This window comes from Trachurus trachurus (genome assembly GCF_905171665.1).
Source record: "Trachurus trachurus genome assembly, chromosome: 13".
In the NCBI taxonomy this organism is placed as follows: domain Eukaryota; kingdom Metazoa; phylum Chordata; class Actinopteri; order Carangiformes; family Carangidae; genus Trachurus; species Trachurus trachurus.
This window is the reverse complement of record NC_139892.1, coordinates 22,065,783-22,137,871: the sequence shown is the minus strand read 5'-3', so window position 1 is coordinate 22,137,871 and position 72,089 is coordinate 22,065,783. Positions and strand designations below refer to the sequence as shown.

General features: G+C 42.7%; 5 protein-coding genes across 5 annotated transcripts; 2 read left to right on the top strand and 3 right to left on the bottom strand.

The window, feature by feature from the left end:
• Positions 1 to 4,046: 4,046 nt before the first annotated feature.
• On the bottom strand, positions 4,047 to 4,976 carry LOC310996269 (olfactory receptor 6N1-like; the record flags this gene model as incomplete). Its single annotated transcript, XM_083985647.1, has 1 exon — positions 4,047 to 4,976. The coding sequence occupies one exon, from the start codon at positions 4,974 to 4,976 to the stop codon at positions 4,047 to 4,049; it is 930 nt and encodes a 309-aa protein (XP_083841773.1).
• Positions 4,977 to 15,532: 10,556 nt separating this feature from the next.
• On the bottom strand, positions 15,533 to 16,456 carry LOC310996267 (olfactory receptor 11A1-like; the record flags this gene model as incomplete). Its single annotated transcript, XM_083985645.1, has 1 exon — positions 15,533 to 16,456. The coding sequence occupies one exon, from the start codon at positions 16,454 to 16,456 to the stop codon at positions 15,533 to 15,535; it is 924 nt and encodes a 307-aa protein (XP_083841771.1).
• Positions 16,457 to 26,119: 9,663 nt separating this feature from the next.
• LOC310996266 (olfactory receptor 4B13-like) lies at positions 26,120 to 27,055 on the top strand (the record flags this gene model as incomplete). Its single annotated transcript, XM_083985644.1, has 1 exon — positions 26,120 to 27,055. One exon carries the CDS (start codon positions 26,120 to 26,122, stop codon positions 27,053 to 27,055), a length of 936 nt encoding a protein of 311 aa, XP_083841770.1.
• Positions 27,056 to 50,187: 23,132 nt separating this feature from the next.
• On the top strand, positions 50,188 to 51,138 carry LOC310996265 (olfactory receptor 11A1-like; the record flags this gene model as incomplete). The annotated part of the gene is made up of 1 exon (XM_083985643.1): positions 50,188 to 51,138. One exon carries the CDS (start codon positions 50,188 to 50,190, stop codon positions 51,136 to 51,138), a length of 951 nt encoding a protein of 316 aa, XP_083841769.1.
• Positions 51,139 to 58,628: 7,490 nt separating this feature from the next.
• On the bottom strand, positions 58,629 to 69,324 carry LOC310996264 (olfactory receptor 51E1-like; the record flags this gene model as incomplete). The annotated part of the gene is made up of 2 exons (XM_083985642.1): positions 58,629 to 59,324; positions 69,157 to 69,324. The coding sequence occupies 2 exons, from the start codon at positions 69,322 to 69,324 to the stop codon at positions 58,629 to 58,631; spliced, it is 864 nt and encodes a 287-aa protein (XP_083841768.1).
• Positions 69,325 to 72,089: the final 2,765 nt, after the last annotated feature.

Below are 72,089 nucleotides of genomic sequence, written 5' to 3'. Positions count from 1 at the left end.
CAGACAGACTGAGGAAGTCCTTTGTTCCCAGGGCAGTCAGACAACAGCAGGGGGGGGAGGATGGTGGGACGGGCACAACATCTGCACTAACTGAAATTTTATGGATTGTATTTCTTTTATGAGTGTGTGTGTGTGTGTGTGTGTGTGTGTGTGTGTGTGTACATATAGGTGATAGTTTTTATATATATATATATTATAATTATAACAATTATATATATATAGGTATATTTTTTATACTTTATTTTAATTTTTTTTATTTATTATTGCTACATCTGTAGTCTACTTGCCAGCCCATAGGGCCCCATTGTGAACCCGGGAATGTTGAGTACCCCAAAGTTTTATGTTAGAAATATATAGTATGGGTCCCCAGTATTCAGAAACTGCCGGATGCTAACTGGGCAGTTAGCATAACTGACATAATTAGCAGAAATTAGCATAATTAGCAATAATGTGTTTTTCTGATAAGCGATATGAGGTCAATGAGGAGACATAGGCTGTTTCTCAATACCAAGAATGCAAAGAACGGACTTGTGTTCTTGAGGAGAATGTTCTTGCTAGTCGTTCTCTGAACATTCACACAAAGAACAAAGAAGGGCAAGTTAGACATATTACTACACATTGAGAACACATGTTAACAAAGATATTACAGTGACTAACACACAAGCTGACAGAGACTACTGAATGTGATGTAGTTAGGATGATTGCACTTACATGCATGCAAGGAAGAGAATAGTGATATTATATAGTAAATGTCTGTGTAAATTCTCATTAGTCCAGGTCAAAGTCATCTCTAGGCAATTGAATCAAGTCAACTGGACTTAGTTTTGTCTTTGAAGACGTTTCCACCCTTATCCAAGTGGCTTCATCAATAGTTATATTGATAATATATAGTTAATATTGTTAGTACATCTAGTATATCACTTAGGTTGATAACTGCACCTGTACTATTGCCCTTCACTTGTACTTTGTGGCACTTTAAGTCATTTTTGTTCACCATGCAGGTTACAATTCACACAACTTATTTGATTCGTAGTATTATAACATTTAGTTTAGCGTTATACTATATTTTTCATTTGTTTATTTAGGTTCCATCAAACCATTTTAAGAGGCTGTAAAATCTGGCACAAACACACTCTCATTGCTCCTCGTATAAAAAAAAGAAGCTTACTCACTCCCATCCGGTCTTGGAGGAGTTCCTCCGGCCGTTGAAGAGGGCTTCATTTGCGGCTCTCCAAGTAATGAGAGCCGCGGTCTCGTCAGTTGTCCATTGATTGAAGTCAAAACAATACAAAATCAACCAAAATACAGGTCGTTAAACATTTGGTTAGGCTAAGTATACCGGTAATCTCTTGAACTAACGTTAGTTCACATTTATATTTACTTAGATATTAATTTAACGGAATGGCAGCTGTACGAATATTAATTTAAAATACTCTTACAGTTGTGGGTTGCCGTCTCGTCCGCCATTGTGTTCTCGTTTTCTGTAACAGAGGGAAAACAATACGGGTCTGTGAGCAGTAGACCAGCCGCTTAGAGAGCAAGCTACCCCCGCATACGCTGCCTGGCTGCCGCCCCCGTTCATGGAGCTTCTCAACTCCGAAAATAGTCGAGCAAAAGTTTGATTTGCCATAAATCTTCTTGCTCATGCTGATATTTGAAATCTAAACAGTTGATTTATCACATCAAAATTAATTTTATTGATGAAATAGCATACGAAAACTGTAAAAGAAAGACCGCTTACCACTTCGCTGTTGTCGTCTTCCCGCTGCTGGCTTGACTGCCGAAAGGCATGCTGGGATATCTGAGCTGACAAGTTTGCACAAGTCAGCTACCGATGCATCCTCGGTAAAATGGGCGTGGCGAGAACACTTCCGGGAATTTTGACCGTTCTCGGCGAAATGCGAACTTGTGTATTGGGACAGTACACAATACACAAGAACACAAGAACGGACAAGAACGTATATTGAGAAAGGGCCATACCGTATAAGCAAACAATTCAATTGTTCAATTGAATTAGTGACATAGGCCTTAATAAACTCTCCCATGATATTCTAATGCAGGGGTTCCCAAACTTTTCCATTAAGGCCCCCCGAATAGCATTAGCTTCTGGCTGTAGTCTGTAGTCTAGATATTTATTTATAACATATATTTCAGAATAGATGTGCAAACATGTAGTTTAGACATTTGTTTAAGTACATACATTTGGGGCGGTGTTTAGCTCAGTTGGTAAATTATCCGCCCCATGTATTGAGGCTATAGTCCTCACTGCGGCCCGGTTCGAATCCCGTGTCGAGCGGCCCTATCCTGCATGTCAGCCCCCCCCGCCCCCCGCCTCCCATTTCCTGTCTCTCTCTCTCAACTGTCCTGTCCATTAAAGGCGAAAAAGCCCCCCTCCAAAAAAATATATATATATATATATTTTTTTTTTTTTTTTAAAGTACAAACATTTAATCTCTATTGTACAAACATGTAGTGTATACATCGGAAATAATAGGAGTGATAGGTACAGTGCAATAATTAACTACTGCATCCATCTTGACAGCTCTCCTTTACTCTGTTGATTTGTATAATCCCAACAGTCCAGTGATTTTCAGCCTTCTGTGTTTACATTTGTCTGTTCTGATGATACAAGTCAGCGGTCCTGAAATGTGTGTTTCTCTTCTATAAGACACATTCTAAGTCACTGAGGCGACGTCTTTTCACATACGTGCTTCCTTCACCTTTCAAACGGGGCCGAGCTCTGTGGGAAACACCTGCCTGACAGCAACGTAGGGAACCGTGCATGTCCGTGGAGCTGTGCGCCCGTGTCCCCCTGAGCCCTGATCCCTGATCTAGACTAAGTTTGATAGTAAGCTATTATTGATTTAAAGCCTCAGTAGTACTGGGGCTAAGCTGTGCCATCCATCCAGTGTTCAGATTCTAGATTGCAGCGCTCACTGGCTCACCCCTCCCGTCGGCAAAGTGACGGTGGCCGCCGCGGACAAACACGTTCGCAAACTAACTGATAACAATATCTTTGACCAATTATTATCTTTTCTTTTCTTTTTTTTTTTAAGAAACTTTAGCAGCTGCAACTTATTTACAATTTCCAGGGTGACCTTTTTGTAGACTGTTCCTGCCAGGCCAGGAATACTGTCTTTTTAGGTGAAAGAATTTTCTTGGTTTTGTTTTTTCCAGTGAGAAAAACTTTTAGGGCACAAAAGCCATATGCAAGTGCCAAAGGATCAGTGAATTACTAATCCAATAATAATTGATGCCTAAATTACTAAGACAGTAATACAAATGACATAAACATCCTACACTGCTTATTTTATATAAATTAAAAAGACGTTATTTTAAGATGCAGTTAATGTCATTTTCATGACAGTGACCGGTTGACTAGAATTTGTCAAGCTATGACCCAGTTTCCACTGCTCCAAGGTCAGTCATTGTATTGCAGCATCATACACATGTTCAAATGTGTCGGGAAACTGAACTTGAGCATTAGGCAATAAGAGGCAGTAGAAAGTAAATGGGAAAATTGTACTGGTCCCTGTCTCTCACTCACCTCAACAGAAAAAATGAGAGGGCTTTCAAGGCGACCTAGAGTTTTTGGGAGTAGGCCACAGTGGCCTTTTTGCCCCTTTTTTTTTCCACGAGGCATCACATCCATCCCCCATTGAATGAGAAAATATTACATTCAGATTTTCTGTACACTAAAAAATTACCTATTAAAGGCCTTGTTGAGGTAGAGTAAAGTAGCATTCCATGTGATTGTACGTATATAACTTAAATGTATTTACAGTATATATTACATAAATACTTACAATGGTAAATTTAATATCCATTTCATTTACAATACATGTCTTAGTCTGACACAAAATGGGTTCACAGTATTTCTTTTCCAAAACTGAATTAGTATAGAGAATATTTTGAAGAAACAAATAGTTCTGTTCATTTACTATTTTACCATTTCATCAAAATCGACTGTTCTGCTTTAGAATACTTAAGGCCAATCATCATTATTGATTAAATAACAGCCTATAGAATAAATAAATAGGTTAAAATCATACATTAGACATCAGATTTTTACCTATGACACGGATTTTGGACAGATTCAGTCCATACATTACAGGGTTGAAAAGCGGCTGACATGTCAGCCAGTATAACGATAAGAAAATACGCAGCATATTGGGGAAACTCTTCATATTGAACCTGCTCTGTATTAATTCAAAGCTAGCCCCTGCAGAAAAGTTCAATAGAGAAGCAAGGTGAGGTGTGCAGGTACTGACAGCTTTCTGTCTGGTCTGTTTAGAGCCAGAAAAACAAACATGAAGAATCTTCATGTAAGTGAACAATATAAAAATGAAGGCACCAGAGATTGTACCAAAAGAGGCAATCAACCCATAAATGTTTGTAACATGAGCATATGAGCATGCAAGCTTAACAACAGAGTGGCTATCACAGTAAACTTTGTAAATGGTGTTTCCACACAGCTGTGAATGGGAATTCAAATATATTATGAGAATACATGCAAGCAAGGGATATAACCATGTACCAGCAATTAGTGTGGCAATTTTGTTAGATGTCATACGTGTGTTATATTGTAGAGGATGACAGATAGCAAGATATCTGTCATAAGACATGATGGCTAAATTCAAATATTCTACAGCTCCATATGTGTGTACACAATAAATCTGCAAGACGCAAAATGAAGCAGACACAGTGTGAATGTCAGAGAGGATCTGAACCAGAAGCGATGGAAATAACGCTGTAGTACCATACAGTTCATTTACAAACAGGCTGCACAGAAATAGGTACATGGGCTCATGTAAACTCCTGTTCATGCAGATAACCACAATCAGCAAAATGTTTACACTGACAATAACAATGTATAAAAACAGGACAATCATGAAATATAAGTATTTCCAATTACCAGTGTCAAAATAGGCAGCAAGTGTGAAGTGTGAAACCTGGGAAGAGTTCATCATGATCATCTGTTTAGTCCACAAGCTTGTTGGAAAATTGCATCTACAGATTTGATCAAATTAAACAACTTTAAATAGCAATTCTTCACTTCTTTGAGCCCACTGCATTAACATACACACAGTACAGAATCATTTCTGTATGAGCAACAGAAGTGATCTCCTTATTTAGAGCCTGTGTAACATTTAGGTAAAAAATGACAGAAAACTGTTAACGAAAAATAACATTAGTATGATCTTGGAGTTTTTTTATGATCCTTAAATAGATTTTATTTGAAAAAATGTAACTATACAGATTTGTCTGGCACAGTTTTCAATTTAAAGATATCACACTAACAAAATTGTTATTATTGAAACAGTTCTAAAATATCCTCAAGTTGACCTTTTTTTGTCAGTCACAACAATGGTTTGTGACATTATAAGTTATCCATCTGATATCCTGCTCTAGTCTTGCTGCCAGTTCCTGCTAACTGGGACTTAAACTCTACTTTGACTTCTCTTAAACTTAGAAAGAAGACACCCACAGCAGCAGTGTGACCTCATTATGAATGGTACTCAACTAATGCCAGCAACATAGAATACTTTGTGGGCCTGTTGTTTGTCGGTTCAGGAACACCCCAATGGCTGCCACTAGTCTTACAACAAAGCTTCCTTCAAGTTTACCATTAGACTTCCGTAGCACAGAGATGCAGAGTTCCTAAAAAAAAATGCCCGAGGGAGCATTCACATTGAGCGTCTTAAGACCAGGGTCAACCACCAGTCCGACATAAGCCTCTAAGGGCCGGATTTACTAAGATCCCAGATAGCGGGCGCTAAATTGTTTGCACCGGCTAAAATATTGCGTGTTTGGTTAGTGCATGCAAAACAGCTGATCTACTAAGAGTAACCCGCTAAATGACAACACGTGCAAACCTCAGTATTCAAATTAGGGTTTTGCGTGTGGTAATCGTTTCCGCCATGGAGAGTGTGGACAGAGAGCTGGACGGACAAAGGGACAGAATGACATTTGATCCGATGCATACAATGACAGCATGTGTGTTCATCTCTCTCGCGCTCTGTTTAGATAAATAAACACAAATAGCTACAGGGCCCAACTCGTCATATAGTGACGAACAGGCAGCAGCTGCAGCGACAATCACACACCTATAATATGTGTGTGTGTGCTGCCCATGACCCAGTGGAGAATAGAGAGCTCAGGTGGGACACACGGATCTAAACGCTCTGACCACTAACCAGAGGGATCAAAGACGGGTGAAGGCAGCGGTGACGTCTCTCAGTCCGGGACCGGGGCTGAGAGACAGAGCTGAGCAGCCAGGTACTGGAGAGGAGAGGAGAGGAGCGCACTGCAGGACAGACGTGTGCCGTGCGTAACGGCGCGTAAAATACTTTTAGCACGGCTGAAAAACTGTTAGAGAATTACCCAGACGTGAGGAAATGCAGAGATGTAAGATCATGGGGCTCTAGTAGGCATCAAATCAATAAACGCATACGTTTTCACAAAGTTGTATCAGTTAGTACATGGTTTTCAGACGTGGTAAATAAAGACGCAAAAACAGCCACCGCAATCTCTTCCTGGTTTGATAAATCACATTGCGTGTGCTAAATAAATCAATTTGCATCTACTCCTCCCAGTATTTTGCGCATTCTGGCAGAAACGCCCATTTTTACATATTCATCAAGGCAAACACGCTAAATGGATCGCATGTGCTATTTTGCCCGTTTGAGAGACGCAATCCTCGGTGCGCCCGTTAGTAGATCAGGGGCCGTATTCACAAAGCATTTTATCTTACCGCTAGGAGTGCTCCTAACTCGCACTAAAAGTTTTTACGTAGGAGTTTTTTCTTAAAAGCTATTCACAAAGCCGCTGAGACCTACTCTTACTAAGGATAAATCACAAAGAGCAAACTAAGAGTGACGCCCTGGTGACGCCCCGTTGCTATGGATTACGTCAATTCTCGTGCACGAATTCGAGGCGCTCAACACGGCGATTGGTTGTTGAGTGCCGGCGGCGCCCCCCCCCCCCCTCCTCCTCCTCGCCGCCGCCCGCTCCGCTCCACTTTTTTTTTTTTTTTTTTCCCGTCAGGTCCGACGGGGCTTTTTAGATTGCTTCGAGTCCAAACCACTCTCTCTGCTGCCAAGTTGGGCTCTGAACTTTCTGTCTTTCTCTCTGCCATCATCTTTCTGCTACAGTTTTTGTCGCATCTCACTTTCACTTTCAGCAGTGAGTGAATCTGTGCAAATGCAATGAGGATCAGTGCGCACACTCGCAAAGCAGCCGCTGGTTTTTTTTCTTCCCACATTTGAATATTAATTTTCACATTCGTTGACAGCCCTAATATTATATGGTGATCATAATAATGATGAGAAAAGAAAATGCATTACCCACATTTGTGGCCTATAGCAGGATTCGAACCCAGACTGACAACAAGTTTAGTTTACTGGAGGAGCTGCCCTATCACGTGAGTAATTACTACCAACAGATGTATGTGTCTAGCGCACCCAGCAACTTTTTAAAAATATTTTTGGCTCACATCAGCATTACTGCATCGCAGCAGTCGCAGTCACCTCGGTCCGACCGTTGTGACGCCTATATTGGACAGTCCGTCACCGTCACTCAGGGCTTGAAATTAGCGGTCGCCACTCGCCATTTGCGACCCAGATTCCTCTGTGGCGAGACAGATTTTTAGCTGTCTCGCCACTTGGCGAGCTAGAAAAAAAGAGACTCCCAATCTGTTTCCAGGGTTTCCCCCAGTGTATTATAAGCTTATAGTCACCTGACAACGTCACAACTTAGTCGCGCATAACGGGACACGTCACGGACATCATGCTTATCAGACCGCTGCTGCTTCACAGCTGACCGAGAGGAACGCACCGAGCCCAGTTAACGTGAGCCGAGCCGCGGCTCCAAGAGGCTCAGCTGCTGTAGCACAGCTGGTAGCTGGTAGCTGGTAGCACGCCGGAGTCGGTGGTCGGACTATCCGACGGACGGGGGGTGGGGGGGGTGGTATTTGAACACTGTACAATCAGCGCGATATAGCGCATTTACGAGCGGCAAAGTGCCAACTGTCCATGCGCCCGTGTCTGTGTGTGTATGTGTGCGCGCGCGCGCGTGTGTGTGTGCGTGCGTGCGAGAGAGACGGCAGGTGGACTGACAGGCAGAGATGAGAGTTGGTGAAGCGCTGTTTAAAAATTATTATTATAGACCCTTTCAGAGAGTATAAACAAAGACAGGTGTGGCTCATTAGAAAACGCTCTGGTACACTAAATGGAATGGAGCCTTAATTAGTATCCTTGGTAACACCTGTAGCCTATTTGTTTATACTCTCTGAAACGGTCTATACTGTTCTTCTTTGAGTGGGGTGGGATTGTGGGAGGGATAAAAAAAACTGGGGGAAAAACGGAAGAATGGAAGTCTTCTCTGTCACGTTGTACTGTCATGTTGCTACCTGTGAAATTGCTTCCATTAAAGAAAAAAAAAAACCTTTCTGTGAGAGCCTGTGGCAGGCCGCCACACATAAACTACTGTTATTCCAGAAAAGTTGAAAGGTCATCGTCTACAGAGCACAATTGATTGAGAAGAACAGGATGACTGTTATATGGTACAACTATGACTGCTATATAACTAGTGACGTCGAAATACAATAGTGAAGCAACTTGTTGGTTTTGGCTAGTAAAAAATCTGTCTGGCGAGTAACTTTTTTGACCTACTAGCCACTTGGCTAGTAGGTCAAAAAGTTAATTTCAAACCCTGCCGTCACTACTCCCGTTTTATAGCGAAAATGTTGTAGATGACAAAAAAAAAAAAAAAAAAACACCGACAAAAAGGCACTTTGGGCATCAAAGGGCAAAGGGGCAGTTGCTCCAGCACCCCCCTCTGCAGCAATTCGCAGTCCTCCATACATTTGCCTGGCTGCAGCCACTTCCGAATCTTTGTGAATAGGTCTTACTGAGTTAGGAGTCCTCACGAGGACTTTTAAGCTCTCCCAGACTTAGGAGCTACTTTTAGGCCTAAAATACTTTGTGAATTACTCTTATTTTAAAAAACTAGGAGTCCTAAATTTAAGACTGACACGCCCACTTTTTTAAGGAGTTGCTCCTAAATTCAGCCCTTAGGAGCTACTTTTAACCTTAAGATTCTTTGTGAATACGGCCCCAGGTTCCACATGTGTTTGCGCGTGCAATCACGTTTGCACACGTTTTAATACACGCAAACCTTTAGTAAATCTGGCCCTCTTTGTCTAAATGGCAACACTTAATTTTCTGGTTACATGCTGCCATTCCGACATGCTGCCACTCCGACATACCGCCATTCCGACATTCTACTATTCAGACATGTCACCATTCAGACATACCACCATTCCGACATGCAAACGTCCTGCCATTCCGACAGTTTCGTCCCGCCATTCCGACAAGGCTTTAATTTCCATAAGGAAATGTGCGTTACTCCGAGCGGTGGTTAGGGTGTGTGTATTTGTTTCCGTTTTTAATTTTTTTTTTTTATGTTTTAAGTAGGGCTGTCAAACGATTATTTTTTTTAATCGCGATTAATCACATTTTTTCCATAGTTAACTCGCGATTAATCTCTATATTAAAAATATAAAGCAATTCTTATCAAAGTGTCTTGGTTAGAATCAATAAACACAAAGATAAAATGTATTTTGGTAACACTTTACAATAAGGTACACAAAATTAGAGTAGTTAATGAGTAACTAATGAAGAACTAATGAGGAACTAATGAGTAGTTAGTGAGGAATTGAGGTACACAAAATTACAGTAGTTACTGAGGAACTAAGCTACACAAAATTACAGTAGTTACTGAGGAACTACTGATTAATTAACTATTAGTTAATGGTCAGTTCTTCAGGAACCCCTGATCAAATTTCAGAGGAGTAGTTACTGAGGAACTAATGAGTAGTTAGTTAGGGAACTGAGATACACAAAATTAGAGTAGTTACTGAGGAACTAATGATTAACTAACTATTAGTTAATGGTCAGTTCTTCAGGAACCCCTGATAAAATTTCAGAGGAGTAGTTAATGAGGAACTATTAATTATCAGTTCTTCATTAACTCATGATCAAATTTCATAGAAAGTTCATCACAACTTGATGATTAGTGAACTAGTTACTTCATCAGTACAGAATCATTACTCAATAACATGTCCAGTAGTTAACCTTTATGACCTAAAGTGACACATAATGAGTGGTTTTTCATTTCTTCATCTTCATCTTTACATTAGTAGTTCCTTAAAAAAAACACAGACAGAAGGATTCTTGAGAAGATTTTATTCATTAATTTCAGACCACATACACATCAATATGACCATCCATGTTGCCTTCGAAATAAATATGATAGTTTGTCACATGTTTGGTAGGCTAAATTAATGTATCATGGGGCTGTGTAGTACTGTATACTGATCACACCGTGGTTCACAGTAAAGTTGTTTGAGGTGCACAAAATTTAGAGTATATTTACTATGAAACAAATTTGGAATGAATGAGGAACTCACTATTAGTTAATGGCGAGTTCTTCAGTAACTCCTAATCAAATTACTGAGGAACTAACTATTAGCCTACTTAATCATTAGTTACCCTTTTTGTGTACCTTAAGGTAAAGTGAGGCATCAAAATGAGTAGGTAATGAGTACTGAATCATTACTTAATCATTAGTTACCCTTTTTGTGTACCTTATAGTAAAGTGAGAAATAAAAATGAGTAGGTAATGAGTACTGAATCATTAGTTACCCTTTTTGCGTACCTTATAGTAAAGTGAGACATCAAAATGAGTAGGTAATGAGTACTGAATCATTACTTAATCATTAGTTACCCTTTTTGTGTACCTTATAGTAAAGTGAGACATCAAAATGACTAGGTAATGAGTACTGAATCATTACTGAATCATTAGTTACTCTTTTTGTGCACCTTATAGTAAAGTGAGACATCAATATGAGTAGGCAATAAGTACTGAATCATTACCTAGTCATTAGTTACTATTTTTGTGTAAGGTACACAAACATTACAGTAGTTACTGATGAACTAATGAAGAACCAAAATAATCATTTGCCTCCATGTGCACCAAAATAACTTTTGTCTTCACAGGCACCAAAATAAGATTTTACCTGCACAGATACACCAAAATAGAGGCTGAGAGGTCCAAGACACGTAAAACACCGACCTGTTTACAGTAGTTAATCTTTTAGTTAATTTTCGTTTCTTTTGGATTTTTGTGAGTATTTTGGAGCCGTTTTGGTCCATGTTTGTAACCCTTTTTCCTCCCTGAATTATATTTTCTAAAGTGCAACAAGTTGGTTCGGAGTGTGTGATTGAAAGCACGGCCTGCTTCCCGTTCAAGGCCTATCTCCTCCTTCGTTGGTTTACGAGGTTGTGGAGTCCCTCTGCTAAAAATCTGAGGCTTTGAAATCGTCTGCCGTTTGAATTATCTGACCAATCTGTGTGCTTTAATGAGGTGCACTGGACAAACGGGGGGGGGGGGGGGGGGGGGGGCTTTTAAAAGATTTGTCGGAATGGCAACACGTTTAAAAAAGAAAAAAATACCGCCATTCCGACCTTAGGAGACGAAAATTGTCGGAATGATGGGATGTTTATTAAAGGGTAAAGTGTTGCCATTTCGACAATTACGGCCTAATGTCGGAGTGGCGGCATGTCGCAATGGCGGTTGCCCCCCTAATTTTCTATCAAATGTCCCATCATTCCGACAATTCTTGCCTCCTATGGTCGGAATGACGGTATTTTATCTGCCTTTTCGACAATTCCTTTAATAGCGTATTTTTTCCCCAAAAGCACTGGTTACGCTTAGGCAATGATGAAGGAGTTGGTTAAGTTCAGTAAAAAGACCAGGTAGAGGCTAGACAGGCCAGATATAGAGAGAGTCCAGATAAGTAGGAGGGGGTCACCTGTTGAGTAACGCACATTTCCTTATATTGAACGCCTTGTCGGAATGGTGGGACGGTGGCATGTCGGAATAGCAGTACGTCGGAATAGTGGTATGTCGGAATGACAGCATGTAACCAAATAAATCAGACGTTAAGCTACTCAAAAGTTACACAGTAGCCTACTTTAGAGTTCATTTTAAGATTCTTTTATTTGTTTTTAAATCTTTAAATGGACTGGACCCTTCTTACCTCTCTGAGCTTCTTCACCCCTACGCTCCTGCTCGGTGCCTCCGGTCAGCTCATCTGGGGAGCGTGCCTATGTTCCCACAGCCCTATGTTCCCACTGGACTCTCTCTACCTATCTGGACTCTATCTATCTGGCCTGTCTGGCCTCTACCTGGTCTTTTTACTAAATTTAACCAACTCCTTTCTTCATTGCCTAAACCCAGCCAATGGTGGGACCAAAGGGCTGTGGGAACATAGGGCCTAATTTTCAGTGACAACAAAAGTTAGAAATGTGGGAACACAGGGCTGTGGGAACATAGGAATGACCCCCTGATGTGCTGCTCCTGGAGGTACTAAGGTCCAAACGGAAGCTCAGAGGGGACAGAGCCTTTTCAGTTTCCGCTCCAAAACTGTGGAACGAGCTTCCCCTCCACATTAGGCAGGCCTCCTCATTGTACATTTTTAAAACTCGTCTTAAAACCCATTTTTATTCCTTGGCTTTCAACTCAGCATGAGACTCTACCTCTGTTTTAGTGTTTTATGGTCTGTTTTATTTATTGTTTTTATTGGTTTTATTTTAATTGTTTTATTTAAATTGTAAATTGTTTTATTACTTTTAAATTGTTTTAAAAGCAATAAACTATTTTATATTTATTTTTCTGCTAATTGTTTTATTTTCATATGTTGCATTATGTACAGCACTTTGTTTCAGCTGTGGTTGTTTTAAAGGGCTTTATAAATAAAGTTGAGTTGAGTTGAGTAGTTTTTTCACTAAATACCTTTTTACTCTTACTCAAATAATTATTTGGATGAGTACTTTTTACTTCTACGTAAGTAATATTGTTCTAAAGAAACAATACCCTTACTTGACTACAATTTTTGGCTACCCCTAGGAATAAACCCACTCCTCCTTAATTTCTGCACAGAACTTGTGCTCACTGTATGTCAACTCAACCAGAGTTTGGCATCTTTAGATTTGAGATTATGACTTCAGATTTTGATAGTAAATAATTTTAAAGAACTTCGGAAAGTCGGTTCCCTGGAAAAGCTCTGGAGTAATTGTGATAGTTACCTACATGACTTGTGACTTGCGAGTGAGAACAGAGGCTCTCTGCCTTCACCTGGCGTCTCACAGCTGAACCTTGCAACTTAAGTGTAGTACCAGCTGGTCGCCGCCCCCGGTGTCCCAGCTCTCATCTCTGCTGCACCGCGACACAAACACGCTCTGTACTGTAAGCCTTTGTTTTTGACAGTTAAGACTACACAAATATACACGTCGTAACATCGTATGTGTTATATAACGTTATCCACTGCTCCGTATTGATTTTTCGCCGGCTTCGTTGTAAACAAATGCACATGGCCAGACGGCCGGAGAGTTGGGATTTCTCATCTCGAGCGACGGGAGTGACTTGAGTGAAAAAACACTCCGTCGCTCAGTTGCTGTCGCTCTGAGCCCCAGCGGTTTTTCGCCTGGGCGATTAAACGCTCAATCGCTCGTTTGCATTGACTTAACATGTAAACTCGTCGCTCGTTCGAAAAACAAAAGGTCCGGTGTGAACGCAGCTTTAGAATGAATGCGTCTTAATGGTATATTCTGGCAAGTTTAACTTATGGACTAACACACCATGACACCGAGTAAGACACCCCTTCGAGAGATCAAGTTTGCCGACTGCTACTGTACCTTCTCTATTTGTAGCAACTTCAGCAATACACTGCTTTCTCCACTAACCCTAACCCCCATCAATCATAGCCACAAATAATGCTCAGAACAGCACCAAACTTCAGCAACTGTACAAACAGGGTCCCAGCCCATAATACGAGGCATCAGATCAAACACCTGCTAGCTTTCTTATTGAAAAGAGACGAAGACACAACTCGCTCACTCTCCTCCAGCCATTTGCTACTAGTGCAGAAGCCCTGACGAGTAGATTACCTAGTGCAGTAGTTAAGGAGTCTAGTGATGTCCAAAAATCTCTCGAGGAGGAGTCTTACTCGGTGTCATGGTGTGTTAGACTTATGCCGGAATGTCCCTTTAAATTGCAACTCTGATGGCCTTGTTGAGGTTGATGTAAATTAGCATGTTGTAAAATGTAATGTTTGTGTATACTGTATGTTACAGCACTAAAACAGTTCTAGAAATAAACACTAATGATGGTAATTTAAAGGGCCCATATTATGCAAAATCCACTTTCTACAGGTTTTGTAGTGGTCCTATGTGTTCCTGTGGCCTTTCTATGACGCCTGGAGGTGAAAAAAGTCTGTTCACTCCCTTAATTGATTTCTACACTTTTTTGAGATCGTGTCTCCAAACAGGCGAATTGGAAGTGCTGGCAGACTTGACGTCAGGATGCGCTGAACTCAGGTGACTCCACCTCCCGGTACTTCCTTATACTCCCCCTGGGCCAGTCTGGAAAAACGTGAGCTCCGCCCGCTGACACTTTTCCGGAACAGCGAACCTCTCTCTCCCCGTCCGCCGTCCGTCATTTGACATGAAGCGGTCGACCTACGGGAGGAGCGGTCCGTACCGCGGCGGCCAGATGATCATTTTGAATCATTGACTGAAAAACCGCCGCCTGTCATTAAAAATGAAATCACGGATCAGAGAATATTGGGATGATACCGCTTCTCATCAGCGCAGCGGTCCTCATCACGGAATGAGAGACAACTGAACGAGGAAGTCTCCTCTCCCGGCACAAAACCACGTCAATATTCTCCGGTAACTTCTCATCAGTCCATACAACAGTGCACAGTTTGTGCTGCGCTCCTCAGTTACATTACACGTTTTTTTATTTGACAGTTTCACACAGAACTTTCTGGTAGGAGTCTCTCCATGTTTCTCCTTCTGCCACAGTAAAAAGAAAAAAGAAAAAAAAGGAACATTTAAATTTTTTCAGACAAGATGCCAGTCTCAGATTTTTTTTTTTTTTTTCGGAAATCAATGCCCGACCCCTGTCCCAATGTCAACACTGGCACATGTACCTGTAGTGAAAACCACACCCTCTGCCCGTGACAGCTGTGGAGTGGACGTGGTTTGCACATCTTATTTGCATTTCAAGGTGCAGACACAGAAATGGCTCGTTCTCAGGAGAGCTCTGGAGAGCCACTTTTAGATTACTGAGATGTAGAGCTGCAGATTGATTTGGAGACAATACACTAGGAATACAATATGGTTGGACAACTTAGAACCATGTGAAATAGTTGAAAAACAGCATAATATGGGACCTTTAATTTCTAATTTCATAAAAATTACATTCCGCTCATTTTTAGTATGTCACAACATCTAAAACTGTGAAGCTGTCCCTTTAGTATAGTGGGTGAGATACTGCATGTCAATTACAGAAGCAAACAGGTTGAAACGTTGATTTAATTTATTTGTCCCATTATAACAAAATGTACAGTTCTGCTTTAAAATACTTAAAGGTTTGAAGGTTTCAAGCCAACAGCAACCTTATATCACACGCCTACATTCGACATTAGATTTTTACCTATGACACGAATTTTGGACAGATTCAGTCCATACATTATAGGGTTGAAAAGCGGCTGACAAGTGAGAAAGTATAATGATAAGAAAATACGCAACATATTGGGGACACTCTTCATATTAAACCTGCTCTGCATTAATTCAAAGCTAGCCCCTGCAGAAAAGTTCAATAGAGAAGCAAGGTGAGGTGTGCAGGTACTGACAGCTTTCTGTCTGGTCTGTTTAGAGCCAGAAAAACAAACATGAAGAATCTTCATGTAAGTGAACATGATGAAAATTAAGGCACCAAAGAGTGTACCAAAAGATACAATTAGCCCATATATGTTAGCTACATGAGCATCTGAGCATGCAAGCTTAACAACAGAGTGGCCATCACAGTAAACTTTGTAAATGGTGTTTTCACACAGCTGTAAAGAGGATATCAAATATATGGCAATACATACAAGCAAAGGATTCAACCATGTCACACCAATTAGTGTGGCAACTTTGTTAGATGTCATACGTGTGTTATATTGTAGAGGATGACAGATAGCAAGATATCTGTCATAGGACATGATGGCTAAGTTTAAATATTCAACTGCTCCATAAGAATGGACACAAAAAATCTGCAAGAAGCAAAATGAAGCAGACACAGTGTGAATGTCAGAGAGGATCTGAACCAGCAGGGATGGAAACAACCCTGTACTACCGAACAGTTCATTTACAAACAGGCTACACAGAAACAGGTACATGGGCTCATGTAAACTTCTGTTCATGCAGATAACCACAATCAGCAAAACATTTACACTGACAATAAAAATGTATAAGAACAGCACAATCATGAAATACAAGTATTTCAACTTACCAGTGTCAAAATAGGCAGCAAGTGCTAAGTGTGAAATCTGGGAAGTGTTCATCCTGATTATATTTTCATCATCAACTTTTAATAACAAATTTTGACTTCTTTGAACCCACTGCATTCACATACATGCAGTACAGAATCATTTATGTACGAGCAACAAGGTGATTCCCTTATTTAGAGTGTAATATTTAGGTAAAAAATGACAAAACTGTTCATGAAATCTAACATAGGTATGATATTGCAGCAGTCCTACTGGGACTCCCTCCTAACCTAGAGTTTATTATGATCCTTCAATAGATTCTTATAATTCTACTGTGCACACAAAACAATGATTGTTTTGTTATACATTTGAAAAAATGTACCTAGACAGCTTTGTCACAGTTTTCAATTTAAAGATAAAGCACACACAAACCATAAGTAACTCAGTAGTTCTAAAAACATTTTTTTTTTAAATAGTATTATTGAAACAGTTCTAAAATAGTCACAACCATGGTTGGTTACATTACGTGAATTTAAGCATCCATCTGATATCCTGCTCTAGTCTTGCTGCCAGTCCCTCCTAACTGAAACTTAAGCTCTACTTGGACTTCTCTTAAGGTCTTGCCCTGATGAAAAAAAGCAGCATAGCACTATCTGCTTAAATACTTAAAGGGATACTTCACCCAAATCAATAATTCACCAATTTTCTACTCGCCTTCATGACGGGTTTGGAGAACATTCGGAGTTACCAAAACGCTTTTGGAATTCCGGGGGGGGGGGGGGTCCGGCTACCAACGGAGCCGGTGGCGGTGGATTGTGCTCACTTTTGAATCGTCCAAAACACACACTATGAAACATCCAAATACCTCCATACTGCTCGTTCGTACTGACCTAAGGCCCTGTTTACATGACAACACTCACGGATAAAAATGGAAATATTTCATCAGATGTGCCTTTCGTTTAGACGGCGACGGCGTTTTGGGGGCTTGAAAACGCAAATAAGTGAAACCACCCTCCAGAGTGGAAATCTTAAAAATGCTCTGCCGTTGCGTCTCCGTGTAAGGGGTGAAAACGCAAAAAGTCTGCTCTGATTGCTATGACCTGTGGAGGGCACGGAGGGCAGCATTACAATCGCCGGCGTACAGCCTGCTGGAAATCAAGAAGAAGAAGAAGAGGAAAACACACAGGCGTGCAGACTTGGTGGTGTTGTGTGTTGTGCGGCACACTGCCACCTAGGTGCCTGGCGTGCATGAATTTCCACGGGGTCTGCCCGCTATTCAGACATCCCGCTATTCCGACATGTCTCTATTAAGACATCCCGCTATTACGACATCCCTCTATCTAGACATGCCGGCAGTCCGACACTTTTTGATACCGCTATTCCGACACGTCGTCTTTTTTTTTTTTTTTTTTTAAAGCTGCGATAACCCAAGCGCGTCTCTCTCTCTCTTTTCTTTTCAGCATGCCTATCACTGGTTTGATGAGGGAGTGATGTTCTTAATCTCAACAACTAAACTATCAAGTCACAAACAAAACTGACACACATGATAAACAAACAGAACTATGTTCAGTTTGTTTGTCAAGTTAACCTGTCACCTTCAGCACCACGGACAGCGCCGCGGAGCTGCATCTGTGAGCGTCTGGGCTCTGGGCTTAGGGCCTGGAGCCTCATTTATCAAAACTGTAAGTAAGCAGTGTAAAACTGCTGCTACTAAATTTTTTGCTTAGGCCTACGGCGAAAAGACACCCAAAATATTTACACCTTTTTCAGATCTATCAAACTGTGCGTGCACAACTCTCCGCAATTTCTCTTTGATAAATCAAACTGGATCCAAGAATGGTGCGCAGTTGCGCACGTGAACACACCTCCGCCCCCGGAACGTCTAGACACAACCATATATGGTCAGCACGTGCATATTAATTAGCCATGTGCGCTCTGTGGAGCGACAACAATGTGACAACGAAGACAACGGGCGGAGGGCGGGGGAAAGAAAGCGAGATACATGGCATCGGGCAATAAATCAGTCAGAAAAATGATCTTGCATTAATAAGCTACAATAAAAACAAAAACCTCCCAAATCTCAACAAAAGGGAGCAGAAAGAAGAATAATCTTATGTAATCTTCCCCTTTATCCCTGAAAATCTTTGTTTTCCTTTTACCTATATGTTAAAACAATGTAAAGCTTTGCACGCCTTTCCACTACAAAGTTACAGCTCTACTGGACTCGGTTTAGGTCATTTTCCATTACAGCTGAGTCCTTCACAGTTCCTCCTCAGGGCCGCGTTGTCTCACTCTTTATTCTCTCGTCAGCTCCAAACACACGTGCACCTCGTTAACTCAGGTGACAGAATAATAACAGTCTCAGTAGCTGCAGATCAGCGGGCGCTGCTGCCGGTGTGTTTTTAAACTTGGCGGGGGTTTTTTTTCTTTCTTATAGGCCTATGTAAGCCTATTTGCCTATGAGAAACAGTGTCTCAGATGAAAAAAAAAATCTGAAGGACATGTCTGACTATAACGTAATCAATCAATGTCGGAAAAGCGGAATGTTTGAAAAATAGTAAAGTGCTGCTTCGACAATGAAAAAAAAAAATGTCGGAATAGTGGGACGCTTGAAAAATAATGTTAATACCGCTATTCCGACAATTAGAAGTCAATGTCGAAATAGCGGCATGTCGGAATAGCAGCATGTAACCGAATTCCACAGACTTTTGCGTCACCGTATGCACGCAGATTTCCACCCCAAAAACGCTTGTCTAAACGCGGAATAAAAAGTGAAGATGCGACGCCACTTTTGCGTTTTCTGTTTGGATCGTTTCCGTATAAGTGTCCTTAAGCCACAACATGAAAAAGTCGGTTGTTTTAGCCTTGTTGTAGCAGTAGCTCCCAGTGGCTCTGTTGATGTTTGTGCACGAAATTTGCCCATCATTCCAACAATTCTTGCCTCCTATGGCTCCTATTTTTCTCTTTTTTTAAGCATCCTGCCTTTCCGACAATTCCTTCAAGGAATGGAGGATCAACAACTCAACAACACAGTAGTTACTTCCGCCTTTTTTCTTCGCTCACTATCTCACAGTGCCTCCTTGTGGCGGAACATGGATGCAGAAATACTAAGTGAACACAACATCGAGGATCAAGGAATGAGACCGATTAGCAATACAATGGCCGTTGTGGCCATCAGGGTAACTGTACCAAGCTGGTGTGGAAGCACGTGTAGCCGATGTCATATCTGGCCCTCTGCGTTGTGTTTCTCTCGGTACGCACTGCCCTAGGTGGGGTTCGAACATTATACACTACATTTATACGCAAAAATATGTACTTTCTACTCCTTACATATTCCTTACATTACTTTTTTTTTTTTGACACTACGTAAAATCACCGGTAAAAGACGTGACGAACTAGAGAGGGAAAGAGGGAGAAGAAGAGGGAGGGAGGAGGGAGAGGGGGGTAGAGAGAGAACCGAGTTACCAACTTGTATACTGAAGCAGCGACATGGAGGCAGCTTGCATGGACTCCATGGTGGTGGTGGTCGGACTATCCGACGGGGGGGGTTTGAACACCGTACAATCAGCACAATATAGCGCATTTACCGTTTACGAGCGGCAAAGCGCAACCTGTCCATGTGTGTACGCGAGAGAGACGGCAGGTGGACTGACTGGCAGAGATGAGAGGTGATGAACGCTGTTTAAAAATTATTATTATTATTATTTTGTGAGAGTCTGTGGCGGCCGAAACGTTGGGAAACACTGCCTCTGGTCAGTTCAATCTTGATTATTCTGTCTGAACTTTTTTTGTTTCAAAAAATTATCAAATGATGTAGGTTTCATTAACAGCAAAAATTCATTTTTACTTTTTACTTTTACTTTAAAAGTACATTTCAGAGCCTGTACTCTGGCTGCAGCGGAGCAGCTCCGTGACACTACTGTGTGACTGGCCGCCGCTGAATGCTTCGGGGCGGGGGCGGCCCGGCTCACAGCACCCGCTGCACAACGCCCGCTGCATGGTGAAAACAGCAGTGATAACGCGCTTTCAGATCCGAGTCTCCAAACCAGAAACGTTTGTAACAGCACCGGAAAAAGTCGCCAGATTTGTCGCCAGTCGCTTTTGTAAAAAAAAAAGTTGTCAAGAGGGTTTGGAAAGTCGCCAGATTTAGCGAGAAAGTCGCAACACTGTAGCCGACAGCCGCACAGCACACTGCACGCTGTCCCCAGAGCAGCATTCAAGGAGACCGATTACTCAAACAACAAAAAAAAAAACCAAGATCACACAGTTTATAAAAAAACATTATGTTTTGATTGTAGTTTAAAACAGTTTTTACATATCAGAGGACTACCATATTCACACACAGGGTACCTCAGAGTGTCTATTATCATAATCTGTAAAAAAAAAAAAAACGTTTTTGACGAGTCGTGTCGATTGTCGTGAACGTTCGGCAGGCTGTGATGAGTTAACTCGTCAATGGTCGCGAAAGAGTTAACGGGACAATTTAATTCCGTGGCATTCCTTCTTTTCTTTTTTTTTGTTTTGCTCTTTTAATTGCAAGTGATTTGAGGACGGATCTGTGAGGAAAAATATTACACATGGACAACTGTTTCAGCTGTTTTATTAAAATAAAAAGTGTGTTATTATGAAAAAAGTGTTCACTGTCTCATTTACGTGGCTCTCTTCGGCTGCTCCGCTCTCTTCCCACATGCCGCTCCGTGCTCCGCTCTCCCTCTACATGACGCTGTGCTGACTCGAATGTGAGCTACTCGAATAGTGACCCCGAACAATTATCACAGGGTGACTATGCCCATGTGTGGGACCAGTGGGGGGCGCTGTTTGTTAATCTGTCCCCACAGGCTTTTGGCGCCAGTCAGGACTGCCCCGGAAGAGGTCCGGAAGACTGCAGGTGTGCGGTTGGCGGAGGAACAGAGGAGGCGGGGTCTGGACAGGTGAAAGGGGAGCGACGGGAAGAACACGGGAGAGACGAGACGGGACAGGAGCAGACAAAGAGTGCAGCGCGACTCACGGAGCAGGACGACGGAAAGAGAGCGGGATCCAGCCTACAGCCGGACGAGAGAGAACGCAGCGGCGGAGCGAGCCACAGACGGCGCTGGTCGGCTGCAGGATACAGTGGAGACGCAACGCGGGAAACGTGGAGGGGTATAAGTGAGCTTTGCCCCTCCTCCGAGCTAAGTACCGCTTTTATTCCACTCCCCTCATCATCACTTGTTATACAGACGGGAAGACAGAGAAACCCCTTGATTTTGTTTATTATTGTTTGTTTTGGACTTCACTTTCCATGTAGCCATTGTTTTGGTTTGACTTTGATTTATTTATTTAATTATGGCTGCATGTTGATTTAGTTTATTATTTTCGAAGGGGTTTCTCCGGTTTTAACCCAGAGTATTGACTGGTTATTCTCTGTACTACATGATAGTTGGAGGTGGCGCCGGGACTGGACCCACGCACCTGAAGGAGAGAGGACACGAGCTTGGAGTTGAATCGTAACTGGACTGCGCTCTGCTACCACCTGCTCCCTCTCGTCGTCGATACTCCATGGACTCTTTTTATTGTGTTTTTATCATAGCCTCAGCCTGCTTCTAATATAGCCCTGGTTTAATAAATATCCTCCGTTGTAACTATAGCTCGTGCTTGTTTGTGGCCAGTGGCTCCCCAGAAGAGACTACATTCATTCAGTTTTTAGGGTCCGGCAGCGCAGCTGCCCGGACACTATTGTATTCCTAGGACTTCTTCTTCTTCTTCTTCTTCTTCTTCTTCTTCTTCTTCTTCTTCTTCTTCTTCTTCTTCCAAGGAAGTCATACTTCCCATGGGCGAAAACTCACCAAACTTCACAGAAACATCCGACCCCATGCCAGATTCACTCAACTCCAAGGACATGTGCCCCCCCCCCCCCCCCCCCCCCCCCCTCCTCCTCCTAAATGCAATTTATGTATTAACAGATTTTTGTTTAGATAACAGAATTTCTGACTTTTTGACCATTTTTTTAAATCTGCGTTTACAACTGCTGCCTGGACACTGACTCCCTGAGTCTATTTGAGAAGACACACACCATGTCTCGCTTCCAGATAATTAGCTCACTGAGTTAAGCGCTGGTTTGAGGTGCGAGGGGATATGGGTTCAAGACCCAGCAAGAGCGATGATGATAATGACACATCAAAATGCCAGATGTCCTCATGGTGACATCACAGCAAGGCTCTAAATTAAAAAAAAAAAAACAAATAGCTTGCACCGGACCATGGGCGAAAGCTCGCTAAATTTTGCACAAAGGTCCAGTGTCATCTTCTTCTTTCTACTTCCAAGGAAATCATACTTCCCATGGATGAAAACTCACCAAACCTTACAGAAATGTCCAACCCCATGCCAGATCCCATGTATTATCAGATTTTTGTTTAGATAACAGAATTTCTGACATTTTGACCATTTCCGAAATCTGCCTTGACAACAGCTGCCTGGGCATTGACTCCCTGAGTCGACAAATGAAGCTACACAGCAGTTCTCACTACCAGCCAATTAGCTCAGCGAGTTAGGAGCTGGTTCTTGGTGTCAGAGGTTTGTGAGACTAAATGTCAGATGTCCTCAACACGAAACACAAGACAGTTGTACTGATGGTGGCATCACAGCAAGCCTCTAAATTTAAAAATTCAAATAGCTTGGACTGGACCATGTGCGAAGGCTCCTAACATCTTAGAGTCACAGTAGATGACATATCATTACCTCAAAAACAGATTTTTCTTTTTACTGTGGTGTCAAATCTGCCTACACGACAGTGAATGGCTTACTCAATTTGTGAAGCCACTGTTGAACTGCCACTTGTCAATTAGCTCAGTGTGATAGACAATGGTCTTTGGTTCCCGAGGTTGTGGGTTCAATCCTCAACTAATGCAAATTGGACATTATAAGGACAACTGTCTTGTCATCCTATTCTCCTGTTTGTTGCTCAGAATTGCCTAAATTTGCCCAAAAGTAGCCCGGACCCGACCCATCGCTGCGCAGCAGCTATAATTATTCTTATTCTTTATTCTTAATTTACAACTCACACCCGTTACACAATCGGATAGTAAAATATGCTACTCGTTGCAGCCCTACTGGTTGGTGTTCAGCATGCACATGAACAACAGGCCCATCCCATTTCTTCAACTGGTTAAAAGCAACACCACATACCTGTTTCTTTGCATGTAATGTAGTGTCAAATTTTGTGCATTTTGGCTCATACAGTATAATGAAGGAAACATAAAATGTGTAAGGCCCTATTATGTTTCCTATATAATCAAAAGCGTGTATTTCATTTATTATATAATCTGTTTAATTCTTACTTTGATATCATTTTAAAGCAGAAGTAAGCGATCCGGTCGTTTTGGCTAACTTCCTGTCAGCGGATGGAGTTAGCAGTCCCAGCCCTCGTCCCTACATCACCACATGCACGTGCATCCCTTGGCTGCACACACAGAGAGGACCGCCCCATTTATGCCATTCTCTCTCCTCATTGGATAAAGGTTGTAGGATACAAGGAAAGTTTTCTCCTCGGCTTACAGCAGAGCAGAGTGACTGACAGACCCGTGTTTGGGACCAAACACTCTATATAAGTGATTGCTGTCGGAAGATATAACTATTTAGGCTAAGGGCGCACTCACACTAGGGCCAGTTGTTCCGTACCGTGCTGAATCCCGAATGCCCCCCCTCCCCTGTCCCCAGCTGGCCCGCACTCACACTACCTCGAACCCAAGCGTGCTCAAGCACGGTTGCCTCCGACACATACGTCATCACGTTGATATAACAACACGGCGCATGCGCTCTGACTGCAGAAAGAACGGCGCTTTGACCGGTTGTCATGGTTATCTTGAAGTTTAATCAAAGCGACGTTAACTAGCGATGTTTGCGGCGCGACGTAATCGTTAAGTGACTGTTGTTTACATGTGGCTGTAGACACGTGGTGGAGAACGAGCCCGCAGCGCATTACGTGTGCGCATTCCTGGCCAAGCGTACCATGCCCAAGCACACCTCTCCCAACCGTGCCGGGCCAGGGAAGTGTACCGTGCTCAGGCACGGAACGCTTGCACTCACACCAGCAATAGAATCCGGACTTTAGGGGGCAAACGTGCTTGGGCACGGTAAGATTGCCTAGTGTGAGTGCACCCTAAGACTTATATTAACACAAACATTCCGCTTACTTCTGCTTTAAAGGTACAATATGTAAGAATGTGGCCAAAATTGTTGCTGCAGTCAAATTCAAAACACAGCAGCGCGTTGTCCCCCCTCCCCTACCCACCAGACTCCAGGTTGCCAGACAGCGACGAGCTAACCTCCGCTCTGCTCACTCACAATCAGTCTCAAAGTCTCAAAGCAGAGTAAAAAGCTAAATATTCATCAACAACCTCACTGTTTTATTGCTCTGACTCACAGTAACTACGAGCGGAGTTCACGTCACCCAGGTGATCTGCAAGTTATCGTTAACAGTTAGGCTACATTACCGCTCCGACGCTGTGTCTGTGTGTGCAGCGCTGACACACACAGACACACACACACACACACTGTAACCCCGCATCTACAGGAGCCTTAGTGCGTGTTATTCACGCCGTAGATGAGCCAACATATGAGACGTCTTACCGCAGAATAGTAATTTGTTGAATAGTATTTGATTGCTCTTTGTTTGAGCTCCTGCTCTCAATGAATGTCCTTCATACAATTTAGATCTACATAATGTACTTGTTGAATCCTGTGAACTTTCAACCTGCGAGTGTGAAGAGTTCTGAAGAAGTGCTGGAGAAAAACCTTCTCAGTTCCATCTTTTGCAGGTCCGCTGTGAGGGGCCACTTGTGTCATGAATTATGGACAAAAGTATATCAACTTTGAGAGGGGCTCTGCACAGAAAAGGGCTGTGCAGAGGATTTGAGCTACAATTATGTAGTGATAAGGTGATCAGAACGAGAGAGTGGGGTACCCGCAAAATCAGAATCCATGTTTTAGCGGGATTGTTAGGGAAAAGATTAATAGTGTTATGGTGGAGGGCAGTAATGAAACTAATGACTGTGTCAAAGGTATATAAGGCATGGTTAAGGAGGATGGAGTCAGTTGTGTCCTGTAGCATGCTTGGGTCATGTTTGTGTCTCACAAGTGGTCACTTGAGATCCATTTTAAAGCAGATGTAAGCAGATGCACTTAAGACTAACCACTTGTCATTGGATCACCTTAACACCTTAGCAGGACCAATGTGTCAGACCTGTGATAGACTTGCCCAGAATGTACCCAGTTCATGCATTGATAGGTCGCTGCCTCTGAACAGGATAAGTTGCTATAGTTGATGGACAGATCAATGAATTGATAATGTGTGAAATAACTGCATGCTGATGAAAACCATTCTGTTCATTCTTCATGAACTGCTCTTTAAAAAAAGTGTAAAAGGAAGTTGGGATGCATTCATGGGATGAGTAAAGCAGGAAAACAGGTGATTGCTCAAATTCACTCAATGATGCAAATGTTTTCTATGTAATTCCAAACCTGAGCATTACACTTTTTTTAAAAAAAAAGAAGAAGAAATGGTACATTTGTGGATATTTCTTAAAACTGTTTATATGATGGTAAATGAGACCAGTATGAATACATTGCACTATGTCCATGTGTGCTTGATGTTAAAGTTACACACTATGCTAGCCCAACCCAAGTTTAAACCAGTTACATTTTTGCAAATCTGTAACAAAGGTTAACCTTTTTATTTGTTGGTGTGCATAGTACAGGATCATGTTAAACTCCACACAGGTTTCATATTTCACTCTTGCTGCCTACTTTGACACAGGGGTTTTCAAATACTTATATTTTACTATTATTATGTCTTTGTATCTTTTTATAATTTGTGCCAATGTTGTACTGATTGTGGTTATCTGTATGAACAAGAGTTTACATGAGCCCATGTACCTGTTTCTGTGCAGCCTGTTTGTAAATGAACTGTATGGTAGTACAGCGCTGTTTCCATTCCTGCTGGTTCAGATCCTCTCTGACATTCACACTGTGTCTGCTTCATTTTGTTTCTTGCAGATTTACTGTGTTCATTCTTATGGAGCTGTTGAATATTTGAACTTAGCCATCATGTCTTATGACAGATACCTTGCTATCTGTTATCCTCTACAATATAACACACGTATGACATTCAACAAGATCGCCATACTTATTGCTTTAACATGGTTATACCCTTGTTTTGCAATGGTTGTTTTGTTATCTTTGACTACACCATTACAGATGTGTGGGAACATCATTCACAAAGTATACTGTGATACCCACTCTGTTATCAAGCTGGGTTGCCCCAGCACCAATGCAATTAACATGTATGGACTTATTGCAACTTTTAGCACAATCCTTGGAGCTTTACTTTTAATTCTTTACACTTACATAAAGATTCTCCATGTTTGTTTCTCTGGCTCCAAACAGACCAGACATAAAGCTGTCAGTACCTGCACACCTCACCTTGCTTCTCTATTAAACTTTTCTTTTGGGGCTAGCTTTGAAGTACTACAGAGCAGGTTTAATATGAATAGTGTCCCTAATATGTTGCGGATATTTTTATCATTATATTTTCTTACATGCCCACCATTGTTCAATCCTGTATTGTATGGCTTGAAAATGTCCAAAATCCGTGTCATATGTAAAAGTATCATATCAAATGTTGAATATCAAAATTAAGTTGTCCAACAGGTTTTCTTATTTAAATTAGAACACTGTTATATTTTACTGTATACCTGTCCATTGTTATATAACCAATACAGTGCATTAACTCAAATTTGATTTGATTTTCTCTGTGAAACATAGATGAAACACCTGCAACAGTTTTAGAAACAGAAGTGTCTACCATGTCATCTCAAATCTAGAAATGAACCTACTGATAGCATATGGGTCATTTCATAATTGCGGGTACATTCCGCGTCTCCCAGAAACACCTTTTGTTATTTCCCACTAAAAATGTTTTTACTGGATATGTTTTAAACAATATTTCTAATTATATTGAATATTCACCAATAATAATGTTAGGTGTGTATTTTAGGCACAATTTATATGTAAAATATTAATTAAATGATTCCCACCCCACTATTGACTGTCTTCAGGTCATGATTCACACGTTCAACTTGAATTAACATGAAATAATTCAGTATAATTAGCAGTTTTTGTGCTAGATAGTTATACAATCAGTTGCACAGAGTGGCCTGCACCCAGTCCCTGAGTAGTGGGTCGCGCGTTTCACAAACAAGCCACAATGTCACACAATAATGTCATCCCGGTTGAGCATGACAGCTGCAGGGGGGGTTCGGAACAGCGGTGTCTTGGAGTGGGGGGGGGGTTGGAATGGAGGGCTGTCCCCATCCTCTCTGCAGTCAGAAAACAGATACACAGGGCCGGATTTACTAAGATCCCAGATAGCGGGCGCTATATTGTTTGCGCCCGCTATAATATTGCGTGTTTGGTTAGTGCACGCAAAACAGGTGATCTACTAAGAGTAACCCGCTAAATGAAAACACGTGCAAACCGCAATATGTAAATTAGGGTTTTGCGCGTCGTAATCGTTTCCGCCATGGAGAGAGTGGACAGAGAGCTGGACGGACGAAGGGACAGAATGACATTTGATCCGATGCATACAGTGACAGCACGTACGTGTGTTCATCTCTCTCGCGCTCTGTTTAGATAAATAAACACAAATCGCTACAGGGCCCAACTCAACATATACTGACGAACAGGCAGCAGCTGCAGCGACAATCACACACCTATAATATGTGTGTGCCGCCCATGATCGAGTGGATTAATAGAGAGCTCAGGTGGGACACATGGATCTAAACACTCTGACCACTGACCAGAGGGATCAAAGACGGGTGAAGGCAGCGGTGACGTGTCTCAGTCCGGGACCGGGACTGAGAGACGGAGCTGAGCAGCCAGGTACTGGAGAGGAGGGGAGAGGAGAGGAGCGCACTGCAGGACAGACGTGCCCCGTGCGTAACGGCGCGTAAAATACTTTTAACACGGCTGAAAAACTGTTACAAAATTACCCAGACGTGAGGAAATGCAGAGATGTAAGATCATGGGGCTCTGACAGGTATCAAATCAATAAACGCATAAGTTTTGGCGAAGTTGTATCAGTTAGTACATGGTTTTCAGACGTGGTAAATAAAGACGCAAAAACAGCCACCGCAATCTCTTCCTGCAGGGTTCCTACGCAAGTATGGAAAGTATGGAAAAGTATGGAATTTGATTTTATACATTTCCGGGTCTGGAAAAGTATGGAAAATGGAAACTATTGTATGGAAATATATTTATCTTAATTGTAAATGACCTTTAATATGAGCATAGTATTTTTATAAATGTGTTTTTATGTTTACTTAGTAACATTCTTTAAAGCCAGGCTTTTATTTTTTATATATTAAGCAGACGGATATTCAGGGCTTTTATTTTGAAAGCGTCTCGCTGAGACCTCGTACACATCCGGTGCTTCGGAGTTTACCGGCAGAAGGAAAAGTATGTCTGCAAGGCTAAAGGAGTATCTTCAATGCTAAAAGCAAGCAAAGTGTGTCTAACCCACATGAAACGCCCTAGCACCTGGCTAATAAGGGGCACAAGGTTTGTTTTGTTACCATTTCATGCTATATTTATGTCCGGCTCGAGTTTGGTTGCCGTGGATATTTTCATGCATAAAACGTATTGTGGTTAGCGGTAGCTACTATTAGCATCGGCCAAGCTGCCGTGTCGGTCTGTATTGAAGTGAGATGAAGCTGTAAGCTAACTCGTAGGTTGTTTTGGTAATGCAACAGGATGTATTTTGTCTGTTTTATATAAGGTCTGCTAAGGTTAAAAACTGTTTATTGGGTTAAAAACGAACGGTTAAAAATACTAATTTCATGTCAAATATTGTTTTATATTGCACTCTATGTGAGGTTGTCTTTCAGTTAAAATGTGAATTTTCCCTCATGACTGTAACATCAATCGTAGCAGTTAAAATATATATTTAAATTCATGGAGTAAAACCTGTGAGTCTACAATAAGTTTATTAGATAAAAAGAGAGTCAACTTACATGATTGTTTGTGATAAAGGCAGTTAAAGGTAATTTCAAGTAAGAGTAAAGGTAACTGTATTTTGTTTTCTTCTTTTCATAGCTCTTACGGTGTGTTTGCATTGAATACGGTCCAAGGAATAAAACATTGTGAACCATCAGTTTGAGAGTCCGACCATCATTTAGCCGGGGATGCTACAGTAAGAGCTTAGTAAGAGCTTCACCTCATCCGTCACATCACGCCGCTGACCAAGGACAACTGTAGAGGGACCTGATGTGATGGTCAAAGATTGTGGTACCTGCTCACAACATGGAAGCATCAGTAAAGACGCCTCCAGACGACAGAGACTCCGAACAGATGAAGGATAAGGATACTGAAGAGGAGGATCTCCGTCGCTCTGGTCGCCTACGGAATCCCACGGAAAAGATGCTTGCATTTCATAAGGAGGAGGCCCACAAAAAGGAGAAAAGGTTGACTCACATTTATGAACAATGGAAGATCCAGGCACGTAAGGCTAGAAAACAGTTAAAGTTAAACATTCCTGAAAGTGACATTGCAACTCTTATAGACACACTAGAAGAAGGAAAAAACTGTGTTATAAACCTGTACATAGACATCAGAGCTCACCTCACTCCATCTAATGAGACAAGACGTCGTATTGATGCCTGTGAGGCAGTTACAAGGGACATTGTTAAAATTGCTCTTGAAAGGATATCAGGCATAGATGAAGAATTTGATAGTGAAGCAGTAAAGCAGCGTCTTCATGAGCTTCTTAACAGAGACTATGCTCACTCCATCTACGGATCCACAGCTTCACCTCCAAGTCAACACTCAAGTAAAGGTTCAAGTCAACACTCTGTTATAGCAGCAAAAAGAGCAGACGCTGCAGCAGAATTAGCAGCAAAGGAAGCAGAGTATGAAGTGTTATTGAAGGAGGAGAAACAAAAAGAAAAGATTCAACTCTTAGAGGAGAAACAAAAAGAAAAGATTCAACTCCTAGAGGGACAACAAAGGAAAGAACTTGAAGCTCAAAAACGTGAGTTGGAAAGATTAAAGGCAGAGAAGGACATTAAAGCTGCACGAGCTAGGTTCACAACTTATGATCAGGAAGTAATGCAGGAAGCAAGTGTTCATTCTGTAGATCAGATGAGAACGAGAGAACATCAGTTTGTGTATCCTCCTCCTTCAGCTCTCATACAGCAGCCCACTGATATCACAATGACAGCATCACCTGCAAGGACAGATGTAAGTTATCTGGCTCAGGCAGTCCAAGATAGCATAGCTCTGAACAGGCTCCCAATGCCAGAACCGTCTGTATTTACTGGTGACCCTATCCAGTTCATTGAGTGGAAGGCTTCCTTCACATCCCTCATAGACAAAAAGAACATTGCTTCAGCTGACAAATTACATTATTTGAAAAAATATGTAGGAGGTCCAGCTCGAAAGACACTTGATGGCATATTTTATAGAAATGATGATGACGCCTACAAAGATGGATGGAACCGTCTCAACCACAGGTATGGTCAGCCGTTTGTTATACAAAAAGCATTCAGGGAAAAACTAACAAACTGGCCAAAGGTCCATCCAAGAGATGCTGAGGGACTTAGAGCATTCGCTGATTTCTTACACTCATGTCTGGAAGCCATGCCTTATGTTAAAGGTCTGGACATTTTGAACGATTGTGAAGAAAACCAGAAATTGATCCAAAAGCTACCTGATTGGGCAGCATCACAGTGGAACCGCAAAGTCACTCAAGTCATGAGAGTTGACCAGGAGTTTCCCAGCTTCCAGGAGTTTGTCTTCTTCATTGTAACGGAGGCAGAAATTGCATGTAATCCTATTACTTCATTCCACGCTCTCCACTCATCAGAGGCTAACTCATCACGTCATCTGAAAGAAAAGAAATGTAAATCCAGTGTTTATCACACACAGACAGTTACAGAGAATGAAACACAAGGACAGTTAAGAACAGGTTTAAAGCCACCATGTGTGTTTTGTCAAGACAGTAAACATCAACTTCATCGCTGTCCTGAGTTTAAAGGGAAAGCTCTGGAGGAACGGCGGAAATATGTGAAAGAAAAGAAGCTTTGCTATGGCTGCTTGAGGACGGGCCATAACGCCAAGGACTGCCGCAATAGACATTCATGCGACAAATGTAAAGCAAGACATCCTACGCTTCTCCATGATGACACCTACACCAAGGCCAAGCCCACGTCAGTCTCAAATCAAAGTACCACAGAGGAAACGGCAACCACATTGGCTCTCAGTGTGACAACTAAGGAGCCAGCTACCAACACTTCAATGATAGTGCCAGTGTGGGTTTCTTCTGTCAGCAATCCAGGTATGGAAAGACTTGTTTATGCGCTGCTTGATACCCAAAGTGATACAGTCTTCATTGACCAAGAAGTCAGCAATAGTTTACAGACTGAAACTCATCCTGTAAGACTGAAACTAACGACCATGACAGGAAAGGATGCATTAATGCATAGTCAAAGAGTGTCAGGTTTGAGAGTGAGAGGTTACTGCTCTGCTATCCACATTGATCTCCCCCCTGCTTACACCAAGGACTGTATACCAGTGAATCGAACACACATTCCTACCTGTGACACGGCACGGAACTGGAATCATCTCATCAAAATAGCAGATGAAATCCCACCACAGCTGGAATGTGAAGTCGGTCTGCTGATCGGCTACAATTGCTCAAAGGCACTGGCACCACGGCAGGTAATCCTTGGAGGAGATAGCGAACCATATGCAGTTCAGACGGATTTGGGGTGGAGTATCGTAGGCTGTTCACCTCACCACAACTCACCAAGCATCACCAACATGTGTCACAGAGTTTCAGTCAGAGAGCTTCCTCCAGTGACCCCAGCTGAGGCACTCAGGGTTCTCGAGTCTGACTTTAAAGATGCTAATAAGGACGGAAAGACTGTGTCTCAGGATGACATCCGCTTCCTGGATGTGTTAAAGGAAGGGATCAAGAGGAACATTCAGGGACATTACGAGATGCCACTCCCCTTTAAAGAGATACCTCTAGCTACAGATGTTAGCGCAGAAATACAGATTGGAGATCCTGAAGTCAAGAGGATTCAGACTCTAAACACACAGACACGGGAACAGCTGAGTCTCTCAGACCGCCTGTCAAAGTTTTCTTCGTGGTCAAAAGCAACTCAGGCTGTCGCTCGTCTCATTCGTCGTGTCAGACATGATAAGTCAACAGACCACAGCACCGTCCAAGAACGAGAAGACGCACGCTGCATCATCATAAGAGACTTACAGAGACACGCATATCCAGAAGAGTTAAAGTTGCTCAGTAAGGTAACTCAACTTCCCTCTCAGAGTAAACTGTTTCAGATGGATGCTTTTCTTGATCAGGATGGACTCCTCAAGGTGGGAGGAAGACTGAAAAATGCATCACTCCCTACCTCACTGAAGCATCCAGTGATCATACCAAAGAGTCATCCCATCACCAAGGCAATAATTGCTCACTGTCACGAGAAAGTCCAACATCAAGGAAAAGGCTTGACTATTAATGAGATCAGATCAAATGGATTCTGGATTCCCGGAATCAACAGAGCTGTGGCAACGCATCTGCATCAATGTGTTACATGTCGAAAACTCAGAAGATTCACAGAGGAGCAGCGAATGGCAGATTTGCCGTCTGAGCGTGTGGATCCATCACCACCTTTCACCTATTGTGGAATGGACTGTTTCGGTCCGTTTTTCACCAAACAAGGACGCAAGGTACAAAAGAGATACGGACTGCTTTTCACCTGCCTTTGCTGTCGAGCTATCCACATTGAAATGTTAGACGACATGTCGACAGATGCTTTCATAAATGGACTTCGTTGTTTCATTGCAATAAGAGGAGCAGTACGTGACATAAAATGTGACCAAGGAACGAACTTCGTTGGAGCTAAAAATGAACTGAATGAAGCTCTCAAGCAATTGGATGCTGATCGTCTGACTACGTTTTTGGCTGAGAAACAGTGTGACTTCAGCATGAACGCTCCGCATGCAAGCCATGCTGGAGGCGTATGGGAGAGACAGATCCGAACAGTGAGGAATGTTCTTCGTTTAACTCTTTCACCCTCATCAGGCAGGCTGGACGATGCCTCTCTACGGACATTCTTTTATGAGGCAGCAGCTATTGTGAACAGTCGTCCACTCACCGTTGACAACTTAAATGATCCAGATAGTCCAGAGCCGCTAACGCCCAATCACCTACTCACCATGAAACCCACTGCAGCCTTACCACCTCCTGGCAGATTCATCAGAGAGGATATGTATGCTCGTAAGAGGTGGCGCCGTGTTCAGTACCTTGCAGAGCAGTTCTGGGGCCGGTGGAGAAGAGAGTATGTGTACAACATTGCTACCAGACAACGCTGGCATACTCCAAAGAGAAACCTCAAAGTCGGTGACATTGTGATGGAAAAGACAGAAGATCAACCTCGCAACGAGTGGAAATTGGCTAAAGTTGTAGAGACAGTGACTGATAAAGATGGACTAGTGAGGAGAGTGAAGATTCGTGTAGGAGATCAGAAGATGGGAAAGGAGGGACAGCGTTCTGGCAAGCCATCCATCGTTGAACGTCCAGTGCAGAAGCTGATCCTGCTCCTAGAGACTGTTTAATCACTCCACAACCTATCCTTTACAGTATGAAGAGTTTATGGACATTTTTGACACAAGCACTAAAGGTTAAAGGTCACATGGTTTAGAAATCATTCATGCTTTACATCTAATAAGGGGATGAAAAACCAGTAATGATTTGGTGGGAGTGTAAATGACCTTTAATATGAGCATAGTATTTTTATAAATGTGTTTTTATGTTTACTTAGTAACATTCTTTAAAGCCAGGCTTTTATTTTTTATATATTAAGCAGACGGATATTCAGGGCTTTTATTTTGAAAGCGTCTCGCTGAGACCTCGTACACATCCGGTGCTTCGGAGTTTACCGGCAGAAGGAAAAGTATGTCTGCAAGGCTAAAGGAGTATCTTCAATGCTAAAAGCAAGCAAAGTGTGTCTAACCCACATGAAACGCCCTAGCACCTGGCTAATAAGGGGCACAAGGTTTGTTTTGTTACCATTTCATGCTATATTTATGTCCGGCTCGAGTTTGGTTGCCGTGGATATTTTCATGCATAAAACGTATTGTGGTTAGCGGTAGCTACTATTAGCATCGGCCAAGCTGCCGTGTCGGTCTGTATTGAAGTGAGATGAAGCTGTAAGCTAACTCGTAGGTTGTTTTGGTAATGCAACAGGATGTATTTTGTCTGTTTTATATAAGGTCTGCTAAGGTTAAAAACTGTTTATTGGGTTAAAAACGAACGGTTAAAAATACTAATTTCATGTCAAATATTGTTTTATATTGCACTCTATGTGAGGTTGTCTTTCAGTTAAAATGTGAATTTTCCCTCATGACTGTAACATCAATCGTAGCAGTTAAAATATATATTTAAATTCATGGAGTAAAACCTGTGAGTCTACAATAAGTTTATTAGATAAAAAGAGAGTCAGCTTACATGATTGTTTGTGATAAAGGCAGTTAAAGGTAATTTCAAGTAAGAGTAAAGGTAACTGTATTTTGTTTTCTTCTTTTCATAGCTCTTACGGTGTGTTTGCATTGAATACGGTCCAAGGAATAAAACATTGTGAACCATCAGTTTGAGAGTCCGACCATCATTTAGCCGGGGATGCTACATTAATACTTATCTGGGTTTGGTCTCATCTATAGTTATTTGGGTTAATTATTTTGTATGCGCTATTATACCCAGCTACAATCTCCTGGAAATTATTTGGTTACATAATGGCACACACTCAGAATAATGAAAACAAATGATAAATTGCATGCTTTTTTTATATTATGCACATCTATTTACTCAAATATCGAAATTATTTTAATTTTTTTACCGAGAAGTCTGGAAATTAGGGTCTGGAAAAAGTATGGAATTTGGAAATTTCAAATGTGTAGGAACCCTGTTCCTGGTTTGGTAAATCACATTGCACGCCAAGGGGGCAGTTGTGGGTCTGAGAAGTGAAGCTCACTTCCGCGTTCAAAAAACTGCAATCCCCCCGGCTTCCTCTGGGGGCTGGTGTCAGAAGGGAGCATTCCCCATAGACCCCCATGTTAAAATCGCCGATTTTACATCCTCAGTAAACATGTTAAAAGCCTGGTGTCAGGACGTTTTTTTTTCTCAATCGATAGTTTCTACCCCAGCACACACTCTGAGGGGGGTGAATTTTTTTTTTAACTCTACCGTTTTACTGTTATTAGGTTAAAACCCTGGCCAATTAGGGCGCAAAAACGTTGAGTGACAGGTCCGAGCAGCTCTGTGGACAGCTGCTTCGAGGCCAGTGGGCGGGTTCTCGGCCGGCCAATCCAACATGGCGCTGTTCAGGCCGCCATATTTGAGTCACAAAAACGACTCCCCAAAACCAATGGGTGACGTCACGGACGCTACGTCCATTCTTTTTACAGTCTATGTTGCACGCGCTAAATAAATCTATTTGCATCTACTCCCAGTATTTTGCACGTTCTGGCTGAAACGCCCATATTTACATATTCATCAAGGCAAACACGCTAAATGGATCGCACGTGCTATTCTGCCCGTTTGAGGGACGCAATCCTCGGTGCGTCCGGTTAGTAGATCAGGTTCCACATGTGTTTGCGCGTGCAATCACGTTTGCACACGTTTTAACTCTTTCGCGACCACACTAATTCTTCAGCACATCCGCTCAGGACCACATGTTTTTGGCTATTTGTTTACCTTTTATCTCACGTCGAACCGAACCATGTACGTCACCTAGAAACAAACGGTCTTCACTTGGTTGAAGAGTGACTTTACAACGTGCTCCTTGAAAAAACAGCGAGTTTTTCTGCCGTTTCATTTGTGAGTACGAAGGAGGAGAAGAGAGCTGGGTTTCTCCAAAAACGGAGCTCCCGCTCTAGTTTCAGAGAAAAACGCACTTTTGTGTCAAGTGGCAATCTGCTCATTTTACCGGTACCCTGCGGTGTGGCATGTCTCCCACATCATTTCTACGGCTAAATAAATATATTTGTAGGTAAATCTGGGGGGTGTGGCAGCGTGGAGAGCAGCGGTGCAGCGGTGTGGGTCTCTGGCCGCAGCGCAGCAGCTCCGTGACACTGCTGTGTGACTGGCCGGCGATGAGTGCTCTGGGGCGGGGGCGGCCGGTCACAGCCCCCGCTGCTCAGCGCCCGCTCCGCTGCACCGTGAAAACAGCTGTGATAACGGGCTTTCAGATCCGAGTCTCCAAACCAGAAACGTTTGTAAACAACACCGGAAAAACTCGCCAGATTTGTCGTCGGTCGCTTTTGTCAAAAGAGGGTTTGGAAAGTCGCCAGATTCAGCGAGAAAGTCGCAACACTGTAGCCAACAGCCGCACAGCGCTGCACGCTGTCCCCTGAGCAGCATTCAAGGAGACAGATTACTCAAACAAAACCAAGATCACACAGTTTATAAAAAACATTATGTTTTGGTTTTAGTTTAAAACAGTTTTACATATCAGAGGACTACCATATTCACACACAGGGTACCTCAGAGTGTCTATTATCGTAATCTGTAAAAAAAAAAAACGGTTTTGACGAGTTTACTCGTCAGTGGTCGTGAACGTTCGGCAGGCTGTGACGAGTTTACTCGTCAATGGTCGCGAAAGAGTTAATACACGCAAACCTTTAGTAAATCCGGCCCAAAGTGTGACAATTGACGATCCTGTCACTATGCCTCCAACTGATCATGTGCCCTGGCTACTTGGCCACAATGATATCCCTTTGGTAGAATGGTCAAAGTGCATGACTCTTACCCGGGAGACTGGGGTTCAAACCCCGCCTGGGCCCTCCTTCGTCCTGCCACATTCTGGTGTTGTTGGCAGGATCCATGTAGCACCAGTGGTCGGTCCATGGATTCCTGATGCAATAAATAATCATAACAACCATTATTTAGTGTTTTCTCAGCACATTAATTTATATCTATCGATTGTCCCATTGCATCTGATGAGAGATCAAAGACTGTTGGCATGCGTAATGGAACCTCGACCTGATTGAATTGACACAGATGAAACCAGGGACGGACTAGGACTATAAAAAGCAGCCGTGGATGTTCCAAGAGCAGGACTGTGTTGCTGCTGTGTTGACACTACGCACTGTGCCATTGTGATGATCTCCATTGTGATGTATTGGTCATAATAGCCTGCTGTTAGTCCACCACACCAGTAGGTGACGCTATACTCAATTTAATGGTTTTGTGCACACTTCAGGAAATAAACAAACCAGTGTGGAACTACACCTGAATGTGGTCGGTCGTTTCTCCCAGTTGTTCAGCATATTGATGCTACAGTAAACGTAGATATTCTCACAGTCAGTCTAGAGAGGATATTACACTTCCTCTTCATCAGCTGTCGGCGCCTCTTGTCGTGCCAGTTCCTCAGCCAGTGTGGCCACCTCCTTATACACCTGTTCTTTTTTCTCGTCTGACAGCCACTTCAAATGCTTGAAGCAGGGATCAACTACTGAACTTAGGACAGTGGCCTCGGTTATGTTTGCCAATGGCCATCTCTGTTCAATTTCCTCCACCAGCGTTTTTTTCAGTGCTTTGATGATATTGCTGTCTTCTTCTTGTGCGCAAAGATGCCGTTTTTTTATATTTGTCAGCATTGGCACAACTGCCGACAAGGACACCTTTTCCTCTTTGGACATAACCTCAGTGAGGGTGAAGTTTGAGAACCGAGACAATGTCCTCTGCAATGGTCCACTGGCCCGCTGTCAGGTCCAGTGTTCGGTCAGCCCTTTTGGTCACGTTTGGGTCAGACAAAACAGCTGCAATGGGCCACCTCAGCTTGCAAAGACACTCCAGCATAAAGCACGTTGAGTTCCAACGTGTTGCCACATTTTGGATCAGTTTGTTCTTTTCGTTGTCGTCCTCATCCTCCTCGTTGTCCCACTGTGACAGCTGAGCATGTTTTTCTTTTAATGCTCCTGTTGCTTTAGCACTTTTCATAATATGTCCCACAAGTCGCCTTCCAGCAGCCCTGGTGTGGCTTACAGGGTTGTGTTTAAGTGCCACATTAATGCAAAGCTGGAGCGTGTGTCCAGCACATCGCACGCATAGAATAAGAATCTGCCACTTCTCAAAGTCGATTTGCAAGATTTTCTACTGTGTGTGTCTCAGGCATTGATCTAGTCTCCAATACCACGCTCTCCATTTTCCAGCTGTCGCTGATACAATGAGCAGTTACGGTCACATATGACTCCATTTTAATACTTGTCCATGAGTCCATGGTGAAGCTGACGGCCGGACACTTTTTAATCATGCTGCATATCTGATCACGTAGTTCGGCGTGCCTTGCTGTCAGAGCAGCAGAGATCTTCTGTCGTTTGGGCAGAGTGTAGCCTGGCTCCAACGTTTTAATCAAGTTTTTAAATCCTTGTCCTTCCACTATGCTGATGGGCCGCAAGTCTAGCGCAACAACTGTTACCACAGCATCAGTTATAGCTTGTTTTCTGTTCACTGTTATGGGTTTAACCATCATAGTGTCCAGTGTTTTTGCGAGGGTCTGGCTGCAGCGGTTGAAAAATCGTGTTTCAGTTTGTGCACCTAAAAAAACATAGCCTAATGTAATTAGTTGTTGATAACAGTAACGTTATTGTTAGCCAAAGAGCTAAAAGTACGGAAGCCCTAAAGGGCCAAGTCCGTATACATTTTTTTATTATCGTTTTCTCGTGATAACGACTTATTATTTCGTTATCTCGAGATAACAAAGTCTGTTTTCTCGTGATAACGAATTAATTTATTTCGTTATCTCGAGATAACAAAGACCGCTTTCTCGTGATAATGAAATAATCATAGAATGTGTGGTTGACATGGTTGCCTAGCAACATGTTTCCCCGGTGCAATCGCTTCTGCTTACGGGGAAGTAGCAGCTGGGTAGCCGCTGTATGTTCGTAGCAGGGGATTACTACGTATTAACTGACTCGCCGCTCTGTGTGTGTGTCGCGGTGATAATTTAACCGTGAAAAGTAGGCTACAACACACACAACATAACGTTACAGCCGCAGTGTTGTGAGTGAATCATGTCGGGACCAGAGCGATTGCTGGTCTGGACAACCAGGCTTCATGAACCCGCTCCACAGACCCCGGTGCCCGGCCGCAGGTGGCTCACACACCGGGGGAAGGACATCCTGGCAGTTAAGAGGAGAAACTTTCTGCTTCTAAGTTGTTGTTAAGTTTAGGAGCAGCGCAGCGGCTCGCGGCTGCAGCTCTGTTCACTTCATACACTGAGAATGGAGTCAGTGTATGAAGTGAACAGAGCTGCAGCCGCGAGCCGCTGCGCTGCTCCTAAACTAGAAGCAGAAAGTTTCTTCTCTTAACTATGCTGCCAGTATGGCCTTCCCTGGGTGTGTGAGCCCGGCCGCCCCTGCCGCCGCTGCTGCTGCTGCTACGGCGGGGAAGGTGAAGCTCACTGATCGCCTTCCCCGCCTGGCCGCCCCCAGCGGCGGCGGCGGCGGCCGGGCTCACACACCCTCACTGCCAGGATGTCCTTCCCCGGGTGTGTGAGCCACCTACGGCCGGGCACCGGGGTCTGTGGAGCGGGTTCATGAAGCCTGGTTGTCCAGACCAGCAATCGCTCTGGTCCCGACATGATTCACTCACAACACTGCGGCTGTAACGTTATGTTGTGTGTGTTGTAGCCTACTTTTCACCGCGACACACACACAGAGCGGCGAGTCAGTTAATACGTAGTAGCCCCCTGCTACGAACATACAGCGGCTAACCAGCTGCTACTTCCCCGTAAGCAGAAGCGATTGCACTGGGGAAACATGTTGCTAGGCAACCATGTCAACCACACATTCTATGATAATTTCATTATCACGAGAAAACGGTCTTTGTTATCTCGAGATAACGAAATAAATTAATTCGTTATCACGAGAAAACAGACTTTGTTATCTCGAGATAACGAAATAATAAGTCGTTATCACGAGAAAACGATAATAAAAAAATGTATACGGACTTGGCCCTTTAGGGCTTCCGTATAAAAGCTATAAAGCTGGACTGTTATATTACCTAAATTTTTCAAGTGATTTGCCAAAGTCGTTGTAGATTTGTGATATGCCAGTTCTTTGTCACAAATCTGGCACTGTGCCTTTTGGGGATCATCATCACAAAAATCGATCACAGACTTCATGATTGATTACCATGGCAACGATTGAAGCTTCAAATCTTAATTTTTTGGGGGTCAGCTGTCAGACTCATCATCACATCTCATCATGACATCACAAGTCCATATATCTATGGTGAAGCTTATGTTGTTAACGTTGCTGTCAATCAAAGTGTGAATGCATTTGGCGATGGCATCATACTTAGCCTAAAGGCACACATCAGAAAAGTAGCGGCGGCTTGGCATTATAAACTGCGGCTCTAAGTGACTAATGACACAAGAAAAGCCCCTGTTTTCAATGAGGGTGAAGGGCTGGTCGTCCAGCGCCATCATTTCCATGATTAAATCTCCAATAGCTTTAGCCCTTGTGTAATCTCTGGCAAATTTCGTGGATTTTTCGAAAGCTTCATCAATGGGTATAAGTCCAGACGGATTCTTTACAGCTGGCTTGCTACCGTGGTCTTTAGCGGTGCTCGTGTCCTCGTACGCTTTAAAAACACTGTCGAATTGATGGTTGCCCGAGCCCGGCCCGATGGTAGTTTCAGGTGACTCTTCATGTTCGAAGTATTGAAGCTGGTGCTATTTTTTCCTCCATATGATACTTTCTTAACTCATTGAGTGCCGCGCTCCTTTCCAAAGTTTTAGTCAAGTGTACCGGCAATTTAGACCATTTTTGACGATTTTTGTAGAGCCACAGTGTATTCTATATTTTTGCCACCAACACATACTGTGGTTCATTTGAAAGGTGAAACTTTCTGCTTCAAATGCCACAAACCGTTTGTTTCTATGTGCCTCCGTTCCTGAGAAAACTCATGCTAAACATGGCTGGTTTTCATCAAAATCCCTCCTTTTTTTCTAGAAAAGGAGATACAGCGTCTTTTATGAAAGGTGCTCTGTTTGTGCCTGTTGATCTTCTGACACTTGCATTTCTGGATCAAAGGGCTCGTGTAAGATAAATATACAAAAACTGTTGTTCTATTCACAAAACCACCATCGGGGGGGGGGGTGCGTCGGTGTTATTCTAAATAACACCGACGCACCGTGCCGTGTCACAGCCTCTCGCCGCGGAATGTGATGGTCTCTCGGCCACAGCAGGTCGGGAACACCGGTCCCACCGGTGGTCGCAGTCCTTCTGTGGTACGGGTCGGTGGTGCCGGCCTGCTTTGGCCGAGAGACCATCACATTTTACCGCAGGAGGACACGGTGTTGCTCGAGATGAAGACCGGGTGGGACTGTCGGCTGAGAGCTTCCTGTTTCGGCTCCGAGCTGCTGGAGCCTCGCGGGTTAAAGCAGAGCGGCTGCGCTCCATCCACATGCATAACTCGGCTGTCATGAGTTTTTGATCGTCATCTATTTCAGTTCTGCTCGTCGTAGTGTCCCCAAATTTACACATAAAGGTGTGTTAAAGTGTCTATTTTCATAATTTAAAAAAAAAAGCAAAAAACGTAAAATTACGTTTTTGGCACTCAACGCATGGGAAAGAAAAACATAAAATTACGTGGTTGGCACTCAATGAGTTAAAACATTTATTACAAACAGCCAGCGAACTGTCTTCCTCGGAAACTTTTAAAAAGTCCCACGCTACCACCGCCATGTTGTCTGTTTACAAACTTATGCATGTATGTTTCTATGGTTTATGTGTAACATCCTGGGTAATGAGTAGAATACTGTGGATAAGATGTTGATATCAAGTCAAGTCGGCGGAGTTGACGAGTTGTTTTCCGACATGAGGAAGTATTCTAATGCATTTTTCCAGTCAGAAGGTTGTTTTTCTTTTTATACCGGAGATGCTTGAACGCAGCATTCACTGCAGGCCGTTCTGGTCTCATGATTAAAACAACAACTCACTGCAGTGCTGACAAAAATATATATATTATATTATTATTATTATTATTATTATTATTATTATTATTATTATTATTATTATTATTATTATTATTATCAGGGCTATTCATTATGATATTGGACTTATCGGAATTATGTCTTAATTTCCTGATATCGGACCGATAATTATCGTGCATCCATAGTTTGTAGGCCACATCATTTCCAGGTAGAACTGTAACAACTGCAAGTAGATAATAAACTAATGCTGAATTGACATGAGAAGTGTCCAGATGCAGATGTGTCAACAGTATAGAGGAATGTGTGCCGTAAATGCAACGGGCGGTGCTGTCTGTAACTCCTGTTCAGTCAATCATGACACAAGGTGTTCTTCATGGCACAGGCATTTATTTCTCAAGCAATCAGCCGAAGGGAATGTCGAGAACATGTCCACAAAAGGTCGACGAATGTCGTAAGAACTAAATAAAAACAAACATAAACAATTAAATTCACGTAACACGGAGCGAGTTACAAAGCACAATATAAACAATAATACATTAACATACCTCATTGGCCTTCTTAACTAAACATAGTTAAAAGAATACTTCACCCAAAATTCAAATTGCACTCATTATCTACTCACCCTCATGTCGACTAAGGGCTGGGAGAAGTTTCAGAGTCCTCCGTGGCTTCTCTGAGTTACAGGGGGTCTCGGCGTAGCAGTGCATGTCAATATAGCGGTTGCAAATGGATACCACTTTTCTTCGTGACAAAAAGACACACCAAAAAACATCCAAATACCTCCATGCTGCTCGTATTTGGATGTTTTGGACGGACCAGGAAGAGGACATGAGGGTGAGTAGATAATGAGTGAAATTTAAGGACTTTAAGGACACTTTATTCTTCTTCTTTCATCTGCGTCTTTCATACCGAACTTATACTGACTGCTGCTCACCTCAAGCATGGTGAAGGTAAAGTGCGTCAATATAAAACGTGACACCACTGACACCGACGAACATTGGTTCCGCTATGTAAACAATAAACAGTTCCTTTTAAACATAATTACATCCATATGAAATAACAAAAATATATTCCCTTATTTAAACTTAAATTATTCGTGTTTTTAACTACAAATTATTCATTATTAATTTAAATGAACTTAAAGGGACATTGTGTAACTTCTTCTGTTATCGATTCATGAAAATCGATTATTTCGTTCAAAAGTACGTTTTTCATTCATCAATAATTACCCCCATCAACAAACTGAAGTGTTCCGGTAAGCTCTGAATTTGCCGTTCATATCATTCATTTATACATCGAGCGGGCAAGCTCGGTGGTAGCTGCCATGTCGTGTCGCCATGTTTTTACCTTCAGTTGCAGCTGACGGTAGGAAACCACGGAAACTCCCCGAAGACACCAGAGCTGTAGGCTCAGGTCGAGGTGGCGTCTGTGAAAAGACTGTGAGGACTGCACGTGAATGCTGCATTCAGGTGCAGTCGGAAAAACGGCCGTCGGTAACAAACCAGATGTCATTTTAGTCACAGAAGTCCAGAGAAATCCGGTAAAACGTGGGTCAGGTAAACAATACGACATCGCCATGACAACGTATTGTCACGTGTATTTTTTTGCCTCGTGCTAACGGGCCATTTGTTTAAATAGACGTTTGTTTATGCCGTTACCTGCAGCGGCTGTTGTCCGTCTGCCTTAAGCCCGATTTCACGTGAATGCAGCATGAAAAATACGACTGAGTTGCTTGCGATCTACAACCGCACCACTAGATGGGAGTAATTCTTACACAATATACCTTTAAATAGTATAACTGACTTTGATGGCAGCTACACTGTCATATCACTCAATCTACCCCCTCATCCCCACCCAAGCACTACTCGGTGCTAATTTATTTTTTCCACAGAACTGTTTGCAACTCGAAACAATGTAATTGCATATGATGTGGCACTTGTGTGGATCGGCTGACGGTTCTAGTGTTAATGTAGCAAAAATTAGCACCATGGAGAGTGGAAGGTTAGCCTCGGTTTACCGGTGTGTTAGAAGTGGACTGGCACAGTGAGATCGGCAACATAACAACGAGACTGTGGTCTTAAGTAAGCAATTAGGAGCTGCTTTTCAGCCTTAGGATGCTCTCTGAATAATCCTCCACCAATGTCAATAAACATCTAATTCATTAATTATAACATTTTCTTAAGTATTTATTTATTTGGTACCATTTGTACCACAGCACAAAACACACAGATATAAAAGAAGTACAATCAATCAATCAATCAATCAAAATTTATTTGTATAGCACTTTACAGTAGCCAGACGGTACCCAAAGTGCTTTACATCAAGGCAATAAAATAATCCATAAAAATAATACATAAAGAACAATACATAGAAATCGAGGAAAGTGCCACAGTGCTGCAAGAAGACACAAGAAAGTGCTAGTGCTGCAGGGTGTTAAAAGCCCTCTCAAAGTGCATACAGTAGAATAAAAACAGACAAAAATAAGTACACTTAAGAGCAGGACATCCCTAGTCAGAGTTAAAAGCTAATCTAAAAAAGTGCGTCTTTAGCTTCGATTTAAAAAGGCTGAGGTCAGTAATGGTGCGAATGTCGGGTGGCAGTCTGTTCCACAGCCTGGGAGCTGCAACAGCAAACGAACGGTCGCCCCACTGTTTGTATCTAGAGCTTGGGACCTCTAACAGAAGCTGGCCGGAAGAACGGAGGGCCCTGCCATGATCGCGGATAGTTAAAATCTCTGACAGGTAGGAGGGAGCCAGGCCGTTGATGGCATAAAAAACAAACAATAAAAGTTTAAAATCAATTCTAAAACAAACAGGAAGCCAGTGGAGAGACGACAGCACAGGGGTAATATGTTCCCGCCTGGATGTGCCTGTTAAAAATCGTGCAGCAGCGTTCTGGACGAGTTGAAGACGCGAGATTAAAGACTGGCTGAGGCCAACATACAATGCATTACAATAGTCGAGTCTTGAACTGATAAAAGCATGGATTGCTATCTCGAGGTCTTGCCGACTTAAAAAAGGCTTCACTTTGGCCAAGAGACGCAGCTGAAAAAAGCTGGTGCTAACAACAGACCTAATCTGCTTATCAAATCTGAGTCCACTGTCAAATATTACCCCAAGATTCTTTACATGTGGTTTAAAAAAGGGCGCCAAGGTCCCAGAGTTTGCAGGTAAAACATTTGACATAGATGGAGTGGCAAACAAAATACATTCAGTTTTGCTGTCATTCAGGTGCAAAAAGTTCAGAGCCAGCCACTGCTTTACATCAGCAATACAGTCCAGTAATTTAGCAAGTGCAATGTTTTCATTGGGTCTCATGGGCAGATATAACTGTAAATCATCAGCGTAAGAGTGAAAAGACAGATTATGTTTTCTTATTATTGATCCCAGAGGCAGCATATACAGTGAGAACAGAACAGGGCCAAGAATAGAGCCCTGTGGCACCCCACAAGAGAGGGAAGCCTGTGAGGAGCAGAGGTCACCAATCATCACAGAGAAACTCCTATTTGCCAGGTACGACCTAAACCATTGGAGAGCGGTGCCACGGATGCCTACATACTGCTCTAGGCGAGATACAAGGATTGCATGATCGACTGTATCAAAAGCCGCTGTGAGGTCCAGCAGTACCAGTACAGTGGGGTTACCAGCATCCACGGACATGGCAATATCATTATGCACCTTTAATAGTGCTGACTCGGTGCTGTGTCGAGATCTGAAACCAGACTGAAATTTATCAAGAACAGAATTAATCTCTAAAAGTGATTGTAATTGAATAAAAACGACTTTTTCCAATACCTTAGACAGAAAAGGCAAGTGGGAGACAGGCCTAAAATTGGACAGGACAGAGGGGTCAAGGTGAGGTTTTTTGAGGAGGGGCCTAACCACAGCGTGTTTGAAGGCAGCTGGGACAGACCCTGAGCTAAGACAGGTGTTTATAAAAACCAGCAAACTTGATCCAACAGAACTAAAAACCTCCTTCAGGAATTTGGCTGGAATGAAGTCTAAAGGACAGTTAGTGGGTTTTAAGCCACTAACCACTTTAGTAAGAGATGACAGAGGAATGGTCTCAAATTGCTCAAAAACAGTAGATAGTGGAGGAGGAGTGCACACATCATCAGGGGACATAAGCATATTACTGATATTCTGCCTGACTGATGCCACCTTGTCTATAAAAAAAGAGACAAACTCTTCACAGGTTGTGGTGGAGGCATCGGGAAAGACAGTAGAGCATGGGTTTATAACAGAGTCAATAGTCTTAAATAGCACTCTCGGATGGTTAGAGCTGTTGGCTATGACAGAGGACAAATATTTGGACTTGGCCTCCTTCACAGCTCTCTGATAAACCCTTAAACTGTCCCTTAACCAGCCAAGTGATACACGCAGTTTGTCCTTTTTCCACCGCCGCTCAGCCTGTCTGCATTGCTGTCTAAGCAGACGGGTGTGGTCATTCAGCCAGGGATCGGCCTTGGCTTTGGTGTTTTTTTGCCGAAAAGGGGCAACAGAATCCAGAATTGCAGAACATGTGGAGTGGAAAGTGGAGAGTAAGGTGTCTGGGCAGAGGGGAGGAACCAGTCCACCGTCAGCATGCAGCTGAGATTCCGCAAAGGCGACAGCAAACTCTCTGGCTGTTGATGGAGTAAAAACACGGCGTCTGTGGGCTGCGGAAACGGGCTTATTAGCAGGTGGGGGGGCAGCAAAATCAAAAACAATGGGGAGGTGATCCGAGATAGCAGTGTCCACTATTTCTCTAAGGGAAACTGAAAGTCCATGAGAGATGACAAGGTCAAGAGTGTGCCCATGCTCATGTGTTGGTGCATTAACGGATTGAGTAAGGCCAAACGAATCCAAAAGGCCCTTAAACTCGTTTGCCAGTTGATTTCCTGCACAGCAAACATGAATATTAAAGTCCCCACAAATCAATAATTTATCAAACTTTGAAATAAAATCAGACAGGAACTCAGAGAACTCTTTAAGAAAGTTCTTATTAAAATTTGGTGGGCGATAAACTGTGGCACACAGTACAGGACAGGATAGGTCGATGACAAACAACTGCAGCTCAAAGCTGGAATAATTATTAGCAGTTATTATTTTGCATCGGAAGCTCTCTTTAAATATAGCAGCCAGACCGCCGCCGCGACCGGCGGCTCGGGGGGTGCTGAAGAAGGAACAGCTAGGTGGGAGGAGCTCTGAGAAGGCGCTGACGTCGCCTGGTTTCAACCAGGTCTCCGTCAACAGGAGGAAATCCAGATCACGTGTTGTGAAAAAGTCATTCAAAACAAATGTCTTATTTGTAAGAGATCTGGTGTTTATCAGCGCCACGTGAACTGAGCATGGACCATATAGGAGCCCGGTGACCCGGGGGACCGGCCGGAGCCATCGATGTCTGTGCTCAGTGGAGCGCCGGAGTTTTTTACTTTGAGCAGGACAACGTCTATGTGAGATAAAGACAGGGATAACAAGTGGGGAATTGCATGGCAGACGTGTAGGGAGGGGGGGTACAGAGAGGGAGAAGGAGGGGTGGGCTTCTTCCCTGACAGGGGTGAGGGGGGCTGATTCAGTTGTTGTCAGTCATGGGTTCAATACTGCGTGCTGGAGGTTGCCAGACAATACGCGGCTACCCAGCCTGCTTGGATGGATACCATCACCCTGGTAAAAGGAGGGACGGTTCCAGAATAAGTTAAAATTATCAATGAAGTTGAAGCCCTGCTCTCTGCAGGCAGCCTGGAGCCAGGAGTTAAGGGACAGGAGTCTGCTGAAACGTTCTGAGCCAAGATTGAGTGTGGGAAGAGGGCCGCTGATGAAAACTGTTTTACCACAAGTTTTCAAAAACTCAAGTAGTTTGTTGAATCCGGCTTTGAGCACCTCAGATTGTCGGAGGGCTGTGTCATTTGTCCCTACATGGATAATGATGCGGTTGACAGAGGGGGGAGTTGATTGGAGCAGGTCAGGAAGCTTGTTTAATAGTGAAGTGACAGTGGCACCAGGTAGACAGTGTGTAGTGGAGTTTTGAAGACGGATGTTTCTAGTGATGGAGTCACCCACAACTATCTTGGTGGGTGGAGAGATATGAGGGAGAGCAGAGCGGGTGGCCCGGTGACTGGGGGCAGGTTTAGTGTATTGTGACCTTGTATGACACGAGGCTGGAGGCCTGGTAGGGCCTGCCCGGGGTGCAGGAGTGAAGTAGGCTATGGAGCGGCGGAACCCTGGGGGGGGCTTTGGCACAGTGGGTGGAGGAGGGAGGGGTGGCGGGGAATTAGAAGAACCCTGTGAAGAGGGGGACCTGGGTTGAGAGGGCGCGGGCAAAATAGGGAAGTCTTTCTGACTAAGAAGGTCATATCTGTTATCAAGATGAAGATTAAAATGAGGAAGAAGAGGTGGGGGGGGTTCTTTCCTTCCTTTGCCACTGACCAGGGACCAGTTGTTATGATGGAGGGGGGTTGAGCTCAACAGGCCTTTGGGTTTGGCCCCAAGCTGTGGCCAAGATTTCTCCAGGACAGGGAGGGGAGGTGGGGCGGAAGTGGCAGGCTCCGGGGCAGAAGGGGGCGGGGCAGTATCTGAGGGCAAGGTGACATCTGACCCCAAAGCTCTGTTTGGGTCCGTTTGGGCTGGTCCGAAGACGATGGTGTCCAGAAATTTCTCATCTTCCTGGATCTGGTAGAGGCGAGAGATTCTTGCTTCCAGCTCCAGGATCTTTCCGGCCAGACGGGTGCAGCTGTCACAGCTGGACGGCGAGGAGAGCGGAGGCATGGATGTGGATGCGATGCACTGAAACAGAGGGAAAGAGAACAGCAGCCAGCAGAGCAGACAGCCGGAGAGAGCCGGGAACGATGTGCAGGACGAGGCTGCAGAGGAGAGGAAAGTGCCGTGCAGGACACCTACCCGCCAGGGCTCCGTCCTGGAGCCCACAGCAATGCGAAGACGACACAAGACAAGACAGCAGCCGGAGGCTTTACCCGGCCAGGGCACGTAGACCGAGCCCGCTGGTGGAGACGAACTCCGGTGAGCCTCCGCTTGCGGTGGCAGTACTCTCCAGAGTCACTGGCTGCAGGATTTAGTCGAACTGGCTTCAGCCACAAGCCGAAGTGTTCGTAGGAAGATTATCCACGAAGTAGCGGAGGGAAATGTCCATACAGTGGTGGTGGAAGCCCAGAGAAGTGAGTAAAAATTTAAAACCGGCGTCACTCTAATGGCGTCTCGGAGATGGCGGCGGGCGGCAGCGAACCACCCAGATTCTGCTTAAAATAGAGCGATCGGCACATTCGATCATTAAAAACAGTAGCCCGACTGAAAGAGACACTGCTTAAGATGTGGATCGAAGTCTTGAAACAAATTAAAAAGCCGTAGAAACAAGTAAAAAAGCGTTGTTTCTGAGAGCCGAACTCGACAGCGAGACTGTGACGCCACGCATGCGCAAGATGTTACATTGCAATAAATGTAACATAATATCTGGCCTCAGGAGCCGATGTTTGGCAATGATGTCACTCTACTGTTGTGGACGTAATTGAGACATCAAAAGTTTAAAAGGACGGTGAAATGTGAAACACTTTCAGTAGTAGGACAATATATTTCCCAATCTGTAAAGTGCTACATTGATTTTAAAGAGGGAGTACATTTAAGCAATGGTATTTTGTTTACAGAAACTGAACACTGTTTTCATGTGTTGATGCCTCAGCTGCATATTGCGTCAATGAAATGTTGAGTTTTTACAGCCTATGAGATCCTGTGACTTGTCTTTACAACTGTTTTGTCAAGGAAACTGGAACTGATGATAAATTTGACACAGGTTTCATATTTTACTCTTGCTGCTTACTTTGATATTGGGAGATCTCAACACTTCTCTTTTGTGATCATGTCTTTGTATCTTTTTACTATCTGTGCTAATCTCTCTCTCATCTCTATCATCTGTATGAACAGGAGTTTACATGAGCCCATGTACCTGTTTCTGTGCAGCCTGTTTGTAAATGAACTGTTTGGTAGTACAGCTTTGTTTCCATTCCTGCTGGTTCAGATCCTCTCTGACATTCACACTGTGTCTAAGCCTTTTTGTTTCCTGCAGATTTTCAGTTTGAACTCATATGCAACTGTTGAATACTACACCTTAGCTGTTATGTCTTATGACAGATACCTTGCTATCTGTTACCCTCTACAATATAACACACGTATGACATTTAAGAAGATTGCCAGGCTCATCGCAGTAATATGGTTACAACCCTTACTTCTGTGTGTTATCATGATTTCTTTGTCTTCATCTTTACAGCTCTGTGGGAACATAATTAACAAAGTTTACTGTGACAATTACTCTGTTGTCAAACTGGCCTGCTCTGACACCAGTGTAATTAACATTTATGGACTTGTGATAGCTTTTATCTGCATCATGTGTCCTTTAATGATGATTCTTTACACGTACATAAAAATTTTCCGAGTGTGTTTTTCTGGCTCTAAACAGACCAGACAGAAAGCTGTCAGTACTTGCACACCTCACATTGCTTCTCTGTTCAACTTTTGTTTTGGATGTAGCTTTGAAATAGTGCAGACTAGATTTGATATGAGCAATGTACCAAATATGTTGCGGATATTTTTATCATTGTACTGGCTTACATGCCAGCCGATCTTCAATCCTTTAATGTATGGCTTGAATATGTCTAAAATACGTATCATATGTAAAAAAAAAAAAAAAAAAATTTGCTCTTTGCTGTTAGACGATGAACAGGTTTAACAGATTTCAGTGTTTCCCACAAACTGAAACTGGTTCTGATGGTTTAGTGTCTGAAATTCACAATTTGCAGATGTGATGAATGTGTCTTTCTTTTTTCTTTTTTTTGATGAATGATTACAACATTTTGTGACCTCTCAAACAATCATAAAGTTAATAATAGTGGTAGACGTATAACCACCCAAGCAAAAGGTGTTTTTAGTTCCATCCTACGATAGAAAGCTACTGACTCTGTTACTTTTACCCTTCACATTAAACATCAAATTAAATCTGTCATCCCATCACCTGTTATGTCATGTATACTTTTTATTATTGTAGTAACAGGTAAGAAAAATAATGCAACTTCACACTGAATAATAGAAACTCATGATTCAACCGATTTTGCTCCTATGTTAATCACACAGAGCTTATCTTTAATAACTCAATGGATTTTACCAACTTCATGTTGCACATGACAGACTGAAATTTGTACTCAGGTCCCAGCACAAAAGTACAACAGTAAAGATAAAAAGTAAACTGATCAAAAAACAGGAACAATCTATGGACAAACACAAAAAATACATTCACTCAAAAAGGTCAGTGCAAGAGAGGTCAAAAATGAATGTCCACAAGATGGCAGTGGCTAGCAGAAGAGCAATAAAGTGCATGCAGGTATGTGCAGCCTATATGTGATGTCATGATCATAAAGTGTAGCGTCAGTGCTTTATTTCAAGTAGTGAGGGAGTTCATCAACCTCACAGCCTCTGGGAAGAAGCTGGATCTCAGGCTTGTTGTTTTGGCTTTGAGGCTTCTCAGCCTCCTGCCACAGGGGAGGGGGGCAAACAATCCATTTGCATGGTGGATGGGGTCCCTCATAATAAAGGAAGTTCTGCTTCTGTACCTAATGACGTAGATATCCTTAAAGGGAACCTATTATGCTCCTTTTCCACAAATTAAAATAGTTCCTTTAAGACATGTCTGTGAAATGCTTCGGTCAAAATACCCCAAAGATCAAACATCACAGCACTCTGTTCATCCTCTCAACACAGCCCTGTGCAAAACGGTCTGTTTCAGTGCCTGTCCCTTTAAATGCAAATGAGCCACTGCCTCAGCATTGCATTATGCAAACAAATGTTAAATCTGCAGTATGTAAAAAATTCCCAGATGTCGTATCTCCAGTATGCATCTGACCAGTCTACATTGTGTACTGTACTGCAATGCAATACGTCCATGACCTATCTCACCTAGGGCTGGGTATCAATCAAAAATTTTCGATACTGGTACTGATACCGATACCTTCACTTCGATACCGGTTCCTGAACGATACTTTTTTCGATACCAATTTTTATAACATCAGTTCTAAAAAAAATTTAAATTACATTACACATCACGGTACAAATCTTGAGTTGTATTTTTCTATTCCAAACAGCAGCTTTTCTAAGGCTCAACAGGTACATAACCCTGGCATGTGTTACAACTACATTGCAGTCAGATGAATTTTGCAACCTGAAAATATTAGGAAACCACTTTCATACATATTTTTTGTAGATGACACATTAAGGTTTTTAAATAGGCTAAAGGTTTCTAATTTGTTAAATGCAAAAAGTGTTACAACTGTCCCTGGTCTCCCCTAAACATGGCTGTCAGGTAGTCCCATTAAAAAAAAAAAAAAAAAAAAAAAAGTGACTATGTGGTGGCCGCGGCTGTGTTGTGACCCTCCAGGACACAGAGATGGTTGGTCCGCCCCTGTGTACAGCTACACTACTTGCGCTCCAGATTTTGCAGGCAGAGGAAACGCTGCTCTGATGTCTGCTCCCTCATGTGCAGTTTTGCGTCGCGGAGCCGCACAGACACAAACAGAGGCGACAGAAAGAGGCAGGAGGGACTGATAACATGAAGTAGTCGAGATCATAATCTGTGCACGTCGCGGGGCCGCACAGAGAGGCAGCCTCTCGGGAATTATGTCAAACGCAACAAAATACCAGAGTTTTCTGTGCAAAGCGCCAGTTAATTTAAGCACATGAAAAACAATCAAAACCGGACGTTTTCATGAAATATATAAAAGACCCGGACCGCCGGACAGGACGTGAAGAGGAACGGGTCACCCGATGCATGCAGCAACTACGTAATGTTACAGCTGATCACCGGCAGCATTATCAGATCTTGATCACGTGATTAACCTCCGGGTACCGAAACTTGGCACCGAAAAACGAGGCATGTTTTGATACTCGGTACTACCGAAGCGTTTCGGTCGGTGCCACAAAAGAACCGAAGTTCGGTACCCAGCCCTAATCTCACCCTAGCCAAAGACGGTTTAGAGTAGTGAAGTATCTTTGCCATGTAGCCTACCGTAACCATGATATATAACTTAATTAAATTAAATTAAATTAAATGCAAACTGACCGGTTTGTTGTAAAACATTTATTTATTGATGTAAATGTGGTGATTTCTGTATGTAGGCTATAGAGCCCTAGCCTCGTAAACCAGCCTCTTGCGGAAATGCATTTCATTTCATTTCTCAGGAGAGTCTGGCCTCATCCCCGTTGTAAGCGTTTGGGGTGGGTGGGAGCTGGGCGGGAGTAGCCATTCAGCCAATCAGCAAGTTGGTGTAGTGACGGGGCTTTGCACCAGTCGGTCCCTGATTGGCCAACGTGCTGTGTCAATCACAGCGGCGACGCTGATTGGCTTAGCCTTCTGAGGGTTTCAGGCCAAACGCTTACAACGGGGATGAGGCCAGACTCTCCCTCAGAAATGAAATGAATTGCATTTCCGGGAGCGGCTGGTTTACGAGGCTAATAGAGCCCTCAGGCAGCCGTAGTTTGGATAAACTAACCACACATTGGGGATCTAAACAGTTATTAAGTTATTAAGTGACATAACAGCACTACAGCAGGAAATAAAGTAGGCACTGGAAGTACGATAGTCTGCAGTTTCAAAAACAGCCACAGCAGAACAGCGGGGGAGAGGGAGGGGCTGGCCTGGAGCATGTACATCGGCATGGCCATGTAGGGGAGTCCAGCACGCATTGACGTCAACGCAACTTCAAAAGACCGTAAAACTAGGGATGCACCGAAATTCTGGGCCAATGCTGATACCGATGTTTAAAATAACAATTTGGTCGATGGCTGCTCTGTTGTTTAATCCTCTTTTGTGTAAAGGAAACCAAGATTCATTACTCACAAAAAATCTATAAGTATTGCCATAAAAAAAATTCTCAGAGGAATAGAAAATTAATTATTTCATTTTTATCTAATAGGCCAGTGGTTCTTTCAGTGAAGTACCCTCTGTGAAATATTTTTTCAGCGAAGTCCCCTACCCAGTGCAAAGCATATTTGGACAGCAGCACAGCTGTCATCAGTGTCCGATTTATTTTACTTTAAAACTGTGTAAAACATTGCTCATAGTGGCCTCTTTTGAACTATTTGGAAATAAAAATATGTAGAAATTGTAAATAATAATAGCTATGTTACAAAATGACATGTGCATAACAGGATGTACCAGAAAGAGCAGAACTGAGAGTCACCATGACTTTAAGATAGCTACACACAGAATTTCACTACACATAGATCATGTGACCATAGGCCTGCACATCAGCACACGTCAGAGCTCACATAGACCATCACAGTAGTACACGCCTTGCACGCTGGGAGGGACCAAACCCACAGTGTGTAAGGCGGAACAGAAACATACACAGATCAGATCGTTCTCAGCTCTTCCTGGTAACACTGTCTATGTGTGCTGTATGATCTCCGCTCTCTGCAGACTGCGATTAAACACTTATCTGATTCAACCTTCGCCTCCTCCACTTTGTGTCTTGCCTCCCGACCTGGGTGAGATCCACACGAGCGGATCTCAACAAAATACAGACCAAAAAATAATCAACTTGATTTTATATAAAGATAAAATGCTATCTAATAAATATCTGTTCTCAAAATGAATTCATGACATCAATTATAGATAAATATATATTGTAACGGAGGTCTGCAGGTGTGCCACAGTCACGTGTGACCAGTAAGGTCGGAATAGCGGCATTAACATTATTTTTCAAACGTCCCACTATTCCGACTTTTTTTTTTTCATTGTCGGAGTAGCGGCACTTTACTATTTTTCAAACATTCCGCTTTTCCGACATTGATTGATTACGTTATAGTCAGACGTGTCCTTCTGATTTTTTTTTTTTTTTCATCTGAGACACTGTTTCTCATACACAAATACATAGGCCTATTAGAGAAGAAAAAACAAACCCTCCAAGTTTAAAAACACACAGGCAGCAGCACCCGCTGATCTGCAGCCTACTGAGACTGTTATTATTCACCTGAGTTAAAGAGGTGCACGTGTGTTTGGAGCTGACGAGAGAATAAAGGGTGAGACAACGCGGCCCTGAGGAGGAACTGTAAAGGACTCAGCTGTAATGGAAAATGACCTAAACCGAGTCCAGTAGAGTTATAACTGTGTGGAAAGGCGTTCAAAGTAATGGTCACTATCCTGGAAATCCTGGAAATCCTGCTTTACATTGTTTTAACATAGGAAAAAGGGAAAAAAAAGATTTTCTGGGATAAAGGGGCAGATTCCATAAGATTATTCTTCTTTCTGCTCCCTTTTGTTGAGATTTGGGAGGTTTTTGTTTTTATTGTAGCTTATTAAAATGCAAGATCATTTTTCTGACTGATTTATTGCCCGATGCCATGTATCTCGCTTTCGCCGCGCTGTCCGTGGTGCTGAAGGTGACAGGTTAACTTGACAAACAAACTGCAGCATAGTTCTGTTTGGTGTGTCAGTTTTGTTTGTGACTTGATAGTTTAGTTGTTGAGATTAACCCTCTAGGCGCCAAAGTCGCATTATTGCGACAGGCAGCATGCTTGGATAAAACAGCCCATATCTTTAAATCTACTGCCCTATATTGTTACTGCTTGGTACCACTAGATGGCGAACACGTTCAGCTTCAATCCTGACGTCATTTGTGGGTGTGTTTTTCTACAAAATATCTGAGAAAAAAAGTTTGATTGGCGCACAGGCGCTCCGCTTTTTCTCGCGGAGCTCACGCAGCTCGGAGCGACCAGGAAGTGAACTTCAGGTCTTGAGAAACACCGTGCGCCCCCCCACACACCACACACACACACACACTCGTCAACACCCCCTCCCTCCCTCCCAGCCCCGTCGATCCGTGTCGCGGTACCGCGGACGAGTGGCGGTGCCGGCGGGACTCCTCGCTCGTTTCAGCCGCTGTATGACAGACTCCCGGCCGGGGGGAGGGGAGCAGATCTGTCCCACTTGCTTTCTCCCCGACTCCGTTGTTGGAGATCTCCACACAGTAATAGAAATACACTTTTTTTCTCCCCCCCTGCTCCGCTCGAGCGCGGCTGAAGCCGGCTTGAGCTCACAGGGGCGCGAGGCTGCTGCAGCCGCCACTCGTGCTGACAGCTGACTGAGGGAGATGCTTTGGTTGGGTTTAGGCAATGAAGAAAGGAGTTGGTTAAGTTTAGTAAAAAGACCAGGTAGAGGCTAGACAGGCTAGAAGCATAATGAACATTATATGTCATTAATATGAAGTATTTGCTTGTTTTGCAGTTAATTATGCACATGATCCGTTTGACCCCAAAAAGGAAAAAAGGATCAATGCGCACTGCGCACTGGGGTTTTCCCCCAATAGCCTTTTCGGAGTAGCGGGGTCTTTAGAAAAAATAGAAAACCCCGCTATTACGATGAATGGAAGTCTATTGTCGGAAAGGCGGGGCTTCGGAAAGGCGGGGTGTAACCGCAAATTAGATGAGTACATTTACTCCTATCACAAACTTTAGGTCATTGTGAATATTTTTCTCATTTACACCATAGATTTATCTCTGACCATTTAAAAGCTACAGCCTTGTGAAATACTGAAATCCAAACTTAATATTTTCCTAAATAAACTCTGGCGCCTAGAGGGTTAAGAACATCACTCCCTCATCAAACCAGTGATAGGCATGCTGAAAAGAAAAGAGAGAGAGAGACGCGCCTGGGTATCGCAGCTGTAAAAAAAAAAAAAAAAAAAAGATGACGTGTCGGAACAGCGGTATCAAAAAGTGTCGGACTACCGGCATGTCTAGATAGAGGGATGTCGTAATAGCGGGATGTCTAAATAGAGACATGTCGGAATAGCGGGATGTCTGAATAGCGGGCGGACCCCCCAACGAGGTTGAGAGCCAGAGGACTTTTCTTGCATTAGTGTTATTACTTTGATGCTGCCATTCAAAATCTCATGTAACACCGACCTGAATTCATAAAGTTTCCTCATGAAACAGTCGGAGGCTCACCGACATGACGTGCATGTTTTGTGTTGAGATGCGGCTGGAGATGAGCCAGCTTCATGCCACTGTTTGCTAACTTCTCCCCATAGAAAAAAACACGATGCCTCGAGTGGGTTGCAACTCGTAGACGTAAATCCCTTCATCACATTCTTCTTCATAGGCTACTGCCAGGATTTTACCAGCTAGGGTTTCGCCTTTTTATCACTTATCCCTCCGTGTTTCAGCAGCACTGCACACGTCAACCGCGACTCCGTTGTTTGATTGACAGGCGATACCATGCGGCAAATGCCAGGTTGGGTTAAACCATCTGGTATGGGGGAGACTTGTTTTGTTTTTTTAAAGATAATTAAGTAGCCAATATAAGATTTAGTTTATGAATTTAGACATATTCATTGAAATATCTGTTATACAATGATTTTAATGGATTTTGAAATTAATTTTTTAATATACTGTATATATTTCAAATCTCACATACCCCCTGGAGTGCCTTCATGTATCCCCAGGGGTACACGTACCCCCATTTGAGAAACAAGGGAATAGGCTACAATTTAGTTTGAACAGTAGGCCTTAGAAAAAAACTGAAAAACAAATAATCAAAGGAAATACTACAGTCAAAAGAAGCCATATCCCATTTTGACATATGTTTACTGCAAGACCTCTGCCAGTCACAAGCCATCGCAAGTCAAAGGCGTTGAGGACGCGTTTTTAGCGTCATCTGACGTCACGTCCGCAGCACTGCACAAGAAATTCAGACTCCGAATTGCAGCACATTATGCAGCACACAGCCTGTTCAAGGCAAAGGAGAGATACTTGGGTTGGGCTCAATCTTTTTGGTTTTTAAAGCTTCATCACCCATTAGCATTAGAAAACTTAAAATACTGCTTCCTCTCCGCAACCTGGATAAGCTTGGGCTAGTTGCACTAAAAATGGACTTGAATGCCAAAGCAGAATGATTATTATCAGAATGAGCCGTGCAGCACTTGGAGATGATATCATCCAGGTCAGAGGCTAGTAGGTCAACCTACAGACCCCGGATGTTGATAACAGGTAGAGGGGAATAGCAGTGGCGTATCATAACAAAATATTGGTGAAATGAACGAGTTTCGCAGCAGATTATGTGTTATTTAACAATGTGGAACGACTTGTAATGACACAAAAGTTAAAGAGTAAATGATAGTATTTTAAATAAGGTCCAGAATGTAAAAAACGGCAATTTCCCTTTAAACCTGTTCATCTGAGCAGTCGACTAACAGCAAAGAGCAGATTTTTTTTCCATATGATACGGATCTTAGACATATTCAAGCCATACATTAAAGGATTGAAGATCGGCTGGCATGTAAGCCAGTACAATGATAAAAATATCTGCAACATATTTGGTACATTGCTCATATCAAATCTATTCTGCACTATTTCAAAGCTACACCCAAAACAAAAGTTGAACAGAGAAGCAATGTGAGGTGTGCAAGTACTGACAGCTTTCTGTCTGGTCTTTTTAGAGCCAGAAAAACACACTCTGAGAATTTTTATGTACGTGTAAAGAATCATCATTAAAGGACACATGATGCAGCTAAAAGTTATCACAAGTCCATAAATGTTAATTACACTGATGTCAGAGCAGGCCAGTTTGACAACAGAGTAATTTACACAGTAAACTTTGTTAATTATGTTCCCACAGAGCTGTAAAGATGAAGACAAAGAAATCATGATAACACACAGAAGTAAGGGTTGTAACCATATTACTGCGATGAGCCTGGCAATCTTCTTAAATGTCATACGTGTGTTATATTGTAGAGGGTAACAGATAGCAATGTATCTGTCATAAGACATGACAGCTAAGGTGTAGTATTCAATAGTCCCATATGAATGCAAACAGAAAATCTGCAGGAAACAAAAAGGCTTAGACACAGTGTGAATGTCAGAGAGGATCTGAACCAGCAGGAATGGAAACAAAGCTGTACTACCAAACAGTTCATTTACAAACAGGCTGCACAGAAACAGGTACATGGGCTCATGTAAACTCCTGTTCATACAGATGATAGAGATGAGAGAGAGATTAGCACAGATAGTAAAAAGATACAAAGACATGATCACAAAAGAGAAGTGTTGAGATTTCCCAATATCAAAGTAAGCAGCAAGAGTAAAATATGAAACCTGTGTCAAATTTATCATCAGTTCCAGTTTCCTTGACAAAACAGTTGTAAAGACAAGTCACAGGATCTCATAGGCTGTAAAAACTCAACATTTCATTGACGCAATATGCAACAGTGTTCAGTTTCTGTAAACAAAATACCATTGCTTAAATGTACTCCCTCTTTAAAATCAATGTAGCACTTTACAGATTGGGAAATATATTGTCCTACTACTGAAAGTGTTTCACATTTCACCGTCCTTTTAAACTTTTGATGTCTCAATTACGTCCACAACAGTAGAGTGACATCATTGCCAAACATCAGCTCCTGAGGCCAGATATTATGTTACATTTATTGCAATGTAACATCTTGTACTTCTTTTGTAATTATCTGTGTGTTTTGTTCTGTAGTACAAATGGTACCAAATAAATAAATTATTTAGAAAATGTTATAATGAATAAATTAGGTGTTTTTTGTAGGGCTGCCCCCAAATAGTCGACCAAGCACTGGTCGACCAAAAAATCATTAGCCGACCAAGATTTCATTGGTTGATTGGTCACAGGAAAAAAAAAAATACACATTTGGAGCCGTGTCTTGCCAAAATTAAGTCAAAATCAATATGACTGAACTGTATATGAAAGGCTATAGGGCTTTTAATTCGAAGAGCCAGATACAGGAAGTCGTGACACTCACTCGCTGTCCGTTTTTCTTTTTGTTGTTGTTGTGGTTACACGGCAAGGCGGGTCCCCATTTTATTTTTCAGACGAACTGGTTTGGAGACTGGCGTGAAAGCCACGTGTCACTGCTGTTTTCGGGTTATTAGCGACTAGCGGGTGCCCCGGTCCCGTCCCACAGCGCTCACCGGTGGTCAGTCTCGCAGTGTCATGGAGCAGAGACATGATAGTCCCCGCTGCAGTCAGGGACCCGCACCCCTCCACCCCCATCTTACAGCCTCAGCTCAGGGGGGGTCGATTAGTCGACTAATCGCTATAAATGACCAAGAAAGAGAGGACTCCTGCAGTGTTTCCCATTAATTACTGAGACAATGGTGGCCCACCAGTCTCATTTGACCAAAAGAAATAAAATAATAAACTGTGTGTGTGTGTGTGTGCGCGCACGTGCGTGCGTGCGTGCGTGTGTGTGCGCGCGTGCGTGTGTGCATACGTGTGTGCACTTCAGAATCAGATTCTTCTTCCTGCGACCCTCTGCTCTGCAGGCAGCAGTCTCACTCACTCTCTCTCTCACACACTACCTGCACCAACTACAGCTCTGACTGACGTGCCCCCTAAACTCACAACCACAGTCTATACACTCACAACAGACACTCCCTATAGGACACGGAGCGGTCCTCGCTGTAGTCAGAGACCCGCACCGCTCCATGAGGGGGGGATAAATACATTATACTTTTATATCTCTCAATCCAAATGCATTTTTCTGCACTTTTTGTGACGATACAAGTCTCATCTTCATAGAAAAGTCGGACAAGACATGCAGCATAACGTTGCAGTTGTAAAAAGACAAGATATCTCATCCTTGGCAATCTACATTTGGCTTCTCAAAACAACTCGTCTTTGGTAGTCAAATAGTTAAGATTGCTTTGTCTTTTTGAGCCCACCATCCACTTAATGAGGACCCGTGTAGTGTATATTTGGTCAAAATGTTATAGCATCCGAGAGCTTCTTCTTCTTCTTCTTCTTCTTCTTCTTCTTCTTCGAGCAGTTGACCACACCTGAATTTCTATCTATCTATCTTCTTCTTCGAGCAGTTGACCACACCTGAATTTCTATCTATCTATCTATCTATCTATCTATCTATCTATCTATCTATCTATCTATCTATCTATCTATCTATCTATCTATCTATCTATCTATCTATCTATCTATCTGGCTGTACTGTTTAAGGCTTGTGTTTTTAAATAATTGGGTATTAATACAATTTCTCTATCCTACTTCATGTCTGTGGTCTAGATGCATTCAGACCTGTGTCCTTTTAAATTAAAGACTTCAGTATTCAGTATTTTTCTTCTTAACATGTAAAAAGTATTTTTGCCATTCATAATTTTCTTGTGGAGCTAGGCCATGTTTCACCATCTCTGTGTTCAGGATTTAATGGACGGGTCTAAATCTAGGGCCATGTTACGTAACGCGGCCCGAGTTACCATAAACCCGCCCCTTGCTCCGCTCTAGGTATAAATACATTCAGCGAACTGGCTTCTCTGGTTTTCCGTCCCACTTGCTTTTGAGTCTAGCTGACTAAATGTAGTTCTGTCAGGACCACTATGTCAAAATGATATTTATTTACTTGCACAAGTTTTATTTGGTGGTATGGTACTGTTCTGGGACCCCCTGCTCTTCCACGCGCTTGCGTGGAAAGCCTGAGGCAGGAAGAGCACCTCCCTGCCCTTCACGAGCCATCATGAACGGCATAAGCAGGGAGCGCAGCAGCAAAGAAAACCCAGACAGAGCAGAGCAACCAACATGTACAATGACAGGAGGAGCTGGGGTGGAGGTGGGTTGCAAAAAAGCCGGCAGAGGAAGCAGCAGCAGCAAGGGAGGTGACGTCGGACTAGAGCAGTTTAAATAGCGCGATCTGAATGCAATTCCCCAATAGGAAGCAGCCACGGCAGTCAGCTGAGCCATCAGCTGATCTGCACCGGTGATGACAGCTACGCTGTGCTGATTAAGAGCTTGACGTCATGGCCTGCCAGAACTAATGCTACGCTTAATTTCATGTTCACACACAGGGGAGACCACTGTCTTTCATATAACGAGTTTACAGTGCTAACGTTAACATATATCGTGATTAACGTTAGTCACAGCGGGGAGAGAGGCTGAATCCTCCGGTCACACACCGAGGATCCCTCACAACGTTACACACACACACACACACACACACACACACACACACACACACACACACAGCAGCAGAAGCAACATAAAAACTGTCTTTTGACCAGAGTCTCCCTCATTAACACACCTGTCCGACCAAGCAGCCTCCACTCATCCACACAACCAGACACACATGGGAGACCAGCCATAAAATCACAGATGGAAAACACCGTTAAAAAAAGAAAAACTCCGCCGCGGACTCAGTCCACCACACATCCGAGCGGACACACAGCTGATCAAACCATTTCTTATACCATCACTCTGGTGTCTAAAACAGTCAGCAGCAGCATCAGTCATCCGCACCAACAGGTTATTAATAATCCACCGATATTATTCCCGTTTTCGTCTCGTTCCTCGCGGACTGCCTGTTTCATCCATTTGCATTGTATGGGGAAAAAAAGGGGAAAAAAGTTTTTAGCGGCGGCAACAGCCGTACATGTTTCTGATCCCGGCTCCACCGTTTTGTTTACCCCGGTCTTCTCCCACCGGGACACGGCTTATGCTCAGGTCGGACGCGGTGTGTCACGGGCGCCAGCCGGTCTGGACCGGGTCTGGACTCGGTACCAGGTCCAGAGATGATTCACTGTATCCTTGTGTCGGCCTCTCCTGTCAGGACACTTGAGGCTAGGGCTAAGCTAACATTAGCTAAAAACTTTTTTTTTTTTCACACAATGCAAATGGATGAAACACGCTGACCAGGAACGAGATGTAAATAGGAGCAGCATGGTGGATTATTAAACTGTTGCAACTGGATGTCTGCTGCTGCTGACTGTTTTAGACACCAAGAGTGAAGGTAAGAAATATTTCCTGAAGGTTTGATCAATCAGCTGTGTCAGTGTTGAGGACTCGGGTGTGTGGCGGAGTGTGTTTGAGGTCACTTTACCGTCTTTATTTCATGATGACGTGTACATTTTCAGGTTGTGTATCAGAGATATATTTTTTGAACAGCTTTTTAGAACTGATAAGTGAACTTAAAAAATCCAATGTTGTAACTCTGTTACACAAGTACAAAAAGGTCAAATTGAAGCAATGATGAGGAGGCACCAACACTTTTAGTTAATAAATCTGAGAGTCGAACAAAGACACAGAGAAGCAGACACACAGAGAGAGAGAAGCTCCTCCTCACCAGGTGATGGTCATTTTAACTTCAAGAAACGACAAGCAAACACATAGAAAGCTCTATTGTATGTTAAAGTCCATTGAGTTCTTAGAGATAAACCATGTGATTAAAAGAATCGCTTGAATCGTGGGTTTTCTATTATTCAGTGTGAAAGTGCATTATTTTTCTTACCTATAACTACAACATTAAAATGTCTACACATAACTTCATGGGTAATGTATGACAGATTTGATTTGATATTTGATGTAAAATGAACAGGTGATTCAGAGGGGGTCTGCCCGCTATTCCGACATCCCGCTATTCCGACATGTCTCTATTTAGACATCCCGCTATTACGACATCCCTCTATCTAGACATGCCGGTATTCCGACACTTTTTGGTATCGCTATTCCGACACGTCATCTTTTTTTTTCTTTCTTTTTTTTACACAGCTGCGATACCCAGGCGCGTCTCTCTCTCTTTTTTCTTTTCAGCATGCCTATCACCGGTTTGATGAGGGAGTCATGTTCTCAATCTCAACAACTAAACTATCAAGTCGCAAACAAAACTGACACACATGATAAACAAACAGAACTATGCTACAGTTTGTTTGTCAAGTTAACCTGTGACCTTCAGCACCACGGACAGCGCCGCGGATGAGCTGCGGAGAAGCTGCAACAGTGAGCGTCTGGGCTCTGGGCTTAGGGCCTCATTTATCAAAACTCTATTAAGCAGTGTAAAACTGCTGCTACTAAATTTTTTGCTTAGGCCTACGGCGAAAAGACACCCAAAATATTTACACCTTTTTCAGATCTATCAAACTGTGCGTGCACAACTCTCCGCAATTTCTCTTTGATAAATCAAACTGGATCCAAGAATGGTGCGCACGTGAACACACCTCATATTCCGCCCCGGAATGCCTAGACACAACCATATATGGTCAGCACGTGCATATTAATTAGCCATGTGCGCTCTGTGGAGCGGCTACAACGTGACAAGAAAGTGAGATACATGGCATCGGGCAATAAATCAGTCAGAAAAATGATCTTGCATTTTAATAAGCTACAATAAAAACAAAAACCTCCCAAATCTCAACAAAAGGGAGCAGAAAGAAGAATAATCTCATGTAATCTGCCCCTTTATCCCAGAAAATCTTGTTTTTTTCTTTTACCTATGTTAAAACAATGTAAAGCAGGATTTCCAGGATAGTTACCATTACTTTGCATGCCTTTCCACTACACAGTTACAGCTCTACTGGACTTGGTTTAGGTCATTTTCCATTACAGCTGAGTCCTTCACAGTTCCTCCTCAGGGCCGCGTTGTCTCACTCTTTATTCTCTCGTCAGCTCCAAACACACGTGCACCTCGTTATCTCAGGTGACAGAATAATAACAGTCTCAGTAGCTGCAGATCAGTGTGCGCTGCTGCCGGTGTGTTTTTATGGCGGGTTTGTTTTTTCTTCTCTCTTATAGGCCTATGTATTTGTGTATGAGAAACAGCGTCTCAGATGAAAAAAAAAAAAAATCAGAAAGACACGTCTGACTATAATGTAATCAATCAATGTCGGAAAAGCGGAAGGTTTGAAAAATAGTAAAGTGCCGCTACTCTGACAATGAAAAAATAAATGTCGGAATAGTGGGACGCTTGAAAAATAATGTTAATGCCGCTATTCCGACAATTAGAAGTCAATGTCGAAATAGCGGCATGTTGGAATAGCAGCATGTACAGATGTAGCCACCTAGAAGTTCCCCCTGGTCCCTGTCGGGACCTCTGCGGGACCGTGATGGGTCCGTGGCGGGTCCGTGACGGGCTCCCGCTTGGCCCGTGGCGATAATTTAATCCCCCGCGATGACGTAGCGAACGCAGCCACGACTGTTAACGCCCCTCTGCAGCCCGTGTGAAAATCAGCTGCAGTGTCTCATTTGTCCACGGGGAGGAGCAGTGATTTTGACCCGAGTTAATCTGTCAATCACTTTTCCTCCTCCTTTCTTTTTTCCCTCAGATGAATTGCTATAATTGCCTCCAAAACAGGCGATCTATAAGTAGCTTCAAAGATAAATAAACACCGACAGAGCACAAATAAAAATGTATATCACTCGCAGTTTACCTGTCTACAGAATTTGCATTCTAGTAAATGTTTGCCTTGTGGTGGTTTTAATGTTAACACTGAAGCATACGGTGCGCAAATAAACCCTAACGAATAAATAAACAACATGCCAACGTGTCCGTGAATATACACGCATGAGACTGTATGTGTAAAATTAAAGTGTGGCCCTAAGTGACCGCCCTTATATTCAAACAAGAGGAAAGAGAAATAATTATGAGGTTCATATAAATAAAACCACATGTGCGTCGTGCGCCCTCGTCATGGCACAGTTGAGACTTAACATAGGCTACTGGATGTTTTTTGTTTGTTTGTGTGAAACCTGTAATATAAACAGTTATTTACAAGCCCCCAGTCGGCAACCATGAAATCTGCTGTGCATCTCTGGCTTGCTCATTCACCCCCGATCCGCAAATAAATAAATACATTTCTAGTGACCACAGCGCGTCACGTCTCAGAACCACGGGCTACATTTGTGTATTTATTAGGGCTGTTCAAGTTGCGTTATGGCAACTCATTAAACTATTAAGGCCTACATTTATTTTACTGCGCATTAATGCATGTTGCTCACAATACTAATATCCCTCCCCCTGCGCTATGCTGACCTGACGCGTCTAGTGGTTGACAGCTCTCTCTCTCTCTTTTTTTTTTTTACTTTTAATGATAAAGTCACGTCAAACCAACCATTCCCATTAGGAGAGCCAAATGCCTGACGCGCGATTCCGCGATGATCTACTGGCACTGACGCACCTGTCTTAATATGAACTCAACATGAGAGCGAAGGTGCGCTCTGCTCTTATTTCCATCTCACCCCACACACGTCGACCTGTGTCTTGTGAAGACGTACAGCGCGATGGAGAGAGGGCGAGAGAGGGAGAGAGAGAGAGAGATCATAGGCTATACAGCGGTCACTGCTCACCAGCTGATCCGCCGGTCCACTGAGTGAAATAAGCAAGTTAGTCAGATAATCAGGGCCGTTGCTAGGAATTCTGGGGCCCCTGAAAGAATACTAAAGTGGGCCCCTGACTTTTCCACTTTTTTTCTTAGACTGAGTGTATGATCATTTTTTATTTAGCCTACTTTGTTTTGATGCTAATGCAGCATTACTATGAGTATTAGTCAGGGTCTTATGCAGAATAATTCAGTCATACAAAGATTAGACTAGGTGCAGCAGGTGTCTTCAACTTTGTGAAGTTGTGATATCAAATCGGAATGGGGTTTATAGGGGGATTGACAGTATAGGCTAGTGCTATAACTAGTAAACTATAGTGAAAAATCAATACATTTAATTAATAAATTTAATCCAGAGGAAGTACAGAGTTAAAGAAATTCCAGCACTGACTCCATATGTTCAGACCATCTGCAATCCTGTTTGACTTGTGTAGGTCTCCCTGGTGTGTGTGTGTGTGTGTGTGTGTGTGTGTGTGTGTGTGTGTGTGTGTGTGTGTGTGTGTGTGTGTGTGTGTGTGTGTGTGTGTGTGTGTGTGTGTGTGTGTGTGTGTGTGTGTGACAGTGACAGTTGAGGGTCCTGTCACTATGCCTCCTATTGATCATGTGCCCTGGCTTCTTGGCCAAGGGGATGTCCCTTTGGCCGAATGGTTAGCGCACATGACTGTTACCCAAGAGTCTGGGGTTCGAAGCCCGCCCTGGACCCTCTTCACCTTGCCACATGTGCCTTTCCTAACCTCTGACATGAAGCACTGTTGCAAAATTACAACATTTTTTGTAAGATAGATAATAATGTAAGATAATCATGAAAATAAAAATGTTTAAAGCAGGACCTTCTAAGGAAATACCTGCTCATTTTCTAATCAATTCATAGTCAAAGCAGTGGGGGATGCTTGGAGATGGTAATGCTCTGGAGCAGGTGTGAATGTTCAGGGGTTTGGGGTGTGTTGTTGCTCAGGAGAGAGTCTGGTCCAGCTAGCCTTCCAACATAACCTCCCCTCCCCCGGTCCTCCTTCAAAGTTGAACAGCCAGCTCCATTGCAGGCTCTGTGCGATTTGTGTGACAATGGGTGACCAATAGGTGGCCCATTAGGGCAAACAAAAGATTGAGCAATGATAATGCTAATTCCCTGGTCGAAGGCATGCACTGAATACCTGCAACTGCAAACATCTTAAAAAGGCTTTCATCACTCCCTTAGTTTTTTCCTATTTAAATGTAGAGTCACAGTAAATAAATTGTGATAAAAAAAATTGACAGTAGGTATTATTAGCTACAACAATTTATTTCCAGATAAAACAGTGGCCAGCGCATCTCCAGTAGCTAGGTCTGTTATAATTTCACTTCTTAAATCAAACATGTACTCGTGGTTCTATGAATTATGTGAATTTCCACTCACCACCAGCGGGCGGCACTTTAATTGCCACCTCTGGCGATATGTACTGTTCTGTGAGAGAAGCGCCATCTCCTGGTCATGTCATGTATTTCATTGAATGGGTGGAGTTCCAGTAAAAACTAGTCACACCCAGGAAAAGGAGGGGGTCACTCCAGCTGCTGGGACTTTGCTGGAGCTCTGCTGGAACTCTCATGGGAACAGCATGGGAACAGCATGGCAGCAGCATGGCAGGGGAATTTCTATGTGGCTCCTACTGTAACCGATTCAGAGTCAGTAGTTTTGTATGTAGAATGGAACTAAAAACGGAAAGAACTGCCTTCATCGTTTAACATCTACAGTACTAGTATTTTTCCTTACTTTACTTTTTTGATTTTGTAATCAAAGTTATGGATTGGTTAAAAGGTCACAAGATATTGCAATCATCAAAACAAAAACACTCTATCACAGCTGCACATTGTAATTTCGGAGACTATCACCAGAAACAGTGTCAGTTTGGTAACCTGTTCATCTGAGCAGTCGACTAACAGTAAAAAACAGATTTTTCCATAAGATACGGATTTTAGACATATTCAAGCCATACATTAAAGGACTGAAGATCGGCTGGCATGTAAGCCAGTACAATGATAAAATTATCCGCAACATATTTGGTACATTGCTCATATCAAATCTATTCTGCACTATTTCAAAGCTACACCCAAAACAAAAGTTAAGCAGGGAAGCAACATGGGGTGTGCAGGTGCTGACAGCTTTCTGTCTGGTCTGTTTAGAGCCAGAAAAGCACACTCTAAAAATCTTTATGTAAGTGTAAAGAATCAACATTAAAGGACACATGATTGTGCTAAAAGCTGTTATGAGTCCAAAAATATTAATCTCGCTGGTGTCAGAGCAGGCCAGTTTGACAACAGAGTAATTATCACAGTAAACTTTGTTAATGATGTTCCCACAGAGCTGTAAAGATGAAGTCAAAGAAATTGTGATAACACACAGAAGTAAGGGATATAACCATATTACAGTGATAAGTGAGGCAATTTTTTTGAATGTCATATGTGTGTTATATTGTAGAGGCCAACATATAGCGATGTATCTGTCATAAGACATGATGGCTAAGGTGTAGTATTCAATAGTCCCATATGAATGCAAACAGAAAATCTGCACGAGACAAAAAGGCTTAGACACAGTGTGAATGTCAGAGATGATCTGAACCAGCAGGAATGGAAACAACCCTGTACTACCGAACAGTTCATTTACAAACAGGCTGCATAGAAACAGGTACATGGGCTCATGTAAACTCCTGTTCAAAGAGATGATCACAATCAGCAAAACATTGACACAGACTATCAGAACATATAAAGATGTGAGAATCATGAAAAACAGGTATTTAAAATGCCCTTTGCCAAAGTAGGTGGCAAGTGTGAAAAATGAAAACTGTGAAGAGTTTGTCATGATTCACCTCTTGTTTCACCAAATTGTTATTACATCTCACTGGATGAACTAAATATGATTATTTTCATACATTTGCACAAATGTGTAACAATGTAAAACTGAGATTTGAAAAAAAAAAAAAAAAAAGTTCTATCTACATAAATTCATTATCACCAAATGAATTATGACTAACACCTCAACCTAATTCCTGTTTTTAAAGTTTTGGTAATGTTAAGTTAATAAATTCATACAGCACGAACGTTGGCCTTCATCTGCCTCTACCATTGTCATCATAATGTAACTGAGCTGAAACAGTGCTCCTTTAAAGACTTTCCCAAGAGTGGGTTCCCACAGCAGTAGTGTGACCTCAGTGACATCTGACATAAAAGTTTAGTCTGCAGTGGCCAAAACAAAAACTACCATAGTAAAGCAAATAACCTTTATTATCTTGAAAGAATGGCATGCTAAGCTCTGGGATAAGATGGATGGTTAATGAAAAGTTGCTTCCTCTTATTTGTGTGTTACAGAAGAAATGAGCAGGTGTAAAAACCTGAGTGACACTTTATTATACAGATGTTCAAATAGGAGCATCTCTGAAACAATGGGGCTGATGAATCAACAGTGAGCAGCGGTGAGAACCTACCAAAAGTGATCTGATGGGGGGACAAACAAGGAACCAAACACATGGTGTTAGGCTTCCAGGGCTCTTTGATTTGCAAGGGAAACTAAAGCCACCCTGTATGGTTCGAACCAACAGAAGTGATACCTCACTTATTGGTACTGATACTCTGATATGATCAAACACAAACCATGAGGTGTATGTGCGTGCAGTTGTCAGCTACCAAGTGAGGTAAGTGAGGATGTGCATCGGTTGATGATAGCTAGCTAGCTAACTAGACTATGACAAGATATTGTTTGGGCGCATAATAACCGTCTTTAATCATGTCTCACAGAAAAAAAACTGCTCTTCACCATCACTCATCTCTGTGTGCGTGCGACAAGGGGCTGACAGACACAAAGACACACATACACACACACACAGAGAGAGAGACACGGGCAGGTCGAGCTGGAATGCTAATAAATGCTAAACGCTAATCGCCAATGTACACACACACACACAAAAAGAAAACGGCTGTACGTGGAGAGGAGTTGTGAAGAGCTGTGGGAGTGATTGATATGGCTCTGGTTGTGAGGACTTCAGAGGAGTGTGGGGAGCGGCGGCGACGACGACCGGAGGGGAACCGTAAAAGTTTCGCTTTTACCCACCACGTCTCTCTCTCGACGCAGAGGGGAGGGGAGGAGGAGGGGGGCGGTGATTCGTACCCGTGCAGGGAAGTTACATAGTGCAGTTTCAGCCGACGCGACCCTGCTCAGGCTGCAGCGGCAGCACCATTCATCCTATTAACCATTTTTCTACCATTGCAATGAGTCTGGAAACATTATTTTAAGGCCGAAAAACTCCGCAATGTTACTTTAAAAGACAAATATTTTGAATTTGGATGAAAACTGCTTTCTAATATTTTTTACATGTTTAATATTATGTACATAAGACCCTATAGAGGATTTGTGGATTTAGGTTTCCAGAGGCTTTAAATCCTGTCCTTTATTAGAATAAAATAGAATTCCTTATATTGTCTTTGCGCAGTGAAGCACAACGAAATGCAGGTGCATCTCTCCCTAATAGTGCTGCACGATTTGATAAAAATGTGCGATTGCGATTATGGTGGAAAATATTGCGATTTGCGATTGCGATTATGATATTGTAAATTAATGCTATAAGGAATCTATTTGCTGGATTATCAAGCACAGCACAGGAAATAACCATATTTTAGGAGTGTATTTCTCAAATAATAAGTGTTTCCATCTTTGTATTAAATAAAAATAGGTAACTTTTTGTGCAGTTTCATAGTCTACTGTGATGCCATCATTTATTACAATGCCTTTCTTCCTCTGGTATATTTGGAAAATGTGTTACTTCTATTTTCATGAGTTATAATTTATATATTGTAATTAGACATGATTCTCATATGCTTTTATGTTGTTGTGGTCTGTGCCAATGTTTTGCTGACTGTAATTATCTGTATGAACAGGAGTACATAGGAATGACCCCCTACTGGGAACTAATTGCATGGTAGTACAGGGCTGTTTCCATTCCTGCTTGTTCAGATCCTCTCTGACATTCACACTGCGTCTGTATCTTTTTGTTTTGTGCAGATTTTTTGTTTATACACATACGTAAATGTGCAATTTTATAGTTTTGCCATTATGTCTTATGACAGATACCTTGCTAACTGTTGTCCTCTCGAGTATAACACACACATGACATCTAATAAGGTTGCTGTGCTGATTACTTTAACGTGGTTAATTCCTCTCCTTGCAATTGTTGTCATGATATCATTGAATGCTTCCTTGCAGCTGTGTGGCAACATCATTGACAAATTGTACTGTGACAACTACAATGTTGTCAAACTCATGTTGACACAACAGTCAATAACGACTATGGGCTTATTTACAGTTTCGTTGTATTATGTGGTCTCCCAATACTAATCCTTTATACCTATAGGAGCCTAAATGCTATTTTTAGTTGATTAGTATTTGGATAATAATTCAAGTTTACATGTAAGAAGAGGTTGTTGTTAATTATGATAAAAATGGGTTATTTACATTATTTACAGGTGAACAGTTAATATTAATAAGTTACTATTTAA